At 42.6% G+C, this 52,612-nt stretch overlaps 2 protein-coding genes across 3 annotated transcripts; one reads left to right on the top strand and one right to left on the bottom strand.

Annotated features, from left to right (window-relative positions):
- Positions 1-9,070: 9,070 nt before the first annotated feature.
- AKAP12 (A-kinase anchoring protein 12) lies at positions 9,071-29,919 on the top strand. Of its 2 annotated transcripts, none has more exons than XM_033512762.1 (4): positions 9,071-9,256; positions 20,394-24,127; positions 24,892-26,795; positions 27,329-29,919. In XM_033512762.1, exons 2-3 carry the CDS (start codon positions 20,444-20,446, stop codon positions 26,791-26,793), a joined length of 5,586 nt encoding a protein of 1,861 aa, XP_033368653.1. In that variant the 5' UTR covers positions 9,071-9,256; positions 20,394-20,443; the 3' UTR covers positions 26,794-26,795; positions 27,329-29,919. The 2 variants fall into 2 exon arrangements, with proteins under 2 accessions (XP_033368653.1, XP_015478415.1); XM_015622929.3 differs by lacking the exon at positions 9,071-9,256 and adding an exon at positions 12,130-12,322.
- Positions 29,920-43,129: 13,210 nt separating this feature from the next.
- Positions 43,130-50,626, bottom strand: ZBTB2 (zinc finger and BTB domain containing 2). Its single transcript, XM_015621098.3, has 2 exons — positions 49,414-50,626; positions 43,130-47,428 (listed from the first exon to the last, which is right to left on the bottom strand). The coding sequence occupies exons 1-2, from the start codon at positions 49,695-49,697 to the stop codon at positions 46,066-46,068; spliced, it is 1,647 nt and encodes a 548-aa protein (XP_015476584.1). The 5' UTR covers positions 49,698-50,626; the 3' UTR covers positions 43,130-46,065.
- Positions 50,627-52,612: the final 1,986 nt, after the last annotated feature.

The following is a 52,612-nucleotide window of genomic DNA, read 5'->3' as shown; positions in this document are numbered from 1 at the left end:
GGCTGGGGCCGGGGCGAGAGGAGCCGCACCCACCCGCGGCGAGGTCTGCGCCAAGGAGCCTCCTGACTGCGGTCCTGCGGCCGGATCGCCGCGGCTCTCCGCAGCCCCCCCCGCTCCATCCTCTCCCCTCCCGAGGGAGCAGGTGGGAGGCGCGTCGGGGCGCGGCCGGGCGGGCGGCTCGGCAGTGCCTTTGGCTGGGCGCCGGCCGAGCTGTGCCCCCCTTCCCGGCCCGGCCCGCACCCCCGGGCTCGGGCTCACCTGAGCCGCCGCCGCCGCGGGAAGGGGCGGCGGTGCCGGCGGCGAAGGTTGAAGCTTTGGTGCGGCCCGCATGTGGTACCGCATAGGGGGCGAGGGGGAGGGACTCCCGAACTCCCAGCCCGTGGGGAGAGAAGGAGCTCTAGGTATGTGTGATTTAAAATAAAGACGTTGAAGAATTGAAAGGAATTCTTTTACAACATGTCTGGTGTTTAAAAATAGATTATGAATGAACCCATTTATCCCTCTGGAATAGGCGCGTTTAGGGGATTTTGGGACTGAAAGGGAGGTTATGTGCATTTGTGTGTTTACATAGCGTGGCTTTGGGGAGATCGTGAGGGGAGAAGTAATACCACGTTCTGCCGAGATCCCCTTCTTTGGGATCTTCAGAGTTTGGGTGCTCAGAGAGGGAGACTCCAAAGTTTCTGTGACTGATGCGTGGGTGTACTAGAGCTTGAGAACCAGTTATGACTTTGTTTCTTTGACCTTGTGGTTCAGATTTAACTTTCAAGTTGAATTTCCCATAGTTCCTGGCTGCCACTAGACCTCCTTATGCGTGTTTTGACAGATTTGAAAACCACACTGCGAATGAACTTTAAATTAACTAAGATTTGTTTTATTTTCTTTTTAACCAAATAAGCGTTGGGGATTGGTGTTGGTTAACAAAATATTTAGCAGTTGTGTTGGGCAATTTTGGAATTCAGATGATGATGTTTAGAAAAGAAGGAATTTATATCGCGCAAGCATTTGGTTACTGTGGTTGTTTAAAATTTAAGATAATGCGACTTTGAAGAAGGGACGTAATATTCATAGCCATGTTTATCCAGTGGTGGGAACTAAGACTCTCTAAAAAAAGAGAATCACATTAATACTGTTCTCAAGTACAGATTATTATTATTAATACTGTGTTTTATATCTTCTAAGCTTTAGGAAAAATGCTTTCTACTAGATTTTTTCCTGATTATTCAAGTAGAACTGTTTAAAATTGGGGAAGGTCTATTACCATTTTGCTGCTATAAGGAGTTGTATTACTGCTGTTCTCCTAAAACAGCTGGTTTTGCCTTCCATTACATTGCATAAAAAGAAAAATAATTTTTAATGAAGTTTAGTCATACTTTTTTGTGTCTCATGTAGTTTGTCTTACTAAAGTAAAGTAACTTTATGCAGATTTGTGATGCAGTTTTTCATCATTATTCTTTCCAGCTCTTTGAATTTGAAAATTACCAGGTCTTGCAATGCCCCTGGAGAAATCTGTCAGATAGCTCATTTGTTTGTGGAAGATACAATGGGAATATTTTAGAGGGTGGTCTTCTTTCTTGTGTTTTCCAAATTAAAATGCTTATTACAACTCGTTTTGAAGAAAAATTTTGGAAACTGACTTCAGCGGAATCCAACTTGAGTGAGCCTTGGCAAGGCAACAACGAAAAAAGTGTCTAAGCAACTAGTCTTATACAGGCTAGAAAATCTCAGAGAAGCTTGTGCTTTCTTTTCTGATGTGAAATCCTTGAAATATTTAATTAAATTTCTTCCATGACGTAGTTGCATTTTTTACAAGATGAAAACCTCTTTGCCTTTTCTTTTAGAAAGGAACAAATTTATAGTCATTGAGCTGTTTTGTTATTCACATGTGACTCTTTGGCCAGACACCGGTTTTTGGGTGTCCTGGTTACTGAAAGGGAAGGGTGTATGTTTCGGTGCTGCTCACATCTACAGCCCAGGGACCCTGGAGAGCACTCGGCCTACAGAGCAAGGGATATTTAGGGGCCTTTGGGCACTGGCTTGTGAACACAATGTGTTAAATGTGGGCTGGTGTGGTGAGTACCTCAGCTGTTGACCCCATCTTCTCAAAAGTTCCTGGTGAATTACACATAGAGCAGCTCCAGAGTTTCCAGCCTACTACAGTACTAGGATCTTAAACTCTGGCAGTGGAGGAGCTACTCCGTCCTTACCCTGCACAGTCACCCACTGTGGGAAGCCCCCTCTGCAGGGAAGTGTGAGACATCCTGATTGTACTAATCCATTCAGTTGTCTGAACTGAATTAATCAGATCTGTGAATTGACACCCGAGGTCCTTTTGAAACCAAGGGGGCAGGGTGTGGTTCTGCAGAAGGCTGATCTTTGCGATGGAGTTACCTCCTTGCTGTTTGAGCAGCAATGCTCTTTTCCCCCTCCTTTTCTTCCTCCCCTGTTCTTCCTTGTTTTGCTTCAGATGATGCAGTCTCACTTGGCTGAGTTATATCCTAACTTTCCCTTTCTGTAAAAAGGTTAAAAGAAAGGTTAAAATCACTAACCCTTCCGGAAACTTAAATTTCTTCTTGCCTGGACCATTTTCCTGATCAGCTTGTGAGTTCATTTGACGCCTATGTTGTGGAGGTGAGACCAAGAGCCAGGATAAGGGCAAGCATTTCTAGCAGGGCAGGAGGGGAAATTAAAAAGCTTCTCCTGTTGGTAGCAATGAGCTGGTAAAAACTAATTGAAACCTCACGGGCAGACTGTCCCGAGGATCACGGAGGCCTGAAGCTTGGCCTGAGAAGGATTTACCAGATTTCAATAGTGCTGGAAGTAGGAACAAGATCTTCCTGGTCTTGAAGAAGACCAGACAAACCTTTGGTGTCCTGAAATGACAAAACCCATTGAGATGTCTGGTGAGGTGATTTATATGCTCCTGCCTCCTCCCCAGAGAACTTGCAGCTTCTCCTTTATTGTACGTGGCACTGTCCAAGCTCGTTCAAGGAGCTAAGCCCCTGGAAAACTGTTCCAGTTCTTTGGCAAGGTCATTCTCTGCTGATTGAGCGAGGTGTGTTGGCTTCTGGGACCCAGCAAAAGCTGTAGGTAAAGGGAAGCAGACAGGATCTTGTGTTTGGAGTTGGACAGGAAGCTGTGTGACACTTGTGTTGGTGGCAGCATGTGACTGGATTGGTTTGGGCATCTCCAATTTGTGAGCGCCCTCTCTGCTTGTAGTAGAGATACAGTTCTCACCAGCTTCCAATTTTGATGCTAAGCATTGGAGATACGGAAAAAAATGCCAGAGTGGTGCCCTCCCATGGGGTGGAAGGTGACTTCAAGCCGTGTGGGCAGTGCCAGGATAGCTGTGTCATCCTACCATCATTGCAGCTAACAGTGACAATCACACACGTGCCACTTTTATTTTATTTAGAAGTTTGAGGTGCCAGCTTTAATTCAGGTTTCTTTTTGTGGCCCTGTGGAAGGAATTGAGCTCTGTTGGAACAGCTACCTGAAAGAAACAGTGTAAGGAAACTTCCAGAGAGAGAACTTGGAAGAATATGGGCATGCTAATAAGCTGTTCTTGTACCAAAATCTAGGTTTGTCAGAGTTAATATTTTAATGGAGATTGATGACTTGAAAATGTGGTGTGGTGGATTCCTGGCTTGCTGGCATGCAAGGGCCCCCACTTTAGCAGCAAGTCATTCTGTGTTTTCAGGATGGTTCCCATTTCTGAGTAGTAACCTGATTATGCTACCTGTGTTGTAATGAGAGCAAGTGTGTGCTAGACAGTAAATATTTGGAACTGTCTCTCCTAAAGAGGTTACCAGCCGAGATGTCAGGGTGTCTTATTGTGCCTGACAAATAACAGCTGGGGCAGACTTACATCTGCTGTTTAAACAACTGCGTGCTGGTGAGGGAATTGAGTCAGCCTGAAAGTACTGTGTTAGCAATGGTGAAACCAAGCTTATTCCAGGAAGGTCCCTAGACTGTGTCTCTGGGAGCCCTGGCTTGAGACGCTTGGTCTAAGGCTGCAGGGTTCCCCTGGTTCAGCAGGGTCTGATTCCCATTAGATAACTTCTCTTCCACCTGGGGAGGAAGAGACTGGTACAATTCAGTGGTAAGGTTTGGAGGGCTGACCATACCTGTAGAATGGCTGGGGTGAAAGCATAAAAATGTGTTCCTGAAAAAATGCACGGTGGAAATTGGTGTCATAGCGGCACCAAAAGCGTGAAATAACCCCCTAATCATATAGGAGATAAGAGGGAGGTGGTAGAGGGAGTGGCCGGGCACTTTGAAAGCCGAGGCAATTAGCTTGCGTTTGATGTGGTAGAGGCTAAAGAGATGCAAAGAGGAGCGTCGGGGCTTTGAAAGTCCTCCAGGTTGGAAGTGCAAGCCTGGGTGTGGTTGCTGAGAGGAGAGGAACGTGCTTTGTGCTCAGGCCTTGTTCTGACTGGTCCTTAGAGCCTGGCTGAGCTGTACCTCTGAAATGCTTCCATAAGGTGGTGTCTGAAAGAGCTGAAAGGTATTGAGCCCTGGGAAGGAGCTCAGCTTGCATCAGGCTTCAGAATAACAGGTTGGGGATAGCGCTTCTTTCACAGGTTGCAAAAAAGAGACGATATGAATGAATTGGTTGTAGAAACTTCTTGGTGCTTTGGGTGTTCTGTTTTATCCATTTGGATTTCGAGGGTAGTCATCCATAAGGAGGTGTCTCAGTGAAGTCAGGCTGAGAATTGGGAGAGAAGAGGGTAGGTGGGGAGGTGAAAGGTGTGGAGAAAGTTCCTGGCTTTTTTGCAGGAGACAGAAGTAAGGTAATGAAATTAAGTGCACTGTTAGGTTTCTTGCAGAGGAAGGGCCTTGTGTTTTCTTCACGAGGAACTTGAAGTATCCCACGAACCTCTAATGTTTAGCTCATGCAAAACAAGACAAACTGCTGTGAACAAAGAGTTGTAATGATCCAATTTTTTTCTTTTCCCATGTGTTGGTGTTTGAAGTTCTTTTTAATGAAGCAGCATGTGCTAAGAGCAGACCCCCTGAGCACACCAACAGGTCTTTTCCAGAGTTTCAAAATCAAACTTCAGGAAAAATATTAGAGACCATTATGTTAGTTTGCTCAGTTGTTCAGACAGCTGGATCTGGCTATTTTAGTAATCTAAAGTAGAATCAGTTCAGCAGGATTAACAGAATGAGGCAAAATTAACTCTGGTACGTTTGGGCCTGGTGTGAGGAATCCCTGGAATGATTTGGGTCTGGTACAAGGAATGTTGGGAATGATGGTGATTGCTGGTGGGGGAAGAGGCTGGATGCTGCTAACCCCTCAGGAACAGTGCCTGAAGGAAACGTCCACTAATGTACAGTGAGATCAGGGACCTGCAGTTCATCCACATCTCATGCAATTTGTCATGTTAATTTATCCATTTTCAATTTTGTGTGCATTTAATGGAGTCTAACAGTTGGACCCACTGCTATATGCAAGATGGAGCAGAAGCTGCTCTTGGTTAGAGTGACTTGGGCAACAAGCACTGTGGATTTTAGTCTCATTAGCTAGGTGTCTGCCCTTGCTTCCATCTTTGTGGTGAATGTGAGGCAAATATTAAATACATGCAGGATGTGTAGTAATGGTGTGACAGAAACTGGAGTGTTGCTTTGCTAATGGCCCTTTGTTTTGGGAAGAAAAGCTGAAAGATCAGTGAACTGGATAACCAGTTCTCCTTGGCTTCTCCCCTATTTATGAGACAACACATTCATAAATTAATAATCAAAGGACTGTAATGAATGTGTTCCACAAGAAACTGATAAATGTTGGTAAACCTGCCAAATGTAGTATCTCATTACTTGTAGATAAGTGCATAAAGATGTACAGAGAGATTCCTAATACTGTTAATTTTTGTCTTTTTAAATTTTGTTTTCACCCATCTCTCTAAACTCAGATGTTGTATTTGTCTAAGCTTTACAACTATTCCCAATGGAATTACGGGCACTCCTCACCAAATTAGATATAATTGGGCTAAACTGCAGTTTAGATCCCTAAAGAGAAATGAAGCAGTTAATGTGAAGGAAAACTGAAATTAGTTTCTTTTGAGGACTAATGCAGTGGGACAGACTGCAATGACCCTCATAAAGAGCCTGAGCAACATTTTTTAGAACACAAAACATTTTTCTCCTTTTTTTAAACTAATGATGGTGTTATGTCTCCTTTCACTTTACAAACTCCCCAAAGGTTTCTTCTCCTTTGCACATGTTTTAATTTGGAAAAAATACTATTGTTTTATAAGTTTTGATTATTCAGTTATTTAAAGCAGAACACTTGATTTGAAAATCTAAGTTTGCCTTCCCAAGGCCAAGAATCACATCAAACTCTTTCCCAAGAGACTGGTGTAAAAAGGTAGGGTTATACTGCAGGTCTGGTCAGATTTGAAAATACTGAAGTTTTCCATATATTTACATTTTTTTACTCTGTTGTGACTGATGGACACTGCTTCCAAAACTGAATTCATGCACTGAGTGAACAGGGATTATAATTATACTGGCTGGTTGTAAAAGCTGCTTAAAATCTTACATTTAGTGATGTTTTATATTCTATTTTTCATACTGGAAGGTATTGCAGATTTAACTTATCCAAAAGGTTATCTGCTAAACCCAGTGACTTCTGAATTTTGGTCTGAAATCAAAAATCTTTAGGATTATATAAAGTCACTGTTTTCCTGAATGCACCAAAACTATAGAATAAATTCAGAGCTGGGGTAATAGTAAGTACTACCATTGTTAATACTTTATTGTAACAGTCTGTGCTCAATTTAAAAAGGAGACAAGCTGTACTGCATTGAGGTACCGAGTACCTTTGTATTCTGGTTCTTTGCAGAGTCCATTGGTGCTTATTAGGCAAATGGTTGACTGTGTCTGTACATGTGTGTCTGTACATGGGACTAGCTATAAAATGATGTGCTGCCCAAGGGAGGTTTGGAAAGGAAGGCAAAGAAATCTTTGAATAATGTGAGGAATGCTAAGATATTCAGTGCTCTTGTCTTTCTTGTGACTTGAAAGAATTGTTGGTGGTAATTCTGAGAGTGTCATCCTGGAATAGTCATCCATGGCTTTTTCTTCAGATAGCCAAGTTCCCTGAGAGCCAGTCAAGTTAAGATTGTTCTTGTGTTTGCAGGGCTAGAAGTTGTGTTTCAAGAATGAATCAGTAAAACTTACTATTATTAAAAAAATAGTAATGGTTCTCTAACTAGCACTAAATTTGTACTGGAGAATCTTAAAGCCCTTTCAGAATTAGGTTGTTGTTTTCTGTTTGATTTTTAGGCTTGTCTTTAATCGGTTACTGCCATTCAGCTAATGCTGTGTGCAACTGCAGAGGAGCTTCCCAGGGTTTACGTGCCTTTGTTCGGTAGTGTGGTGTCTTTATCCCTCCTGAGTTCCTGTGTTTTAGATTTATGGGAAGGATGATGTGAGAAGTGGGAATGTAATCTGAGTGTTGAGCCATTCCGTATTTCTTCTATTTAATATCTGGTCTCAGCATGTGAAAACTCTGAAGCCAAATTATTCCATCTGTGGTATTGGCAGTGGAGCAGAATGGGATCCTTTTTCGTGAGGTGGATTATGTGGCTGTGAAAGACAGCTTTGAGGAGTGCAACAATGCCGGGTGGAAACAATTTGGCTTAATTAAGGGCTTCTGAACTGAAAATTTGGAACCTGAACGCACATACTTCATTGCCTGTAGAAGTGGGGTACGGGTACTGATTCTCCCAGATCTCGCCCAGCATGTGAAAAGAGTCTGATGATTAAGAGGCAAGCCCTTTTCCTGGTGCTCTGTCTGTTAATTTGTCTGTTGATTTGAAATTCTATTGCAGCAGGCTAATTAGTAATAAAAATAAGTAAATAGATTCCCCCGTTCAGAAGGTTTATGTAGGGGGGGAGTGGCTTGGGGGAGAATCGTCAGGGATGAGGCGTCTTCCTGGTCTCAGTTTGGTGCTTCAGGTGTGTGGTTATTAGATCCCATCTTTAAGTGTATTGTATCTGTGGTACATTTGATTAATTAACAGGGCTCCAATGGCAGTATTTTGGGAGTACAGAAGAGTCATAAGACAATACATAATTAAGGTTTGCTGTTCCACCAGAGGAACTTCAAACCTTTGCTTCAGGAATAATGGTTAATTAGTTGAAATGGATTCCGTTGAAAGATAATAGAATCAGTTGGAGAGTTAGTTCATTAAATAAAGGGTAATCAATAAATTAAAGGGTAATTAAGTATGGTATAATGACCACAACACATTCCATACTTCTAAAATAAAAACAGGCTTGTAAAAGTATATTTCTTCTTATAGGGCAAGCCAGTACAAATTCTGAAAATAATTAAACTGTATCAAGTGTGGAAGCTGAAAAACAGATTCTTCTCTTTGCACATATTAGCAAATCTAGAAAAAGTATTTCAAATGCTATAGGGCAGAGTCCCAAAGAATTGCAAAGCTCTTTCCTCCTGTAAGAATAGTTTCTGCTTAATAATAGAGGTCCAAAAATTCTAGTTTTAATCTCAATTTCACTGCATTTCCTCATGGGAAATCCGTATGTATTCTGCTTTCTGTCCTGAATAATTCAGTTTCTTTGTAGTTGTATTGTTGATGATGATAAGATAAGCACGTCAGTAGAGAAGCAATACCACAGGCTATATAGTAGAGAGGATTCATTCATATATCAGAGCAGTTGTGCCAGACACTTTGAACAAATAATTTCTTTCCATCAGCTAGATTCATATTATCCTGGAGTTTTCCTTCATGGAAGAAACCAATTTCTACACAAGGTTATAGGTCATTGTCTGCAAGACCTGCTTCTTCCACTTATTTCATGTGGGAGAGCAGAAGGATAAATAGTCCCAGATTATGTATTCTGGTTTTTTGTTTTTTTCCTCACAGAAGTACTCTTATTTAATAAAGTTAAAATTGCTTGCATGTATATATTCAAAATGAGAATGAAAGAACAATATTCTGTGGGGGCTGGGGGGGAATTCAGCCTTATATTGATGTTTTCTTTTTCTTTCCTTCTCTTTGTCTTTCCCTGCTACCATCCTTCAATCAATATTTGACCATGCAGGCTTTAAACGCAAGTTTAGCAGTACCTGATGTTAGTGAAGATAGTGTGGAGCATGATGCCTCACCACAGGAGCCACCACAGCTGGGAGCTGGTACAGCATCTAAGGAACTCGGTGAGCAGCAGTCAGAGGTGGCTTCACCGCTCCAAGAACCACCCAGAGAGCAAACAGAGTCTGCTGGAACAAATGGTGAGTAAAATGTGTGTTCCATGGACATGTCGTGGAGGTCTGTGTGCTAAATGGGATGAGAAGTAGAAATGGGGCTCGACTAGCTGCCTGCTACTGAGCAGGTGTTACTCAAGTGATCTGTTGTTGCTCAGGTGCTTCTATGGCACTGTTTTGTGTGATATGTTTTCTCTGTAGGAGTGAGTTCAGATGACAAAAGGCTTGTGGTGTCAGTGGTGGAGATGCCCACCTGTTCCCCCCTTAGGGGTCACTCGGTTCTGGGTGCGTCTGTTTGTCTGCTGGCCATCCGCCTGTTAGGAACAGCTCAGTTTCCACTTCTCCTGTTAGTTCCTGCTGCATAAGCCTGTCCTTTCCTTCATAAGACAGAAATCCTTTTATGTTAATTCATTAGTGATATTAATGAAAAATGATTTTGAACTCACAGGAAGGGACAGGCTGCTAATCCATTTGTTTTACCTTGATGAAAATTCATTTTCCTACAGCTTTTTATTGTATTTGCTTTTGGACCACAAACCTTTCTCATCATAGGCATCCCTGTGTGTTCTGTCTTGGGAACATCTCCCTTGCCTTGCTGCACAGTCAGGAATGTGCTGTTCTTTGTCCTGTGTAATCTGGCAGCCCACCTTTCCTGCTCTCATCAGCATCTTCTTGCTTCCCTCTGTTCCTGTTCACAGGCATGCGTTGAGAGATCTGCTTCAGCAGTCCTGCTGCCTGCTGACTTTTTTGGCAGGATGGCAAGAGGGAGGGCTGGTTTACAGTCAGAGCAGGCATCTAATGCTGGTGGTGGAGAGCAGGGAAGGCATGGGGACAGTGTAGATGAGGCACTATCTTCAGTGTCAGCCTGTAGAGTAGCTTAAGGCATGTGTGTAATCCTTGGTGTGTACTCTAGGGTTTGAATCCTGGTAAAAGCAATCCTTCGTCACATCTGTAGATTAATTGCCATAATGCTGTTATCCCAATAGATGGCTACCATATTTTATCTTGAGTTTTTGTGCTTTTTATTTTTAATTGTACCAGTAGGGGCTTTTGACACTACAAAAACGGGATGCAACTTGTTTTATCTTTCATGAAACTCCACTTCTCTAAAATTTTACTCTTAAGTGGACAGGGACTGGGGAGGATACTTGCTAAACAGTCATAAAGGAAAATACCTGATGTTTGGAAGTAGTGTCAGAAGATCTCATGCTGGTATTCAGCTTCTGGATCAAGTTAAAGAAAAGGCCATTAAAAGGGCGTGAGTTTCAAGTTAATAGTCAGTCAAATATTCTGTTTGAATAATCCTGGGTTGTATGGAAATCACATTCCTAGGATATGTAATGAAGAGATGAGAAACTCCCTCTGAGTGCAGGTAATCACGTGTAACCAGTTGCATGGCATGATGTGAACATACAGAGCATTAGGAATTTGGATTTGACTAGACTAGCTGAAAAACCTTGGCTTTGTTTGAGAATCATCTCTCCTGTAGCTGTATGATATTCCTATTGTAATCCTGTCTTGTAAGACAAAATCTTGTAATTTTGCCTCTGTTGTCAGTGGAGCCAAGTCTACATGGTAGCATTATTTATGTGAAAGGGAAAGCAGTTCTGTGTGTTTGCTCTTAAGTAAAAAATCCTTTTATGAAGGTGATGCAGCACGTGTTTGCTGGTAACAATAGCTGAAAATGGCATCATCTATAGAGACAAATAAAACTTGCCCAATTGAGCACTGAAAAGAGTTCTTTAAGTAAAGGTTGTGTTCAGATGTTTGCATCCACTCCTCTGGACTTGGTCCACCTCATCTGTCCTTAGGCAGATGAATAAAGGTGGAGAAGTATCTCTTAGTTGCTTCATGCAGAGAAATCCTTTCACATAGAAAAGTGTTCCATTTTAGCGCTACACTTCATGTTCTCCACTCATTGTTTATTTCACGTTGCTTGCAAGTCCAATCTCAGAAGTAAAGCATTGTGGCACCAAGCACTGAAACAATGCAAGTGTCTACCTACATTGAGGGAGTGTTTATGATTAAAAGTTTTTGGGGTTGGTTGGTTCTCATCATCATTATTTGAACTTTGCATTTAGAAGACCACTTGAGAGATGACCTAGACTCATTCAAGCTGCCACTATAAAATTAAATTAACCAGGTATTCTAGTAAATTGGCTAGGAAGTTGGCTCTGACAGAGAGATGAAGGCTCAAAGTATCACCAGAACTTTGGAGATACTCAACATAATCGATTAATCAAAATTAAATACTGTTGCTATAGTAGGAGGACATCTGTATTAGATACTGAGCCTTTACGTTTTATTTTATCATATTGCATCCCTTCTTTACTATCAGTAGGAGCATTAAATTATTATGCTACAACTATCTGGAGTAAAATGTTTATGGAACTCTTAACAGAAGAATTTAAAGCAATTTATAAGTAATTAGGTTGCAGAGAATTCTAATTAAAAAACCCTCCAGACAAATGAAAACAAAACAAAAAAACCCAAACCAACCCCACAGTAAGAAGCGAAGGAGCAAATATTTTAGTGTGGAAAACCAGAAGTGTTTTGTATGGTTTTGTTTATGAGGAACAAAATCCATGGGGCTTTTAAGCGGCATCTCTTGAGGTTGGGTGGAGGATGCTTTGCGGGAAGCAGCATCGGGAAGGCGTTTGAGCAGCGGGAACAGAAGCGGGCGGCTGGTCCTTCCCTGCGGGGCAGAGGGAGATGGGGGCTCGCAGCGGCAGCTCCCGCCCGGACCCTGAGAGGAGGCGGCACCGCGCTTGGCCGGCCGGCGCTGGGAAGAGCCGGGCGGGCGGGGGGCGGTCCAGGGCGGGGCCCGGGGCTGTCCGGGACGAGGGGGAGCGGCCGTGGGGCTGGGGGGAGAGCACAGCCCTCCGACAGTCAGACTTCCATCATCAGGCAGCTTCTCCGTCAGGCGTCTCTCCGTCCGGCCAGCCGGGTGCCGGGGTGGAAGCGCCGCTGCCGCCCGGCCGCCTCCCTCTCGCTGCCGTCGGCTGGGGCTGCCCCGCGGCCCTGGGAGGAACCTCGGAGTGGTTCGTGGTGTCAGTGCGGCTTCAGCCATGCTGGGGACAGTGACGATGGCGGGTAAGGCGGTGTGGCGCTGCCGGCACACGCGGTTTGCTCCCTGCGCTCCGTAGCGCCTGGGCTGTGCGGGCGGCGGCAGCATCCCGGGAGAGCCTCGGGGCCCCCAGGGTTACCCACTCTGGATTTCCTGCCAGGGAAGGAGTTAGGAGTTAAAAGGTCTGGCTTAAGTATTTCTATCTCAGTGAGATTCCAGGCTAAGGTTGCTGAAACTTCAGGAAGTGTCCTGTGGCCTCGATCGGACGGACATACGATGTGGTACCTGTGATACGAGGCTCTATGAACGTGGAGATGATAACTGGGTGTTTTTCTGCAGGATGGGGCTATGACCTCCTATCTGAAAGTGGGGAATAGAAAGAAAAGGTAGTTATCGCACTTGATGGTGCTATTTTACATCCAGCAATAAGGCAGTAAAATACTTTTAAGAGCTAAATTTGGTGAAATTGGAGGAAATAACGGAAGCTTGCATCGTTTGTGTTGTAAAAATACTTGCATGAGAGAAATGAAGCTGTTACTCTGTTTCTGTTTTATCTTAACAAAGCAAAATTCAGAGGGGATTAGCGCCGTGGCAAGGGTGTGTGTATGTATGGGGAGCAGCGGGATCCCAGCCTGCAGTACCAAAAACTCGATGCTGTGTGCGCTGAACTCCGCACATCTTACTTAAGGAATTGGCACGCAAGCCACTGAAGCTGAGCTAACACCGTAAACTAATTGGGCTTTCTGAAAAGATGAGTTTTGGAGGAGTGAAGAATTAAAAGAAAGAACATTATCAAACTGCTGGGTTTGCACAAATTTAGGTCTTTCTCTGGGAGACAAAGTGCTATTATGAAATTTAAATAAACAAACCCCTTTTTTGTGATTTTTTTTTCCTAAAGATAGCTAATTTGCATCGGAATTTCTCTCAGATTGATGATGTATGGCTCTAGCTATCTAGGAAATCTTTATTTCATTGTATTGATAATTACTCTCTTGTATATTGTTTGCTAGGGCCAGTGAATGAGTTCAGCAAATAGGGGGAGTTGATTCATGCAAAATACTTCAACTTTACAATACATATCGACAACAAAGCCTGCAGAAGTGCGGCTCCATTTGGAGCTGGCCCTGGGGAGGACTGTACGTGATTTGAATCAGTGAGTAGTGGAGGAGGTATCCTACTGCTGTTTACAATAGGGTTTTCATTAAACTTGATGTTTAATGAGCTTATCACATGCTGAGTCTTTTTCCTCAAGGGTTCTCTATTTTTTTTATTTCCTTCTATTGTTAGCAATTAAAGGTTAAACTGCTTTTCAAAAGCAATGTCTTTATAGGTTTGCACGGTTTTGATTGTTTGAGGCTTTCCTTATTTAATAATTCCTGTGGAAGAACCTTGGATTTTAATTGCAGCACAGCTGCTTCTATAGTACATATTGCAAGAACTGCATTTAGCTTGTAGTATGTGCTACCATTTCTTGGAAGGAGCAGAGTATTGGTATAAGCTCTGCTTATTGGTATGCAGGAGTGTATGAAGCTGTCATGTGTCTAATTAGTGCAGATGCAGTTTCATCTCCTTTGTGGCGAGTTTGTGATGTTTACATTAGTCTTTATGTGGTCGTTTTGATAAAAAATTTCAATCTGCTTTTCATTGTTCATTAATCATTAGGGGTTCTCAAAAACATCCTAGGGTTTATTGGCTTGTATTGCTTATCCCATCCTTGTTGCTAATGGAGCCATGAATTTTTTTCCCTCTCAAATACCCGAGTGCTAGAGTTGCATCTATCTTACTCTCGGTGAATAAATTTTATTTTAAGAAGCAGAACTAAGTCACTGAATGTGAGATGTGGACAGCATGACAGCATGTCTAACCATGAAATTTCATAAATATTTGTAGCATGCTGGTTTGGTTCCCAAATAGAACAGCTGTGCTGTTCTGAGAGCAGTTTATTATTGTGAGCATATTTAATGAAGAATTTTTAGCTACAGCAACTTTATCCAAGCCATAGCTAATGACCCTTCTGGCTTTAAGTCTTCTGTTTGTTTTAAAGAAAAACTATACTGTTATCTGATTTTTAGGGCTGTTTCTTGAAACACTGAAATGAAAAAAGAAATATCTTCATCTTGAATAAATGAAATGCATAACTTTTCCTGCTGGAATCTGAGAAGCTGGAATCTCAGAATTGGAATTTGAGAAGCTCTGGGTTGGAGCAGACAAGTACAGCTAAATCAAAATCTTCTAAAAATAAATATTTTTGAGGAATGTTAGAATGTTACAGCATCACAGCGGAAATGATTGTGTGTTTGGGGGAGGTTTTGTTACTTTTCTATGATGTCGTTTTCTGCGGATGCTGCTTTTGCTTTCTGAAGGAGCTCTAAGCCATGAAAAACTACAGATATTTTGCAGCTTGTTCCTTTTTTCCATTTTTAAAAATGAACACAAAAGTATGTGAGATTTTTAAACCTAACTCTTCAGTTGCCACTGAAGTACCAGAGACCTGAAGACTAAATAGTACTTGTTTCAAAAGCTTTGAAGTAACAACATGGTTGAAAAGCTTATGAATTGCATGGATGCAGGGTGAGATTTGGCATGCAAAAATCTGTGTAAATCCTCCCTCATTATTTAATTAATCTGAAAGAACTTGCTCCCTGCAATGAACATGGCAAGTCAGTCCTTAGAAAACTGAGTGAATAGAAGGGAGAAGGCCATAGTATGTGCTTTCTATGGAAGAGCTGTTTGTACATTGAAGTGGAAATGTTTATGGTGTGTAGCAGGCAAAGGAAGGAAGAATTTGTGAAAAATACATTGTTAAGAAACAGCAATGTCACAGTTGTAGTTAAAAAAAATTAAATTGTTAGAACGATGACACATAATCATATTTCTGTGTTATTTTGTTACTGCAAAGTGAGTAGTGTGTTTAATTGATTAAACCCAACCTTCTGAAACTTGTGATTAAAAGAATCTGAATCTATGGTATAATGAACAGTTAGTACACTCTGCAGTGGAAACTTTTTTTTTTTTTTTTTTTTTTATTATTTTTCTTTTTTGGTTTATGCTAAAGTGCTCAGTTTCACAAATAATTCCAAAAATACACTTTATTCTAAATAAATCTGTTCAGGGTAGGTTTCATAGATACTATAATTTCAGATGTGTTTTGGTTTTTAATTACTCACTTGTATCAATTTTTATCCCTTATTGTCATTAATGTTTCTAATGATAATTAGAAGAATTGTGTCGTTAAGAGAACCACATTTGGTAAATACAAGCTTGGTTCAGATTTTTTTTATGTGCTTTCTGTTTGTCTCATAGATGTTTTAGAGCAGTATCTGGAGATTTGTTGTTTGTTTGTGGTTTGTTTTTTTTTTTCTTTTACAAGTTGTATTTGTAGCAAATCCGGACACAATGGTGACAAATGATTGTAAATGACACCTCATGGCTGCAGCATTTGCTTTTGCTCACGTGAACCTGGTGAGAGACTTGTGTATGTGACCAAAAGCACGATTTGGCCCTAAACACTGAATAAATGGAAACAGCACAAAGTCCTCTGGAGCCTTGCAGTGGCCAGAGGAGTTTGTGAGGTGGGCGCTGGGTGTGTGTCACATCCATCTGAGAGATGGAGAATGCAGGGAATTCATGGAAAAAATCCAGCACCGTGCTGCAAATCTTTAGGGGGAAAAGTCAACCAACTCCAGATGTTGACAGGGTTGACTTCGAGCTCATGAAGTGCTGTGGATTTAACTCTTGCAGTCAGAGTGCTTTTTGTTAACTCTTTGGCAGCTACCAGGGGAGAAACACATTTTCACTTCTGGAGAGAGATGAGAGCTGGGAGCAGTTAAGTTGCACTGCTGACAGTGTCTGTCGGTCTACAAAAAGAAGAGTTTATTAATTTTTTTTTTTAAATGGGATGAGACAGGAATTCTGTTGTTTTGGAAGTACTAATTGTCCAACAGCTGATTAGCATGCTCCCGATAAAATGGGAATAACTGCTTACAGTGGACTAAATATCTATGAAATGGTGAGATCAAGCACCTTTGAGTCCTCAAAACTGTCAGTTTAGAAAGTTTCTTTCAGAATAAAACTTGCAGTTATTAAAGCATGAGCAGCACCTTGATTCAATGAAAAATATTTGAAAGGTTAATTGGTATGTAAGTAGTTAAAACAGAATTTCAGTGTTGGTCCTTAGCCATGGTGGATTTAAACAGCTAAGTGTATCAATTCTATGATATCACCCCTGATCCTCATCACCTCCTCTAAGTATATTTTTGTTGTATTCTCCTTCTTGGCTAGCACATAGCTGGTAAAGTACAGCCCTGTTCAGGAGAGACCTAAGGAAATGTTATTCATATCAGTATTTTACTATATTTGTTTTGTTTTCTGGTAGCTGTTTGGATGAGCCTGTCTGGTGTTTCTTAAAGGTTCTTTCAAAACCACTGAATTAATTCAGAAAGTGCTGGTTGTCTTGCCTGAATACCTGTGGTAGTGATATGCTACAGAACTCTGACCAGCAGTGCCTTGTGTAAGTAACTTCTAAGCCTTTCTGCATTCAGAATTATACTGAAAGTGTTTGGGCACTGAAGTGTCATTAATAAAAGCATCACTGTAGAGTCCAACTGCTAAATATAAAGTTCCCAGGTGTATGCTTGGATATTCGTGGCGCTTTGTCACACAACAGTGGCAGCCTCCTGGCAACATGCAGGCACATTTCCTGAATGGCACCTCTTTCTTCAAACACTGAGGAAGGGCATCAGAAATTCAGTTTTAAAGAATCTTCCAGGGTTTTAAAATGTTAAAGAGGGAGGCAAAGCAGAGACTGGGTGCAACAGCAGCAGGTCACTTAACAGGTGACAGCGGAATGTTATCTTGGGGGTAAAATACCTTCTGGACAGGTTAACTCCTTTGGTGGAATTGAAGGGGTGGTGCTTGGGCTATCTGTCTGTAAGTATATCATTTATGCACCATGAGGGAAAGATGGAAGTGTGATGTGTTGTAGCATAACTCTGACATTTCAGACTGGTATTAATAAGATCAATATCAATAATCAATATTTCTGTTAGTTTTCCTTTTGCACTGTTTAGTGAAATACTGCAAGGTAATGTGTCTGCTGGACAGACTCACAAGGAAGACCTAATTGCTGTCAGCTTGATTTAACAGCTTGAAAGCTTATCACTGCCTCTAAGCTCTGTGTTCTCTATTTTTATGATTGCATTTTCTATCTCAATGCATACCCATACGTTGAGATTTTGTAACAGTCACAGCTCTTTTCACCTGCAAAACATTTTACAGAGACATGGTCTTTATCTTAGGGTGTTATAAACACATCATTTTATAAACAGAATAAGCAAAAACCCTTTGAATGCCTATCTTAAATACGAAGAGACATCTTTTATATGCTGGTTTTACATCTTATCTCTCTTTGGAAATGGAATGCTTCATTTATTCATACTCTTTATCTTCCACTCTTACAGTAATTCCATTTATCTGTAACACCTGAAACTAATCTTAAACTAAACTCCTGTGCTCGTTTGGGATGAATTTGGAAGGAAACTTCCAAGGGGATGTTTCCTTAAGGGAGTTAGGGAAAAATTAGGAATAAATAAGAAAACAAATGTCACCTTTATACAATTTTTTTGAAACCTCAGAATTTTGAAGGATGAAGGACATGCATTCCCAGGGAGTGTTTGCAAGAGGAAAGGCAAGTGCATAGAAATCCATGTTGCTGGCTGCTCAGGAGTCCCAAGTGCCTTCTGACTTCTCCACTCCCTTCTGACTTCCTGCACTTTCGGTCATTCCTGCTTAGACCCAGAATTCCTTACTGGTTCTCAGCCCTGTATTTCAGTCTGCCTTCATCTAACTCGTGTCAGATGGAGATTTTCATGTCTAAGAGCAAGCATGTTGGCATTAATGCAGGGCTGGGACAAACAGGAAGATTCTATAGACCTTGTTTCCAGCAGAGATGCTAAGAGGCCTGTTCGTGAGCAAATTCTTATTCAATGTTGAATGATCAGCATTTAGCTTCATAGCTGGTTAAGCCAAGAGTCATTCTTAGTGTAAACGTGCTTAAGAATATATTGAAGTACCTGTTACTAAATAATTATATATGATGATTTGAAGATAGTCTCTGAAGAAGTGCCTCTAACTTTCTGAATTCCCTTTAAGCCTTTGACAATTTTCTGTTAAATGACACAATTTTATGGAAATGACAAGGACTTCATTTCCAGATGTAGGAATAGATGAACACAGACACAAAAGTGGTTCCTTGACTTTATCCTTGTATAGTCTCAACATACAACTAAATAAACAAAATGTAATGTTTGATAAGAGTTATTTCACTTGTGGATTGTTAAGGTATTTGCAAGAGGCATATTACCAATAGACCAAAAATTCTGGCTTCTTCAAAATGTCTCTTTTGTCTTACCCTTCTCCCTCAAAAATTGCTCCGTTCAAACATCTCTGGTCTAAAATGTCCGGGGAGTTAGCATGTTAGCAGAGGTCAGGCTTTTAATTAAGTTAGGAGTTAACAGTTGAGGTAAATAATATTAAACTGTTAGATAAAATAAAAACAAAAAGCTTTTCTTATGTTGACTTAAAAACAACACCCAGTAGGCTGCTGATTATGAAACATAATTTGCCCTCTACATAGCAGTTAGAAGCCAATATCCTTGTGGATTTTGTTTTACTTATTGTGTAGTTAGTTCCAGCCTTACCTGGATTCTGCAGTGTGTGTGTGCTTCTGAAGGAGCAGCCCTTCAAATAAAGTGGGAACCAGGCAAGAGGCTGTGAGGGACCTCTGAAGATCAGGTGTTCCAGCAAGGCAGGGCCAGCTGCAGTCAGAGACAACTTCAAGGTGGCTCAAGTAAAAACCACATCCTTTTGGGGCAGTTGATGATCACATGCTTTGTAAAGCTGTCTCCTCCTGCCTCTGGACATTGAATTAGCACATGTACAGCTTAAAAGAAAGGGACTTTCCTCCTTCTTCTAGGATGTTGCTGTTCAACATTGAATATTTTAATTTTTTTTTTTTTCCATCTTGACACTTCTAACAGGTTTGGTCAGAGAGAAGAGCATGTTCCTTTGTGGCCTTGCATTTTCACCTGTTGCACAAAATCTAGGGCCAAGAACAATATTAAACTGAAATCCTGGCAGCATCCAAGGCCAAGAATCTTTTGGTGTCTTGAATATGCCGTAGATCTAATCTACAGGCCAGTCTCTGAACTTGAGTTGTCCAGAGGAGCAATAATACTTAAATTATCCCAGCAAGACTTAGAGGGGGGGTTGCCAGTGACCTGAAGGAAAAACACAAACTCTCCTCAAAGAAAAGATAATGCAAACAGACACATGAGCAGTGGATAATTTTACCTTCTTACATGGTAACAACTTCATTCATTTTAAGTAACGTGGAACTGCGGTAGATGTTGATGTATTGCATGCATACATGTATTGTATGGGAGAATTCCAAAGATTCATGATCTTCAAAGCAATATATTGTTGTTACACAGATGTTTTGTAGGGGTTATAAGTTTTCAGAAAAACAGGTAACTTCCCATGGGCATTTTCACATCTTACTATTCTTTTGGGACAGAGCTGTAAAATAAGCTTTCTTTTTTTTGTCATCATTTTAGGTCATAAGGCTTTTTTTAAGTTTTGTTTTGTTTGCAGGTTTTTTTTGTTGGGTTTCCAATGATGTGTCTGTCTGCACTGGAAATGTTTATTGAGCTTTGTTTCAGGAATAATTACATATGTTATTCTGTATAGTCTGTGATAGAAATATTTTTTTTTTACTTAATTTTTTTTTTTACTTTAAGGTAAACTTAAAGTCACAAACCACACAAAAAGAACTGCAAAATCAGGGTATGGAATTAGCTTGAAAGGTGCATTTGCAAATAAACTTTGGAAAGAATTGTACAATGATAGGAAGAAAGAAAATAATTATAGTAATGACAGAACAAAAACTAATTCTTAAAAATGTACTATTAGCATATAGAAAAGGTACACAGATAATAATGCAAATATGTTTATGAATTTATAATGAAAAAATAAATAAAGGTGTATTACAACATTAAATTTAGAAAGAAATTAACTAGGGTTTTGTTGTTGTTTTAACAGTTGGACAAACAGAACATTCCAGTGTAACTTTGACGGAAGACACTGAAACTATGGCAACAAATCCATCTGACTCGGGCACCAAGGACGGTGTAGATGCTGAGAAGGAGGATGCTCATTCAATTAAGCAGTTGCCGGCTTTGGAAGAAGTTGCAGAAGATCAGGGGGCAGAGCCACAGTCTTATGATCTGGGTTTTAAAAAGGTTTTTAAATTTGTTGGGTTCAGATTCACAGTGAAGAAGGAAAAGACAGGAAAATCGGAACCAGTTCAGCTGCTTACTGTAAAAAAGGACACACAGGTCCCTGAAGGAGCTGATGATCAAAAAGAAGTTGGCTCAGAAGAAACAGCAGTGCCTGAGGACGTACTCTCAGCAGAAGACCATACCAAAGACATATTGAATAACGAAAAAACAGAAGACGAATCTCCTAAAATACCAGAAGCAAATGAGGTTTGTTCTCAGCCAGCTGCCTTAGCCACTGAAACTGCATCACCATTAAGAAAACTTTTTACTCAAGGATGGACTGGATTTAGAAAAAAGAAGAGTTTTAGGAAGACTAAAGAAGATGAACAACAGTCTCCCGTGAAAGAAGAGGAGAAAGAAAAGGAGGGGACAACATCACCATCTGAAATCAGTGAAAAGGAGGAGAAACCTGGATCTGAGAAGCAAGATGAAGAGAGGACTGTGACAGCAGTAACTATTGAAGCACAAGAAAAGGAGAAAACTGAAGGTGAAACACAGGAGTCAGAAAAGACTCTGGCAGCCATAGGAGTAGAAGGAAGTGAAAAGAAAGAGGTAGTCAAGCATGATGAGCAGGGACAAAAAGAGGATCTGGCAGCAACAGCTGTAAAAGAAAGTGAAGAGGGAAAAAAAGATGAAGATGATCAAGAAAGGAAACTGGTGGAAGTCTCAGAAAATCTTAGTAAAGAGGAAGAAAAAACTGAAGAAGGAGAGAAAGAAGCTGAGGTGACAGAGAAACCACTAAAAACAAAGTCAGAGGTACCTCTTGTCACTGACAGTGTGAACGGAGAATTGGAAACATCCTCAGAAGTCCTACCTGTGGGAGAAAAACTGGAGTCAATGGAGAAGTGTGAAACAGATGACAGAACTGAAATAGCCTCTGAAGAGACATTTGAAACAGGATCTGTGGCACTGGAAATTTCTAGTGATCAGCTTAAAAAATCTGAAGGAAGAGAAGGAAGTAAACCTGCTCTACTTGGGAAAGAGACATTAGATGAAAAAACAGAGGAAGCAGAATTGAAAATGTCACCCACAGCAGATGATGTTGCACAGGGAGAAGCTCTGGATGGAACCACAGAGAAGAAGGAAAGCAAAGAGCATGAAACAAAGTCAACTCTGAGTGCTCCTGAATCAAAGTCCTTTTCTACTTCTGAACATTCAGTTGACACAGAGGATAATCAACAGTCAGTCAAACCCACTGATGAGGGACTACAGGGAAAACTTGGCACAGATGCGACTGATACTGTCAAACCGGATGAAACAACCATGGAAATAACTTCTGAAGAGGCAGCTGGAAAGAGGCCTCCAGAAGGTATCACAAATGAAGTGGAACTCCTATCTTCTCAAGAAAAGACTAAACCACAAGGCAGCCCTTTAAAGAAACTCTTTACAGGTACTGGGTTGAAAAAGCTGTCTGGAAAGAAGCAAAAAGGTAAAAGAGAAGAATCTAAGTTAGGGGAACAGGGTGAACCAATTCAGCACTTATCAGATTCCCCAGATAGCCCAGAGGAACAAAAGGGGGAGAGTTCTGCTTCCTCTCCTGAGGAGATAAATGAAATTCCCTCTTTGGAAAAATCTGCAGATGGAATGCAAGTCACTGAAAGTGAAGATGCCACAATTCCAGATGTGGAGCGAAAAAGAGAAACTGTTACGCCTTGGGCATCTTTTAAAAAGATGGTGACTCCCAAGAAACGTGTCAGAAGGTCTTCTGAAAGTGATAAAGAAGAAGAAATTGATAAGACAAAGGGTGTTGCAGTATCTGCAACTGAACATGTTGTTGATGAGAATCAGGGAGAAATAAAAGAAAATGGGATTGACCAGAAACCAGAGAAAATTACAGAAGAGCCCAAAAGAAAAGTTGATGCCTCTGTGTCCTGGGAAACTTTTATATGTGTAGGTTCTTCAAAGAAAAGAGCCAGAAAGTCATCATCATCTGATGAAGAAAGCCAAAAAGTAGAAGAGTCTGGACAGAGCAAAGAAACAGCAACAGATGTAGTTCTTACTAGCTCTCAGGAGAGTGATCAAGGACAAGGGAATTCTTCCCCAGAACAAGCTGGAAGCCCATCTGAAAGTGAAGGTATTTCAACATGGGAATCATTCAAAAGGTTAGTTACTCCAAGAAGGAGATCCAAAACCAGAATGGAAGAGAGAACTGAAGACTCTGTTGTGGGATCTAGCCTGGAGCACTCAACATCGGATGGTGAGCCTGGAAAAGATGAATCATGGGTTCCATTTAGAAAACTGATGCCTGGCCGTAGGAAGAAAAAGTCAGATGGAAAGCCAGAACCAGCTCATCTTAAACAAGCAAGAGAAGACATGGCAGAAACAGCTGAAGAAGATTCTGATATTCCAGCTGTTGTTCCTTTATCTGAATATGAAGCAGCAGAACAGGAGAAAATGGAAGCCCAACGTGCAAAAGATGCTGAAGCGATGAGAGAACAAATCTCAGAGGAAGAGAGAGCAGAAAAGTTAGAGGAGACCCTAAGGATGGAGCAAGGATCTGACGGGCTGGTGCATGCAGTTGCTGTTACTGTTGTGGAAGAGGAAAGGGCAGTGACCAGCATTGAGGAAAGGTCACCGTCATGGATATCTGCTGCTCTGACAGAGTGCATTGAGCAGGCAGGAGAGGAGGAAGAGAAAGAAGCCCATACAACAGCTGAACCGGGTGTTACTGTGGAGGATGCAGTGGTAGCTGCTAAGACGGTGCCAGAGGCCAGAAAGGATGTAAGTGATGACACCGCAGCAAGCGAGCTGGAGCTAACCTCCGAAGCCGTGACTGCTCTGGAGACAGCAGAAGCTTCCTGTGCTGAAGAAACAATGGAAGTGTCCCTTGCTGAGGAGACAACTGAGATGGTTTCTGCTGTTTCGCAGTTGTTAGAAACCCCAGATACTACAGAGGAAGCTACACCAGTTCAAGAAGTAGAGGCCACTGAACAAAATTTGAAGGAATTGGACAAACAGACTCAAAAAGTTCTTCATGAAGTTGCTGAGAGAGTAAAGTCAGATGTAACACAGCTGGTTAGTGAAAGAGCTGTGTCAGAAACTGTAATTACAACAGTACAGGGACTTGAGTCAGAACTGAAAGGTGGTGCTAAAGATGTTGTAGGCCAGGAAACTGTTCTGCTTGAACAGTCCTTGGAAAAAGAACACAAAGAGGAAGGCCCCCAGCAAAGTGCAGGGAGCATTCCAGGCCAAAACAGAGTTGTAGAGAGTGTTCTACCTGAAGGTTCAGAGAAAAGTGAAATACATGCTGCGGTGGAAGAAAGCATGGAAGGATGTCAAGGATATGTAGAAGACCATAAAGAGGTAAATGAAATGCGGAGGACAACAGAGGAAGAAACTTTATCACATGACAAAGAGCTTCACAGCATCGAAGCCATCTCTCCCAAGGAAGAGCTGTTTGCAAAGCAGGAGCCTTCAGAACAAGAGAAACTACCCATAACAGAGTTGATGCTGGATGAAACAAGAGATGAACGTGCTCCAGAAGGAAAGCTTGCAGTAAGTATTGCATATAACACAAAGGGTGATTTGTCAAAGAAAAAATCAGCAAGTGGTAGGTACTATTGTTTAGAACCAGGTTGTGGGTATATTACTGTCAAGGACCTTCCTTGTGAAGCCTGAGATAACTGAAGCTCATTTCCAGTGAGAGACACACAGATGTTTAGAAGCAGCAGACACTGAAGCTTGTGTGCAGGGTGAGTGGATGCAGTGCCTGCAGAAATGGAGATGGTGTGCACAGATGCAGAGGTACTGAAATGATTGCCATTAGGGCTCCTGCACTGCACAAAGTTACTGAAGATGATACATGAACACCTGAGATACCATCCGCTGTGAATGGTGTCACATGGATCACATCTGTATCTTCAGTTGTAGATAGAAATGCAGGTGAAGCTGAGGTACCTCTGCAAAGGGAGGACATGAAACACCACCACTATCTCTGGCTTTAAATGCTGTAGTTACTGTTGCTGGCACATTCCTGCCTTCTTCCTGACCTCCTCATCTTCTGGCTTAGTCTTCATTTCAAGTGCTGCTAGCTATCCCTTCCTTTAAATCAATTTTAAGTGCTGCCCTTTGTTTAATGAGCTAGACATCCTCAGAAACAACACAAGCTGGCATTTTGGTGAGCTGCTAATCCCCATGTCATCACCTTATGCTCTTCCATAACTCTTGTCTTTTTTGGGTGTTGCGGTTTTTCACCTAGAACATTGCTGGTCACTCTCTGCTTGTACCGTTTTTCAGAGATGTGTTGCAATTCTCCACAGGTTCAGGACAACACAGAGGATGAAACCTCATCCTTGGAGCTTACAGCTGAAAAGCCTGTGGAGCTTGAAGGAGAGAGCACTGTGGGACCAGAGGGTGCAGGAGCAGTTGTCACTGTGGTCTCTGTTAGAACTGAAAAACAAGATGGAGTTCCTGACTCAGAAGAGCAAGTTTGTACTAAAGGAGGTCCTAGCAGGATACCTGCCCTGAGAGAGGAAGATGATGCTGTGCTCAACAGAGTAGAAAGCACAGAAGTCGCTGTTCCTGTGATTCTGCCGCAGAGCAAGGGAAAAACCTCTGTCCTTCCTTCAAAAACAGTTGGCTCAGAAGCAGCTGCAGCTGCTGAGCAGAGTGTGAGCAATGGGTCTGACCAGGACACTGCAGCAGAAGATTCTGTGCCCATCACAGAGTCACAGTGCAGAGACAAAACAACTGAAAGCCCCTCCAAAAGTGATGAAGCCAAAGGTGGCAAAGTGGAAGGTGCTGTACTCAAATCTGAAACGTGTTTGGAGAGCACTTCCATTGTTGCTGAGGCTCCCATGCAGATTGAAGCAGGTGGGGCATCTGATTTAGCATCAGCATGCCCTGAGATTGTTGAAAATGGAAGTGCTGTTATCGCTGATATAAGTCCTAAGAAATGTGAAACACCCAGCAGCTTGGCTGGAGAAGAGACTGTGGGAAAAGGACAAGAACTTGTAGAAACCTTGAACTGTCAAAGCTTCCAAAAAGAAGACAAGAAAAATGAGCAATTGCTGGAAGGAGCCAAAGACGTATTTCAATATGGAAAACAGGAAGCTGTGAGACATGATGAATGCTCAACTGCTGTCCAGCAAGAAGAAGGCTCTGATTCAGCCTTTCCACAGGCTGAAAGCTTGGGGGCTCTGAAAACACCTGTGGCTCTAACAGCTGCAGCAGGGGGAGAGCATGTCATAGCAGAAATTGTGACATGCACAGACATGACAGCCAAAACTGTACAGCACTTGGCAACCACAGCAGAGCAAATGGCTTCGGAAGAGGTCCCAGGTTCTAATATTGACTGTTTAGGCTGTGGGACTGCAGAGCTTGGGAGTGTGGAGGCACCCAAGCCTGGAGGAACTTGCGCTTCCATGAACGGAGTGTCAGAGGAGCAAGAGCGGCCCCAGAGCATAGGGCAAGCCGAACTCAATGGTATTCCTTCCAGTCACAGTCTGTCTCCCAGCCACCCAGAATTTCAGCAGTGTGTTGAGTCTGTGATCATAGAGTCCCAGAGTACAAAAATTGTACTGAATGCCATCCAGTCGGCTGTTGACAAACTTGCAGAAACAGAAGAGTCAGCTGCCTTTGAGCCAGAGCAGAGCACTAGGTATGTAGGGAAAAGCCCATCAGATACAATTGTACCTGAACTTCTGGGAAGTACGCAGGTAGATCAACAGCTTCCAGTAAAAGAGGAAGAGATGCGAAGTAAAGAACAAGAGCTCAAGCAACCAGGAATAGTGAAAACTCCTGCCTTAACTGACACTGCAGAAATTCATGGAAATGTGGAAACAACAAAGGACATGCCTTTAACTTCTGAGATGCTGAAAGATGGACAAAGTCAGAATTCTTTAACAGTCGTGACAAGCCCTGAAGACATTTCAAGGGAAAGTGTGAGACTTCAGAAATCAACCCTAGAACAATGTACTTCAGAAGATTCAACCAAAGACATCCTAGACATACACACACCAAAATTAAGGGAAAAAGAGGTTGGGTACGTAATGGAAATCTCAGACCAACATCAAGGACAGCAAACATGCAGAGAAAGTGAGGAACATCCCTATCACCTACCAGTGGAAGATGGGAAAACACAAATGTGGGAGGATGACGGTTGTCAAGAAGGAACATCTTGTGATAGACAAAGTCAGAACTCAGTGGCTCTGACGCCTTGAATGTAAGTACCATTTTTAGCCAGTAATTTATTTCTTTTTTGAAGATAATTGTGAGGATCTCTAAGCTGTTCTCTCTAGTGTGGTGTGGTGGTTTGTTTTTTTTTTTAAATTGTTTTGCTGAATGGCTGTCCTCACTTCAGTGGCCTTGGACTTGGCCTGTATTTTGGTGTGGTATTTCTGGGAGGTAGTAAATGTATTTTCCAGTTTCCCTGGGTAGGAACTCACATGACACATTTAACGTATGCAGTTTAATATGCAAACACACTCTCTAACAAAGCTCTTTTTAAAATCCTAAATGATGTGAATATTGCCTTCCTTGGTAGACCTGGAGTGCCTCACGTACAAAGCTCTTTGCACTTCAGAGAGAGGAATTTGAATCAGAAATTACAAGTACCATTTCTCCCTAGGATATATACCTCACTTGCTTCACTAAGTCATAAGACCTTTATCTCTGAGAACTGCTTGGGAAAATGGCATATTCTTGGGAAAGTAAGTTGTCATTACTAAAGCTTTTTTACTTTTATCTTTCTTTCAGATGTGCTAAGCATCCATGTGGCATTTGGAGTGATGCCAGTCCTAGAGAACAACTGACAATCCTGCCACAGAACCAGGAGCTTTACTCACTACCCTTTATTCTTGGATGTTAACATCTGTTCATTTGAAGACCTCACCTTGCCATTTTTTTTAGAAAAACAATGCCTTTAATATTGGCTGTATCCATACCTGTGTTCCATTTGAAGGTTATTTGTCTCTGCCCAAAATAATCCATTGAGACTGGAGATGCACCACTGAGTGACTGGGCAGACCACTAGAATTTTTGCCATGGTTATTACTGTCCCCTCATTTAATGTGTGTCCTGTCTGTCCAATCTCCTCGAATCCCTTCACTTGTCCCTGAGTCTCCCTTACCCCTCACATCTTTCCTAGCTGCCTTGATCTGACCTGTGAGTGGCCATAGGTGCTGCTCAGCTTGTGTGTGAGGGGGAAGAGGAGGGCTGACTGATGGGAACACATGAGACTTCTGGATACGTCTGTCAAACAGCAGGAACTGGATCACGCACAAATTTTTGAGCAAGGTGCTCAAGTTTGCTGCCTTTCAGTCCCATTCAGGTATCTCTGTCCGTCTTTCAGTTGTATTTGTGCAGGCCTGATTTAGTCAGAAATTATTTCTACAGTGTAGCTCGAAAGGAGATGGAAAATACCCTTCCTCTGTTGTTCCAGACTTCAGGTCTCAGGACTGGACTGTAATGTATTGAATATTTATATGTATGTCTTAAACCCAGTTCTGATTTTAATGTAGAGCAATGATACTTCTGTACTGTTTAGGCATTCCCTTAAATGAATATTGTAGAGTAGCCTGGAGAGGAAATTGATACTATTGGAGCAGAAATTGATAACATGTAGTTTCCTATTTATTGTTCCAGGTTTTTCCCCCTGTAAAATCTCAAAAAAATTTGGCTGTCTTGCTTTGAATATTTATATGTATATCCTAAACCCAGTTCCGATTTTAATGTAAAACTATGGTATTTCCAGTGACAAAAGGAGAGCCTTGACCTGACCCACTTCTCACTTCACTCTACTTGCAGCCCTCCCTGCTTCCTGAGAACCCTCCAGACACTTTTGTATCTCACCCCTCTCATACCAAGCTCTGCTAATTTCTGCTCACTGCCCCATCCAACCCAAAACCTTTCCTTGCCCTATAATGTCTTAACATCTTTCCTGCATACGCACTTCATTCTTCCCCAAGCCCTGCCTGAACTGTTTTCCCTCCACACCATTTTCTGAAATTCTCCCCATTGCAGACAATTCTCTGTCTATTCTGAGGCAGGAGTGGGAAGGAGGAAAAAAGGGACTTGTTGGTTATGAGTTCTGCCTTGAATTGCAAAAAGCTGATGAGATCTTGGGGGTACTGAGCTCTCAAAAAGCTTCATGAAAGGTGGATTGGACTGACAGCAGCTGAGACCAGAATGGGCAGGGTGATACAAAGATACTTAGAAGCCCCAAGACTGAGAGTCCTGGGATGTCTGTCCCCAACAGGAATTGGTCATCTCCTTTGTTGTTTACGTTAAAATCGAACAAGGGGTACAAGTCAGTACTTTCAGCTCTGATTTCCAAAGTGAAGGTTACATATCGCACGTTGTGAAACCAATGCCCATCAAGTTGAACCAATAGCTCACTCTCATTCCTGTATAGTAATTTATTTTAAAATCAACTTTAGTGTACAAATGCTCTTGTTACGGCAGGTGCTGGCCTTTCCTCGAGGCTGCACGTCCAGCAAGCGATGTGACTGATTGCACTGCTGTGATTGTACCATCTGGTGCTGCCCTGCGTGGAAGCATCAAAAGATTTTTCCTTACCTCAGAGCGAATTATATAAATATTTAAAGCCAAACAAGGTGGTTTCAAACAATCCAGTCTATCCCTGTCCTTTGTTAGCGGCAGCTTTCCCCCTTAGCTTTGGGCAATTCCAAAAACCTCGGTTGATTTCCACACGTTTAGGTTGGCTTGCAAGGTAATGATGCTCTTAATAACACCTCACAAGTGCAAACTTGGCTGAATTTGTACAAACTGTATACCTATGTACCTTAAGCCATATTGCAATAACTGCAGCAGGTAAAACAAAATAACAGAAGCATGACCTGTGTAATCCTGATTCTTACGTTTGTAGCTCCAAAGCTGTTAATAATATGTAAAGTTACTTCTTGTCTGAACCTCATTTAAATAAAGCTAGCTTTACCACAATGTAAATTGTCTGTTGGTAGTAATTGGGCAGGCAAGGGCTTTTAACTTGCCTGTTTTCTCCATTTATCCAGGGCCTAGGTAAGCAATGCAACAAACCTAACTATAAAACAAATACAAAAGCTTCTTTTTATAACTGACAGCTAAAAAACCTGCTGTGCCCAAAACCATGCTAATGGTGCAGGGAGCATGTCTCCACAAAAAGATACCACTTTGTTCCAGTGTATTGCTTTGGCCTCTGAAACTCTCCTCGAGACTGTGACTTACGGCTTGTGCTTCAAAGCTTGAAGCTTTCAATAATCCAATGTATGGGGTTACCAAATTTGGTTTTGTGTTTTTAAGGTAGATTTTCATTGATTAAATAAAATGCAACTACAAATTTGTTCTAACCTGTGTATGTGGTGGGTTGTTTTTTTTTTTCACTTTGCTTAGCGTAAATTATTTCCTGATGGTTGCTTCATCTTCAGGAAGTTAGATTTGTTCTTGAGAATTCACATTCAGGTTTTGAGGTGAATTAAAGAAGCAAATTACAGAATTAAACTGTGATTTGGCTCTAAGTTTCAATAAAATATTCATATTTCAGAAGAAATAAGAACAGGGTACTCAGCAGACTGAAGTAGTTTTATTAAATTCAGAAAACAGTATTCAGAGAGACAGAATGAAAAATTAGTAAATCATACACCTTGCTGGTGTGACTAAAGTATAAAAAACTCCAACAAAGCAACAACATAAGCATCCACAAATCCTTTGTATTACAGATTAGCAGATAAGGATTTTACGCACATAACTGGTATCTTCTAGGCTCCTGCAGTTCTGCTTAGCAAGGGTATAGTCATGGCACCAAAAATCTGGGTGTTGGTAGTTTATTGGTTGGTAATTAATTGATTTAGCAGACCTTGGACTTCAGACATGAATTTTTTCCTGCTGTTCATGTTCTGTGGCTGAGGCTGATTAGCAGTGTTTGTATCTCAAGACAGATTCACACCTGAACTAGTTTTGCAATAATTGGTGTCTTCCTTTCCTCAGCTAAAATGCTAAATCCCCTATCTGCAAATACTTTGCTGTACTGGTTGCAGCAAGTGCAGGGATATTGGAACACTGCACCCAGCCTGTCCCTCATCTTGCTTTGGCATGGTGTCAGTGGACTCACACTGCAGGGGACTGTTCTCACTGTCTGCCTTTGGCATCTGGAGGCGCAGATTGAACCAGAATCTTCTGCCAGACATTGTACTCAAGGTGTACACAGCCTCTGCTGCTCCTTTTACAAGGTCTGTGCATTTATACTGGTTAGTGAAATCCCTGGACAGGCATCTAACTAGGGATTGGAGTCCAAGCCTCTTGCATCCCGAGGAAGTTTGTGTGCTGTTTCCTCTTGTAGGGCTGTTTTATTGGCAACAGCTCAAGTATCCTGCCTGTTAGCTCAGAATATGGAAGTGGATCTGGCTTTCCCATGCAATCCAGAGCATATGGGAGGCAGCTGTGCTCATTGAGGAACCTGCACAGCTTGGATACAGCAAGTGCTTGGGGATGGGCAGGAGGCTTGCCAAAAGCAGAGAGGATTCCTGGGATGTTCATGTCTGGATGCTGAACGCTGGATGTTTGTCATTCGCAGCTGCCACATGGGAAGGGAGCAGGCCTGAGGAAGCTGATGGTCTCACAAGGAAGGATGTGGCTTGGAATGAGGAACAATGTGGAACCGAAGGCCAGTGGAATGGCAGCATAGAGTTTGGAGTTCTAATTTGGCAGGGGGATGATGGGATAAAGGAGGGTGACTTAGTTCTGTGAATGTTTTGAGATACCCCTAACAAAGCAGAAACAATCTCAACAACAAAACAAAGCCACCACAATGGTCACACCTGGTGTAGGGCTGGTATCATCTCTGGTTAGGCACTGTGCAGTCCTTACAACAGTAAGAATTAAAGATAGGGGTCTAGTAAAGGCACATGTCTGTTCTGCTTCAACATCCTCTTGAAAAAATACTATTAACTTCTTAAAATTTAGGAAGCATCTCCTATTCCCCCATGAAAATGACATCCACTTGCAGAGCTTGAAAAGGCTGCGTATAACGATAGAATGATTTGGGATGAATGGGACCTTGAAGACCATCTGGTTCCAACCCCCCTGCAATGGGCAGGGCAAGGAGTGATGATACAATGAAAGGAGGGGAGTAGAAGCCTGATTATGTCACAGGAGCTGTGCCCTGGGGATGGTCTCTGTGTCAGCTTGACCCTGTCCTCATCAACTGTTCTACAGATAGGCCTCTGTCCCTCCTACAAGGGCACAGACTAGGAAGGATAACCAGCACGATGCCTTTCCTCTAAGCAGCTAGACAAGAGGGGATTGTGGAAAACTGCAAGGCATTTGCAAGCCAGTTACTGCCCTGGAAGGCACATCCAGCCTGGGAGCAATCCCTGCCTTGTCCCTGGTGCAGCTGTTCCCCTGGGAGACTTCTGTGCCCCCTCTGCCTTGCAGTACTATGGCCTCCTCTCCCCTGCCCGAGCTAGCTGTCTCTGCTTTGTAAGCTGTTTCCTTGTGAACTTTTAAATGAATTTCTGTGAGATTTTCATCAGACAGTCCCAGAGGCAGCATGGCAGTCAGTGGTGCCTGTGATTTCCCATAAAAGCAGCTGTATGAAGCAGAAATCCTGACACACAACCGCTTGTACCAACATGTTTCCCTTTAACCATGCCAGGGTAGCCACGAGGGTAACAAAAAGACAGAGGAAGGCGATGCTCAGCTGTTTGAGGGTAGTGCATGCCCAGGGCCAAAAAGGAGTAAAGTTTTTAGGACTGGTTCACTAATGTAGAGGAGGCTGGGAGGTTACATCTCCAAGGAAAGTCTGCTAGGTGAAGATGGGGCACGGGGGAAGCATTATTTATTCAGAAGAAGTTTTCTTAGCCCAATTACATTTGTCTTTTAATCTCACAAATAATGTTTTCACTATCATTTCATGAGCACGATTAAGAATCACAAGAACAAATACGATCTGTCCATTATCCATGAGCTGACATGCTCTTCTAAACTAGAATATTTGCTGAATAATCTTGAAAACAGCATTATTTTCTTTGGCATAAGTCTCCCTGCTGGGGAAATGCTTTTATTGGATTTTTGCATAATCTGTCTTGATCCTGCAATTGGATTCCAGCTAATACATCCTCTCTCCTCCCCACAGTAGAGCCAGTTAATGCCTCGCAGATGCAAGGCGGGAACCTGCATCAGTATGAGTGATGTGGCAGAGGCTGGGCATATTGCTTACAGTTCCTCATACAAAAGCATATTTAACTTAAAAATTCCAAACAAACAGACAAACCCCTTGAGCCATTATTGGCACCAGTCAGTAGAAGCAGGCTCATATTCTTTATGGGCTCATATTAATCATGGTAGTGCATTGACTATGTTGGAATTACTGTTTTCTTTCACTCATAGGCAATAGTTTCTTATGAAGAGAACAGATAATTCTTTCTGTAAATATTCTTTAATGTGTCCCAAGGCTCTGGACATTCCTGTTATTAGTTGCTTATTTTTCCAATAGAAGAGGCATCATGGTTTGTTTTTTTTTTTTTCTCTTTCTGATAGGAAGCTTGGATCACTTGGGTAGCATCAAACCTTACAATCTAAGCAGATTAGATGATTTTGCTTAAAATGTCTCAAAATCCTACTTTTAGTTTTGACTAATGTACAGGAACACAGTGGTGATGTTCTATTACAAAGCAACCTGCTGTACTTTTATATTATACCATAGAAAACAAGAACCTTGGCATATCACTGAAAAAACAATACTTGAATTTTGAATTGTAAACTAGGGAAGGTGACAATTAATTTTTCCTATTGAGAGGCAAAGTAAAATTGGCAGGAAAGTGGTGGTGGGTGGCACTGACAACAAGCAGAAAAGCAGAAGAGCACAGCTGGAGGACTGTAGAAGCAGAGACCAACATGCATCAAGTGATGTAAAATTGCTGCTACTGGAAACAGAATGTTTATTGTTACAAACTTGGTATTAGGAAAAGAAATAAATCAGAGAGGGTCCACAATCTGCAAATCAAGAAAAATATTTAAATGAGTTGAAAAACAATGAGTGCTTTTATTGAACATTAATTTGTGACCTGTTTGCAGGAATGCACATAATATGGCCAACTGTGCCTTCTCAGGGATTAATTGCTCTTTAAATATGTTCAAGCATACATATGAACATTTGAAGTAAGAGTATCTTCACTTTAAAGATAAGCTCTTAGCTTTAAGGTAAGACTTAGCAGTGAACCAAAGATAGTGTGAAGATATTGCTTTTCTTTCTACAAGAGGAACGACAGGTAAGAGAGCTTTTTAGAAATTGCTAAAACCAAGAAACATGAAAGTGTATGGTTAACTAATAATGATCTTTGAAGCGTAAAGCTCAGTTTTCCTGCTTATTACCTGTTTTCTTTAGGGAGTCACCAAAACCCTCTACCTGTCTCCTGCTCTAAATATAGCATGCAGACCAAAGTTCAGAAGGTTATGTTTGAATTTTAAATGGGCTAAACTGAAATATTAATGATTCCTCAGCTTAGAAGAGCCTAAAATAGATTGTCAAGTGGGCAGTGCTGAGGTTAGACTGTTTCAATGTCCCGGTGAAAAATCTGCAGCTCTTTCTAATTCTGTTGTGATCTCAGAAGGTAGCCAAACGATGAGAACAGTGTCCCTAAAGTGAGAAGATACTCTGGTTTTTAAGCAGAGAGGAGGAAGACTAAACAGAGGGAGTATTACTGGTGATGTTTGCAGATTTAATATTTTTCAGCCCTTCCGAAGCAGCGCTCTGGGCTGGAGGAGCAGATGGATGTTTGTGTACTTCGTGTGCGCACACACGTGGGTGCATATGTGCACCCTCTCTCTGGCAAGGACGTGCTCTGTCCCCTCCCTGGACCTGGGGACAGGGCACTTCAGCAGCTGCACTGAAGCTCAAACAATTGCTTCCCCTCGGCCTTGCACTTCCCTGGCGCAGCTGGAACATGGTGTGTAGGGAAGTGCCGCTGTTTCCGCTGCGGTGAAATTTCTCTGCCACCTGCTTATCGGCTCACGGGTCTCTCCTGGCAGCGCCGCTGCTGTGTGGAGGATGCAAAATATCCTCTCGAGTCATATTTTCCCTGGTGTCCCTGCCCCTGCCAGCCTCAGGATTCGGTGGCTTTGAGTGCTCTGCAGCTCACCATGCTCTGCTCTCCGGGACGAGCCCGCTGCGGGACAGGGCTGCCAGAGTCCCTCCTGCCCCTTTCTTTGGCTTTCCAGTGCAGCTGCTGGGTACGGAGATGCTGCCGGGGGATCCTGCTGGGATACTGCAGGGGGATGCTGCCGGGGGTTGCTGCTGGAGGATGCTTCTGGGGATGCTGCCAGGGATGCTGCTGGGGGTTGCTGCCGGGGGATGCTGCCGGGGGATACTGCAGGGGGATGCTGCCGGGGGTTGCTGCCAGGGATGCAGCTGGGGATGCTGCTGGGGATGCCGCCAGGGATGCTGCCAGGGATGCTGCTGGGGATGCTGCCGGGGCGCGCAGCGGCTGTCCCCGCGGAGGGCCCGGGTGGCTGCACTGGTGTGACGGCACCATCTAGTGCCGTCCCTGCACACCGCCGCTGGATGCTCGGCCCGAAGGAGGCTCAGCTGGGGCGTCTCTCAAACAGAAACCAAAAGGAAAAATCGACCCGGGTTGCACGTTCAGTGTGCATAGAACCGCATCTCCTGCTTCACAACACCCCCAAAGGTAGAGAAATTGATGTGGCAAAGGCAGAAACCTCTAGCTGTTTTCTTCCCGGCTAGCTGAAATTCCATCCAGCTGTGGCAGCTGATAATGAGCAAAAAGCAGGACAGAGTGTTAACTCGCATTAGTGATGTATGTGCACAAAACACACATGTGAAATGATGAGCTGCTTTCGTGGGCTCTGAAGGGAAAATACAAGTTCAGCTCTAGATCGCTGCTGTATTTGGAGCCTGAAAGTCTTCAGAGTGAGCTGCAAGCTACAGGAAAGGTGCAGACCAGGCTTCTGAGCCGGGAGGCAGGGATACACCAGCTTACCCCAAAAGCCTTTATCAGCAGATCCAGCAGAAAATGGGCTGCTGAGGCTCTCTTGCTTGGTGGGGTGATGCAGGGGACCCCTGAAGTGTGATGCAAAGGAAGCTGAGCGAGTCATTAGCCAAGGGTAAGTGGCAATGCCTTCCAGGAGGTTCTCCAGCCTGTTTGCAGAAACACCCAGTAAATACCACAAATGGTAAAAACCAGAGGAAAACCTCAATGGAAAAAATGGAAAAGAAAAAGAGCCAGCCTGTCTCTATGCACAGGGGAGAAAGCAAAATGGGGAAACAGAGAAACACTACTAAGTGGTTGTGGAAAATGTACTTTGACAAAGAGCAAACTGTAAGTCAGTTAATGTACAGACAACACCTGTTTCACATCAATTAGCTGAGTTTCTCTCTTCATAATAATCCTCTGGGATACATACCCAGGGGTTGTGGTGACAAAGTACAACTTCAAAAAATGTAATGACCAAGGCAGAGGGTTTTAGGGATGTGGTCTCCCACATGGCAAGTGGCAACTAACAGCAGATTATGGAGGCCCAACAGCTGCTGCCAAACCACTCACTGCATCTGTTCCCAGAATAGCTGATACAGTCAGTCCTCTTAATGATGGATGGCAACTATCAGCATGACAGAAATGTTTTTCATGACCCCAGCACTGGGGGTAGATCAGATGAGGTTTGCTTTCATCTGTCAGGGACTTCACTACACATTTACTTGTCTATTCCAAAGCTTAAACTGTCGTTTTAGCATATGTGTAGGTTCACGTTCATGCTACATTCCCTGAAGAGCTGGAAATGTTGAAATTTCCACAAGAGGTCACTGTGAGGCAGTGCATCAGTGATGGAGGAAGAGGATGCTGCTTCACAAAACCTGCAAAGACTATGGACACTTCTGACAGCACAGGCACAGTCAGCTGGGGTAGAGATACCAGCAGAACAGGAACAAGGGCCCAGTCACGAGTTCATCTTTTGGGGAGTCAGATGTACATGTGGGAGAAAAACAGGTGCTACAAGAAAACCAAAGGTTATCCCTCTCCCAGAATAAGAAATTGGTTATGAGCTGTGCCAGATACTTTAAGATCTTGGAGGGGCATATTCCAGGATTAAGTATATTAATCTGACTAGTCCAGAATTCACTAAAGAAAAATGTAATCTGGGAATGGACCCCACAACTTAGGAAGGCCCTAGAGCTGTTAAAGAAAATCATCAGTGTGTTTCAGTCACTGGGACTCATCTGCCCTATGTGGCCCCTCTCACTATATATCCAGATGGGATAGAAAGGATATGGCTGGGGACTAGAGCAAGAACAACTGCCTGGACTCATACAACATCAAGCCACTTTGGGTTCCAAATAGAATTTAAGAATGCAGTCATATGTAATAATAAGATTGTTATAAAATAATTATGAAAAGAAAAAATATTTTGAATAGGAAGACAAAGATTATGACTTTAGAGGAAGGTCATGAAGCTGGGCAGTGGGGTCATCATGACGGCAAGTGCACTCCCCCTCTAATAAAGCTTTTTGAAAAACGTAGAGCATGAGTGTTTATTTCTGTGGTAAGCAAGGACGGCCTCATCACGAAGCTTTTTACACTTCAGTGAAATCTGCATCAGAGAAGATGGTGGGTGTAGCCTCTCCCTAGACCATTTCCTGCATTTGCTTCACTGAGAGCTTTTTATCTCCATCTCTAAGAACTGCTTGGGAAAAAAAGATAATCTTGAGAGAGTAAGTAGTTGTTGATAAAACTTTCACAATTCTTTCTGTCAGATACATTGGGCATCCATGTGCTGTTTAGAGAGATGCCAGTCTTCAGGAGCTTTATCCATGAGGTTTAATTCAGGGGTGCTGACAGTTACTCTTTGAAGACCTTACCTTTTTGTCATGGTCAAAAAAAGCAATGCCTTTAATGCTCAGTATAGTTACATGTGTTCTCCACGCCAAGGTTTGCACAACAAAGCCAAGATCATGGAAGATATCTCGACCCACTCCCTTCATGGAGGACATCAAGGATTCCTCTGCCTCCTCCCTTTTCCTACCATGGGACAGGGACAGAAACAGGGGTGTGTCCTGCACATGCTCTCAAGTGAAAGGGAAAACTGAAACTGAAATGAAGGAAGATTGAGTGAGAGGGGGAGAAAATCACGTTCTGCTTAGTGGCTGCAGTGGTTGAAATATTTGTTTGGTGTCATTCCAGCTGAACAGGCAGTGTCTCACGCCTGCACTCTCCACCAGTTGTTACACTGGCTTTCTACAGCCTCCCTCTTCCTTTGGCAGCTCTATTGCAGCCCTTGGTTGAGGTGAGAGGTTACCACTCCATTTCTCCCAATCCTAACCCTAATCCTTGACCTGGTTCTGGCTGGGATGGAGTTAATTGCCTCCCCAGCAGCTGGTACAGTGCCTTGTGTTCGCACTCAGTGTGAGAATAATGTTGATAACACGGTGGTGATGTAGCTGTTGCTGAATAGCGCTTACCCCGCTCCAAGGACATTCCAGTTTCCCTCGCTCTGCCGGAGAGGAGCAGCACGAGGAGCTCGAGAAGCATGAGAAGGGGAGCATGGCCAGGACATGAACTGGTCTGGGAGTGCTGGGGTTGTGGCCTTCTTGACGTGCCCAGCATGGCTCCTGCAGTGAGTGACTTTGCCACCAAAATTCCTGTCAGAGGCAGTGCCATTCCTGCACCTAACCATTGCTTCAGCAGGTGCTGGAATTCCCTGGGATCTCCTTTGGGATTCTGAGAGCCGGAGCAACTCACCCATGTAATCTTAACACATTTCTTGCTGCAGGACGATACCAAGAAATGCATCTCCTTGGTCCCATCAGACACTGAAAAGGAATTTTGCCACCCAGCCGGTAGGTTTTAAACACAGACTGAGGAGCTGCCCTTGCCAATAGGACTTTTCAAGCTGGCACCTCTGCAAAACTGCCTGCTTCACTTCAGGCAGAGCAGCTCAGCTCTGTCCAGGAAACCTCTTGAAGCCTGGAGTGTTACTACTTTGGAAACCTTAGTTATGCTCAGTGGCAGAGACATCTGTGCTAAGTGCCACTGTCATTGTATCTCTATTTCCCAGCTCTCAGAGCCATGTTTAATTACGTTCCTTGACAGCAATAGGAAATAGATGTGCTCATTCCTCATGTAAGAGTCACCACGAAGGTGTGGCTCTGCAAGGGAGTACTGCTGCTGGCAGCTACATGACAGAGCAAATAAATCCTCTTGGCAGCAGCAGCTGCACTTTTTCCCTCTCACCATGCAAAACCTCAGCATCCTGTAGGCACTTAGAGGGAGCCCACCAGCATGGCCAGATGTAGAGTAAACCATCAGCTCACACTCCTGTGCAGTAGTATCAGAAGCAGGGAAATGTTTTCTATGGCCTTCCAATGCTAGATGACTTTCTCATGGGCCTACCAGGGATACAGGAATTGATGACTTTTAATTTCTGTAGGTCAACTTCTTTTTAGAGCACAATGTCCTTTAGAAGAAAGAGGGTCTATCTATGGTGGGGGGAAGGGCAGAAAAAACATTAATATAGCCATCATTTCCAAATTCCTAGTGTGCTCTTCTCTTTTAAGACACAGATGCAAATCCCAAGCTAAGGTATTTATGACCCTGGAGCTAATGAGAACAGAAGGTAGTGTTCCCATTCCCTGGGACAAGTGTACCACTCTCCTAAGAGAAAAAAGTTAATATAATGTGAAAAACCCCAAAGCAAAACAAAAAACCTCAAACCCCACCCCAAAACAGGAAAGGTGGTGTCCTTGCAGGCATGATCACAGCTTCATGGTTTTTAGGTGGCTGCTTCCTGAGTAACTGCTCAGTTCTTTCAGACTCTCCCCACTTAGTTTGAGCTGCTGTGTCACCACGTTAGCTTTCCACTCTGTGCAGCACAGCGCTGCACACAGATGAAATCTGATCCGTATTTCAGCTGATTCCTTCTGCTGATTTTTGCTTTTGCTTCACTTGCAGCAGAGAGGAAAAACTGGTGACATTGTGGCCCTTTGCTCTGAGACATTTCCTATATGACAGAAGAGTGAAGCACAGCAACACTTAAATCCTTCAAGTAAGTCATGCCTGTAGTACTTTTTAAAATGAATTATCACACTAGTTTTATTAAAAAAGGCATGAAAATTTTGAATGCTAATGAACTCAGTGAACAAGGATGAAGTTTCTACAAATCTTCTTTTTCAGTTCTTCAAAACTGCAGATTCAGCACAAATCAGGACCTGTTCTGAGTCCCGTTTTGTTATCAATATCACAATAGTGCATCAAAATGAGATTTAAAAAAATTAATTCTGCATAAGAATGCAAACATATAAAAGAATAAGATTATTATTCTTGAACAACTATTACTGTATATTCTGTGTATATATCTGTCTGTGGACAACTGTGTACCAGCAGCTGGAGTAGTGCTGGTTTGGCAATGAGCCATCACCTTCCTTTCCTCATCAGCCGCCAATCGCATCCTTTGAGTGACTATTTCCCTTCACATCCTTCAAGCACTGCTCTTGGGGTGGAAGGACCTGACTTTACCCCTCTATAGGAAACTCAGGGATGTCCTGCTCCTGCTGGGATGGGAAGTTCATGCTGGCAGCGTAGCACCAACAGAGAGGCTGTGGCCAGTGTCCATATTCAGGGCTGCCCAGGAGCCTGTGCTTGTCCTTATCTCGTGCTGTGCTTGCAGCAGAGCTCTAGATCGCTGCTGTACCTGCAGCTACACTGACTCCAGTCAGGAGATGAGAGGGCAGCAGCAGAACCGGGGTCCAGGCCCAGAGCACTGCTGGCTTGGCTGCTGTTCGCTGCTGCCCAAGGCACAGCCCCTGCCAAGGCCCGGCCGTGCTGGCAGAAGTGCCCATGGCTGCAGGACTGCAGGAACAGCATCTGTGACTGCTCAGCAGCTTCTGGTGAGCCTGAAAGCCTTCAGAGTGAGCCATAGGAAAGGTGTAGACCAGGCTTCCGAGCTGGGAGGCAGGAATACACCAGCTTACCCCAAAAGCCTTTGGCAGCAGATGTAGCAGTAGCCAGGCTGCTGAGGCTCTCCTGCTTCCTGGAGTGACAGAGGGGGACGCCTACAGTGTGAAGTAAAAGAGGGATGAGCACCCTCACCCTCAGCCAGGCAGCTCTCTTGCTCATAACCATAAGCTTTAGTCAGTTCCTGAGTTAATGAACATGTGAATTGTTGAAGCAACACATTAGAAAATTGAAAGGTCAGACTAGTTTGTCAAAAGGGAATTGAACCCTGGTTTGATTTTTACCTAATAAGCTCATGAAATAAAGCTTGATTGACAGAGTACATTGCTCTGTGAATTTGAGAGACCCAAATAAACAATAGCAATATGCAAAATAATTCACTGCTGAAACTGGAACTGCACAACACAGTAGTAACAAAATAGAAAATGCTTTAACCGTGTGGTTGAGAGATTAAGGATATAAGGAAACAATGGATTGATCAGAAAGCTCCCTCAAAAAGCATATGAGCTGCTTCAAAATGAGTCCTGACACTGTCAGCAGGTTGGGTACAGGCTGTGGATCTGTGCCGAGGCATGCTGGAGTGCCGGGTACCTCCTCCACACTCCACAGAGCACTACAATAACTGAACATTTGTGTTAACTTTCATTTTGTGGCTCTGCTTCTCTCCCTCCTGAGCAGATTTCCTAATGTTCCAGGAAGGAACATTCAGTTTTGGCCAAGGCAATAGGCATGGACTGAATATGAGGAAGTCCTGCTGGCAGCTCCTTTGGCACAAGGGCTAAGACACCTGCACCTCAAGGAACGATGACAGTCATTGTCAGCCAAACTGAGGCCACACTGAGCTCTTGCATCTTGGCACATGTGGCCTGTTCAAAAGCATGGATGCACCAACATCACAGCACCAGGGCTGTACTGCAGAGGAAATGTGTTGTGTGGTTTTGGCTCAATTTAATCTAAATATGCCCTTCTTAATAGCAGGCTTGATAGAAGCCCGTATTTAAGGACAGTGAGTTTTTCTTATTTGTAGAAATGATCACAGATCATTTGGCAAATACACATTAAGAAAGGGTGTTGCAAAAGAACTTCTTGCTTCTTTCTGTTTTGTTCTACTTTTGGTATGCATGGGATACCCAGTGACATTGAGAATTTCTACAAAGGAAAACGAATGAAACGAGCTGTAGAAATGGAAACACTCTGTCTTGGGTGGAGTAACAGCCAGCCTCCATCATAAATGGTAGTCTGTCACCTAGATTTCATAAACCAAAGTAAGCTTCTGTAATTAACAGTGTCACATTTACACTGTTGAAGTAGGAATGTAATTGGTATTAAATTTTATTTTTTTAAAGTAACATGATTATTCCTAATTATTCATAGCTATGAAGTACCTTAAAACATTTACTGACTTTTGGGAAGCAATAAATACGATTCAATGACAGAACTGCAAAATTACTTCCCTTATTTGTGTTTACTTTTTAAGATTTAAAGGTGTGGAAATACAATCAAGGAAAACTACTTTAACTTGGTTAAAGATTAATCAATTTGATCTTTAAGTGCTTGGGATGAAGATATCTAAAGAACTATATTACTCTCCAAAAAGGCAAAATACCCAAGGAATTATGGGTAGGAATAATCCTGCTGTTAGGCAGATTGGGAAAAAAACATTGAGAGATTGTGATGCCACCAGGCACCATAGCACTTGCTCAAGTCTGACCAGGTCTCCTTTAATTAATGTAAAAGGTGTTCCAATGTCAAATAAGTTATTTAGAGTAAACAGCATGAAATAAATATATTTTTTTCTCTTGCAAGTGACAACTTTTTTATGACTGAGGCTGTTATTTTATGGGATTTGGAGCTGAAGAGCCAGCCAGATTTTCTAAATAATCAAGACAGCAACTGAAGGCTCTGCAGTGTAAACAGGTACACAATTTTAGGTATTCAATGTTTGTAACACAAGGGTCTTCTGATAAATTCTCCCCCTGCTGAAGCGGAAGGATTATCAGACCAGTGAAGGAGAAGTAACTTGATACAAAAATATTGACTGCAATGGACTGCAAACTTCACTTTCAGAAGTGATACTCCTCTGTTGGAGCAGAGAGATTCGTAGGTGTTTGGTACCTTTTAAGTCAAGGCAGAGTTGTCAAGTGACATGCCTAGGAAATTAACTTTGAAGATACTCCTTTGGAAAAACATGGGGCTGAAGTTCCAGCCCACGGCCTTGAATGATGGCAGATTTTCACTGACAGTTCCTGCCAAGATGTCTGCTTTCATTTGGTAGAAAATTCACAGCTTCAGCAAGTGAGCAGAGTGAATGATCAATGAGCAACTCAGTCACAAATCTCCAAGTCAAACACAGGAATATAAACCCTGAAGTTGTCTCTGACTGTAATAATAATTCAGAGGGTTTAAAGAAATAAGCTTTAAAAAAAACCTGCATTTGTGCTGCAATTTCCCAAATTCTTGATGCAGCTGTTAACAACCAGAATATGCTGTTTCTAATTCAATCCAAAGGAACAAAACTGCTTATGAAGTTGAAAGGCAATGAGTTAACATCCCTGTGGAGCATCAGATAATAAAGGGTATTTAAAAGAAACCATTATCATAGCTCAACACATATTAAAAGTCTCTTTATTGTGTTTTTTTTTTCTCTTTACCCGACAGTTATTTCAAGAATAAATATCAACAGGTGAAAGTATCTCTGCTGAGCCTGCAATTTCACGTTCCTTCTAACAGCAGGACAGTCATAACCAACTCCTTCCATGACTTCCATGGCTGTTTGCTCCCTGCCCTACCCTGCTCCTTCTTGCCGGGCAGCACACCGGCCTGCAAGGCCACACTGCCCTCCAGAGGAGCTACCTGCCCAGCTGGGAGTCACCACTTCCCATCTTCTACATCCTGGATGTTGCCAGCAGCAACACTGGCTTCAGTGAGGCGCTTCTCGGCTCATCTCCGTCTTTGCACAATCTGTGAGCTGTTCAAAACCTTCTGCAGAGCTAAAATAAGGAACAGATTTGACAGAAAAAATAGCATTTTTTAAAGACTGGTTGTTATTTGCTTGAGTCCATTTAATTTGTAAGTTAGCAAACATCATGATGTCCAAACAGTGTAGAAGGAGAGGTGAGAGCAAGAATAATGTCTCACAATAAATGGTGTGGCCATGTGCACCCTGACACAAACAGCCACCTGGGGAGTTTAACTGTTTTACTTTTTGCCCTAGAGCAGAACTGGAACTCTGGAATTAAAAAACAAAACAAAACAAAACAAAAAAGCATCTAAGCAGTAACTAACAGCTGAGGTGGGGTAGCACCTTTAGCAGCTTCAGTCATTTTGGAAATGAACTTGTGACTATCCCCTAAACCACAGATACCTCCAAAGCTGACATTACCCTGAACTAGAAAAGGTTTATTCTTTTGTTTTTCTACTCTGAGAGCATTTTGGACTAAGAAAGATGAAATAAAACCCACATTTAAGGAAACTATACTGGTAGACGAAGATCCTAAAGAAGTTTTAAGATGGGCAGCACTAAAATAATTCTGTAAAATGTTATTTTTGTACCTCAAAAGACTTCTATACTTTGAGGTCAATTGATTTAAAACCTATTACTCTAATACAAGAGAGATAATAAAATCAATATCAGTTACAATAAACTTTACAATAATGGTCACATTATAATAAACTGGGAAAAAAATCTAGTACATTGAGACTTTTTGTGCTAAATCCACTCTTAGTAAGCTCATTGTTCACCTGTGTGATGGAGGTTTTAGTCTGATAAACAGAATACATTGCTTGGCTTTTAAACCGATTCAGCAAGAGCTCATCCAGGAAGACCGAATACCAACAACCTTTCACCTTCAACTCAATAAGTCATATCCCATTTAATTCAGCTTTTATTCAATGAAATGATGTATAAAAACTTACAAATCTGAGAACTTAACTATACACAAAAAGATGATATTCAGCTTAAACGTATACACAGAGAAGAGCTGTGGTTTGTGACTTGCCCTCTCCCACCCCTCCCCCCAAACACACACTGTCTCCATTTATGATGGGGCACTTTTTCTGTCCACTTACACCTTCTGTTGGCCCAGTAATTGCTCAGTGAACTTCACTGCTGCTGTCAGTTTTGGCTTTTAGGCTACCAGCAAAAAATCTGGGCATCTATATAAAATAATAAAATTCAACAACTTGATTTTTAACACAAAGATGCAGTACTACCATCAGCAGTAACTAAAACTACAGAATTCACCCTTTTGGTTTTTGCAGGCTTTGTCTTGGCTTTCAAAATAACAGGACTCTCATAGAGCACAATTTCCCAGCCAGCACTACAGATTCATTTTAAAACAACCATGATCCCCTGTTGCTAGAACACTGCTTTTCCTCCCTCTTAACTCATGCCATTAGACCAAATTAAATCAAGGACATTCCTTGCCTGAGTAAGGGAATAAAGCTTTTCTCTCTCCTTTCATCCAGAGTGACTCAAACCTCTATATGGCTAACAACACATGCATGTGCTGCACTAACGATGGTGCAGTGCTCACCAGTATGCCACTTCTCTAGTTTCCTTGGTAGCTTGGGTGACAACACTTACCTATTGGCTTCTCTTCAACAGGTCAATAAAAATGCACACAGCTCAGGACCTTTCAAATTTGGTTAAAAGTAACCTGTGCAATGACTAACTTTGTCAAACAACTAAAAGACATTCCAGGCTGAATCTGAGAGTAGACGGCCAGTTACTTAAAAAGGATGTGTGCATTTATTTACCTGTACCAAATATACACACAGACACTTTATATATATATAAATCTTTATACATATACAGTATTTTTATATATATATATATATAAAGATTGCCATCACATTACTATTACAGCTACTTAATCAAAATTTGACTAAGTAACGACTTTGCCTGACTCTGCAACAGATACCCAAAGGCATACTTGAAGGAAAACATACAGCTAAAAGAAAACCAACACCCTCAGCTCTTTTTAACTCAATGAACAGAGATTTTTGCATTCCTTGAGAAAAGTTCTGAGGACTTAGGTTATAACCTTAATCAACGTGCATGCGGACTTGTAAAGAGCATGGTGTTTAATCTGCCGGATCTCAAAATGCCTTCTACCAGGGAAACTAAAATACATATATCCTTTGCTTATGAAACTGATACTCTGTTTCTTGTTACACTCATCATTGTATCTAAATCCACTTTTAAACAATCTAAATTTTGTTTAAAATCTATTAAATTTGGAATAACTTATACTATCAACATAGTTAGCTGGATTGCTTTTTCACATGTTCCTTTGTATTAAAATCAATTTTGTTGTGGTTTGATGCAAGAGCTTTTTTGTTTGTTTTGGTGGGAGAGGCAAAGTCCAATTTCCTAATGTGCCAGTACAGTTCTGGTTGCTGAAGACAAAAGGTGGGAAGGAGGTTGCTGGAAAAGATGGCAGGGGTAAGTGAGGTAAGAGGTAGGGGGAGGAAAAAATTGATTTAATAAAAAATGAGTAAAGAAATTTTAAAAAATTGATATAGGTTTCACATTCAGTCTAACAACACTGCTTCCTGCTCCTTTTTGATGGAGGCTAACACTGCGTTATCAGTCTCTGTGGCTTCTGTGTCCCCACCACCTAACAGAATGGAGCGATCTTCCTCTAGTGTAAAGACAGAGTTTTGATTTTGGCACGAATGTTTGACTACTTCATTGGGAGTTGAAAAAGTTTTGTCACACAAGTTACATTTGTAGGGCTTGTTGGTCTGTACTAACATGTTGTCCATTTGACTGCCTTCCTCAAAAGTACAGAGCTCCAGAGTCTGTTTATCCACCATCGTGTATGTGTCCATGCTCTGGTTTAGGCACACGTGTCTGGCAGCCTGGTTAGCCCTACAAAAGCTTTTGTCACAAGTGCTGCATTTGAAGGGCTTGCCCGTGTGTATGTACATGTGCTCCCTCCAGTGGCTTTTCTGAATAAATTTGCGACCACAGATGGAACATTCGTATTTCCGTCTCTTTACCTCCCTCTCTTGATCTGCCTGCTCCAGGTTGTCAATGTCTGCGATATCAGAGGGGGGAGGTGTCTCGGACTGCTGCTGCCCATCAATTATTGGGGAGTCTGAGATCTGCTGCAGCTCGCTGTCACTAATCATCCCTGCTTCAGGCACTTCCATGGCATCTTTATCAGCTGTGTTGTTACAGAGAGACAAAGAAATATTACTTTCTCCCTGCTGGCTAGATGTGAAGGGAACTCCCGTGTGGATCTGCAGGTGCTCCCGCAAACTGCTGCGCAGGTTGAACCGGCGACCACAGAGGTGACAGGCATAGTATTTTGGGAAGCTTCCGTTCCTTTTCATAATGCTTGGCTTGACATGTGCTATTGTGAGAGAGGCAGGCTGTTCATCTGAAGAAGATGCTTCCATATTGGCCTCTTCTCCTGAAGGTGAATTATTACCAGCAGCAGATACCAATTCTGGAGATAGAGAAGATGGCAATGGGTCAGAAGCAGACATACTTGTCCGGGTCACTTGTGGCAGATTCCCACCCAACTGCGAGAGCTGTGAGCCTTCAGAAGCCTGCTCTTGGTTCATCCGCGATGTCTGAGGCCGTGGTTCTCGCCCGAGTTTGTCGGCTGCTGACGTAACCTTAGTGGGATGTCTTATCTGGTGATCTGCAATCTGAATGCCATATAATGAAGATGCTAATGGAAAGACTTGATCGGGGTGAGAAAAGGTTCCCTGACTTGCAAGGCTGGCCTCTTGAATTAGTGGATATGCATGCAGAAACTTTATTCCCTGTTCTAGTCGAACTGGGTCAATGAGTTGTGGTGCCATCTTCCCAGTGTACATCAAATGCAAGAGATAACTGAAGATATCTGGCTGTATGTCGGTCGCTTTCAAACGGACACATTCACTGAAAGGTGAAACAAAATTATAAATAAGACAGAAGGAAAATATTTTTTTCCAGTTCTAGGTTATTCAAGCTTTGATAAAAATAGGAGGTTTCTACTTAAATTCGAAAGATAGAATCTGCAATAAATATTAAGGGAAATGCTTTACTATAAAAGAGCTAATTTTAGGAGCCACTTGAAAGATGACTTCTTTCCTCAATGAAGTAACTGGCTTGAAAGAAAAGCTGTCCCATTGTGATCTATACCATTTTAAACTGCTGTTATGTTGTAAATATGTTGTCACATATTAATATATTTTGTAAACTGCAAAGACGTTTTCCCCCTTTTCTTGGCTGGATTCAAACACATCTGTAGCTAAATTAAAACCTGCTAGCACGGGACTCTAAATTCACAGTCCAATAAACTCTTCTCAGTATTTAGCCCTGAAAACACTTAAAATTCATCTGGCACTTGCCTGCTGGGCTTTTATGTCCTACTAGGGTTTACAGCTACAGGTCTGCAAATGTGTGGTATTGCATTGTCCCAAGTGCACTATGATCCAGAAGCCATGCAGGACAGGCTGTGAATCCCCCTGGGGATCTGACACAAGAGGGGTAACCCGTGGAGTCCAGGTTCCTTACACAGCAGAACAGCAGCTTTTGTCCTTAAATAGGGAGGGAGATAGAGCAGCACCAGTGGACTGCCTGGTCAGCCTAGCAGTCCCTTGATTAGAGCACTCAAAAGGAGATGCTCTGGCTGTGATGCCCTCTTCAGCCCAGCAGGACTGAAACCAACACCACCCTCCAGCTCAGAGTGTGCCCTCTGTATCAACCTTTACTGTTTGCTCTGGACTGAGACAGCTACCACTGCTCTAGCTGAAGCTGTGTCTCTGTGCAGAAAGTAAGGCAAGGTTCACAGAAGACAAAACAGGGAACATCTTTGTGAGGTCAGTTAGCTAACAGGAGAGGAACTGGGATTCTAATTATTTTTCATAAGCATTTGCAGCTCCTCTATTAAAAACAGACATAAATAAACGACAAAAATTCAGAAATGGACATGATTGCATGCTATGGTCTGAATGCTCTAAATGCAGTAGGCTACCAAGCTGAGGAGAAAATTATAGTAAATTCTTCCATTTCTTGAGGTGCACCATATTCTTGAGCTCTCTCTGGGACCACTTCTGAATTTAGATATATGACTCAAAAATAAACTTTGCAATGCTGTCTTCCAAAGATGACAGGCTGTGTTCTTGATGGAGCATCAAGACTGATAACATCTGCCTGCAATCCTGTCTCAGAAGTGCAAATGCGCTTCTGACATAGCAGTTCATTTCTGGCTAAGAACTCTTAGCCAAAGTCAAGTGTGAATCACTTCACCTGAACTTTTTGAGTTAGTTCAAATATTTTGGAAAAAGACAAAAAAATCTTTAAAGTGGTCTAACACTTTGGTGATCTTTTCAATCTCCTCAATATAAGCCTGTGGTACAAAAAAAAAATCAAAACACCAAAAACCTACGGAAAGAAATGTACCACAAACCCCCTTATTTTCCACCATTATGTTGTATTTTATTATTTAATTGACGATAAACTGGAAAAAAACAAAACACACCTCTTTCATAAGTTTATTTCTCAAAACCTCCTAGCAAGTACTTATTGGATTGTATATAACATTACACAAATGTCAAGAAAAGTGTCATGACAGAGTAGAAGATAGTGAGTGGGGGAAGGAAAGTGACTGAGAAAAGAGAGGATCCTTGAAGTATTCAACTGTAGAAATTCAATTTTCTATGCTTTTTTAAGGATAAAGAACTTGTGCTACATCACAAAATAAGCACTAATGAATCACAGTTCAACTTTAACATGTTTTTAAGTGAGGTTCTAGTTTGCAGTTAAGACTGGATTCCATGCTCTTTATGTCCTAACAAGAAGCAAAAAGAACATTCTGTTGCTAGGCTTCCTTAGCTTAGTTAACTGAACAACATTTAAATGGTGAACCTTTTTAGAGTTACCTGGTTTGATGAACAAACAACATCTTGAAGTAGTTGGAGAAAGAAGCGAGGACAGATTTGTGTGCCTTGAAGTAGACATCCCCAATGGCAACTGTGCAGTCACACAGGAAACCAAACTCTCTCTGAGCATTTAGCTGCTGCAGCAGAATAAGTCCATGGTTGGCCAAATCCATTTTTTTACACTCTGAAAAGCAAATGACTTTCATGTAAAATTTAACAGTAGATGCACAGGTGCAACAGTAGCTGTCTCTTATCAGATATTTTCTCCAATATTCAGATGCCATACTTTAATATTAACATCTTAATCCCAAGTTACTGAATAAAAGATACCTTACACAGAGGCAAGGATTTCTCTTTCATGATGGGCAATGCCATTCACAAAGGTATGAGTGATTTGCCAAGGCTTAAAGAGCAAAGGAGAGCCAGGGCTAAAGTGTTCTGAAAAGGCATGGTGGGGGTACTTGGATACAGAAATATAAATAGCTAAGGAAGAGGAAGATATATTAACAAGTAGTAAAAACATCTGTACAGAGTGGGAAAATTTTTTGGTTGCCACTTGTGTGCTCAAATAGGAAAACTGATTTTCCTTTCTGATGTCACTCTCACCTACACTGGTAGGAGTGATACAAACCAATAAAAGACAAGTCAGATACTTTTAACCTGGATTTTCAGCGTCTCTGTGTATTTTTTCCTAAAAGTTATGGGTCCACCCAGCTGAATCCAAGCCCAACATTAAATAACCAAATATTTGTGATGCTTATCTCTCTCTTGGGAAATACCAGATACATACTTGAATCTTCCCAGGCTCAAACAGTGAATTCATTCTAGGTATTGATAGTCCCTCTGGACTATCAATACAGGGGGGGCCAATCTTTTCCCCTAGTAACTTAGTAGTTATTGAGACCAGCCACAACAGCATTTCATGTCTACCTAGCAAATCAAGAAACTCAAAGGGTGAGAGGTGCAGTTCTGTCCATGGCTAGCCATTGGCACCAGGCAGGATAACAAATGCTAAAATGTGGCACTGACCTGAGCCCCCCCTAAGCCAGGGCTTCCACAGCCCCTCACCCTCCTGCTGGGCATCTCCTTGTAGCAGCTGCTGGAGGCTGCCCACAAAGAACTACCTAAGAGCTACAAACTTTTTCTCAAGGCTTCAAGGGCAGTCTTGGAAGCAAAAATTGGTAACTTTGGGGGAAAAAAACAGACAGGAAAACACATGGCTGGTTGGTTGGATGGAGGGAGGGAGGGAGGGAGGGATGGATGGATGGATGGATGGATGGATGGATGGATGGATGGATGGATGGATGGATGGATATAGGGCTAGTAAGATCAGCGTGGAAACAGATTTAATCAAAGCAAATAGAGCTTTGGGCAAAAAAAAGTGAAAGTATGAAGCAGTGTGTACATAAACATTTAAAACAACTAGAGAAGCCAACAAAATTCCTGGCCATGTAATGCCCAGAACAGAAGAGAACAGAAAGAGAATGTGAAACTAGAAGTGGACCAAAAGGTTTATAAAAAGTCTTGGGTGTTTTCCCCTCTAAACTTAACAGCAAGATATCAAAATTTTAAGTCAGGTTCAAGCAGCTAGTTTCTTTTATAAAGAGCATGGTTTTTTGGGAAAGAGAGCAGAAGTGTATTCCATATATGCCAGTATGTTTAGTCACTGGAGAAGCAAGTATTTCTACTTGCTGGACAGGGAAGAATTCCCTCGTACTTAAAGCAATAACCAGGCTGACCAAATGCATTCCTTTCCATTTGCATGAGATCAGAACTCAGTGGAGACAGGGGTGTAAAAACAAAAAAAGAAATACAGTGTAAGATATAGCTGATTATTTTCTTACAGTTAATAAGAGAAAAAGAAGTTAGGTTTCAGCTCTCTTTAGGTACATATTCTACTCCCTAAACTGATGTTTGGATAACTAAGTTTGAATATATAATATGGTGTGTTTCTCTCCCTCTCTCCACAAGAGGGAATACTTGCTGTCAGCTGGAACAAAAAATCATGCTTGGTGTTATCTAATTCTGCAAGATGCCCCATGCAAGTGATGTTACAGAAAATACAGGTTTTTGTTGATTTTTTTTAACCTTTATTTAGATTATTAATGTGTTCTACAGTTTTTAAATTCAGTCTGGTTTGTACTTGGACAACAAAACTTGCTGAGCAGAGCAAACCACCGATGTGAGGGCACTCCAAGCCAGACAAGCATTATTTTCTAGTTATTACCGTCTTTAGTGTGTTTAGTTTGGAGCTACACTCTACCAAACAGCAAGCCCTTCCTTAGAGACCTGAATTGATCTTTTAAAAAAGGATACATGTGAACAACATTGTGTTTTGCATGTATCTGGATGATATTTAAATGCACTAGCACTACAGTAATTACACTCTGAGGAAATGACAGGGCAGATGAAAAGAGCGAAGAAAGCACTTTATATATTATAGCAATGCGTGTGCTCAGGAAATTTTACCCTTAGCTAAATAAAATGGTGATTAACACCGGCAAGGCCGTATTTCAACGCTGACCGATTCAACAAGTGTGTGAAATACTTGTGCCCTGAAACCCTTGGGGACAGTCCTTCCCCGGCCCGGCCCCGCTCTGCCGCGGCTTTGGAGATTACCCAATCTGTTCAGCGCTGGGTGAGAAGCCACGCGGGGGCGAGCCCGTTCGGGAAGGGTGCTCGCTTCGGAGCCCCCGCAGGGAAAAAGGGGCGGCACAAGCCCAGGGTAACACCGGGGAAGCGCCGGTACCACACCGCGGGAGTGCGCGGGGCACGGGGGCCAACCGGGCTGGCAGGGAACAGGTCGGGCACGGCGCTTCCCGGTCTGCCCCTCGCACCCCGGGCACCGAACCTCGACAGCACCGAGCCCGCGGCGCTGCTCCGGCTCCGACGACAGGGGGCACCGGCCCGGCCCCGGCCGCTCACAGACGCGCCGCACCTCCCGCAGCGGCGGCAGCCGCACGTTCGGCCTTCGCCCTCACCCGGCGCGGCGGGCGGGGACCCGTGATGGGCCCCGGCCCGGCCCGACCCTGCCCGCCGGGAAGGGACGGGAGGGCGCCCCTTCCCTGCCTCCCACCCCCCCACGCCGGGGCTCTCCCGCCTTGTCCGGGCCGGGGGCGTGTCCGGCCGCGCGCCCGCTCCATGCCGGAGCACGCCCGGCCCCAGTGCGGGAGCGGACGGCGCGCTCCCATTGGCTGCC

This window comes from Parus major, chromosome 3, assembly GCF_001522545.3.
Source record: "Parus major isolate Abel chromosome 3, Parus_major1.1, whole genome shotgun sequence".
NCBI lineage: Eukaryota > Metazoa > Chordata > Aves > Passeriformes > Paridae > Parus > Parus major.
Note: the sequence above shows the minus strand (reverse complement) of the source record. Positions and strands in the feature narration are given on the sequence as shown.

Coding starts and splice junctions, on each gene's coding strand:
- AKAP12 (XM_015622929.3), top strand. CDS start 12,298: ATGCTGGGGACAGTGACGATGGCGG. Junction 12,323..20,393: donor GGGGACAGTGACGATGGCGG/GTAAGGCGGTGT, acceptor TTGTTTTAACAG/TTGGACAAACAGAACATTCC. Junction 24,128..24,891: donor CTCCAGAAGGAAAGCTTGCA/GTAAGTATTGCA, acceptor AATTCTCCACAG/GTTCAGGACAACACAGAGGA.
- ZBTB2 (XM_015621098.3), bottom strand. CDS start 49,697: ATGGCATCTGAATATTGGAGAAAATATCTGATAAGAGACAGCTACTGT. Junction 47,429..49,413: donor TTGTTTGTTCATCAAACCAG/GTAACTCTAAAA, acceptor TTCACCTTTCAG/TGAATGTGTCCGTTTGAAAG.